Here is a 69,774-nt window from a genome sequence, read left to right as displayed (position 1 = left end):
ATTGCTGAGTGGTAAAAAAGTGGTCACATGATCCACTTCCATTCGTGCATAGAAAAATTCTATATCCAACAAAAAATCCTTTATAAATTTCTAGGACAAGAAGCCTTTTTGAGCTAGCTTGCTTTTCACAAAGAAATTTAAGAAATGAGAAAAGTGGTGTTGGAGAGAAAGACACATAAATTATATCTACCCTGATATCTAACTGTAGTTTGGTTGTATCCCTTCTTTAGGTGTATGTGTCCCTATATTGTTTATTAGCTTCCCTTGTATGTGATATAGATTTCTTTCTGGACAGCAAATGAGTGAAACATAAAAGGGAGAAGCACATCTATGGGGTCCATATATATCATGGATGATTTGTGTTCATGTAATATAAGGCGTACAAAAATTTAAAGAAATTAAATCAATCACAATTATATACAGACGGAATTAATTGTGTGCGTAAAGGATCTTTAAGCGATCAAGGGTTCACATCAGAATAGATATTCATGAACAGATGAGAAGAAGATTTATGTGTTCTTAAAGCTGTCCAAGCCTGAAGGGGTCTATATCAGTTCCAATTATTGTTCACTGCATTATTTTAACTGTAATATTGTTATATCTGTTAAATGGATAATCTATCTAAAATCACAGTTCTTGTCTAAGAACAAGATAACTTAACCTGGCAACACTGATAAAAGCTTAAAACTTGTTTGCTGGTATATATGGAATTTATATATCTGCTCATATATCAATAACATTATCCTTAAAAAGCACATCTTTACACAACTAATGGTTTAAATTGTACTGCTGGCTAGCCACTATCATGTACTAATTAAAACTAAATTATGCACAATTAAGTAATTTACTTATTAATGAAAATAGAGACAAAAGAAGCATGTTACCACCACACAATCCCAAGAAACAAACATGTAAAAACCAACTTAGTTTTAATAAGCTCTGAAGCCCGTGAACTCTTAATTATGCTGATTGGCCATCAATATTATAAACAACATGATCTCATTGTGTTTCATATATAGGTGATTTGGTTTTGATTTGTGATTAGAACTAATTATAATTAACAAGTCTTAGTTGGTGACTTTGTTCCTTCCAAACAAGGCCAGCATTCCTTCTTTGTTTTCTTTTAATCTTTCCAGCAAGACCATCCGACAGCATGACCAGATTTGCAGTAATTAAACTAAAAAAACCATATTTTCACATATTCCTCACTTCCATGTGCACTTCACTACTCCACCAGATTCCAGTCATTCCACATACATATTTCCTCCAAACATAAACTCAAATAGATCACCATCCTTTAAAGAATGACTATATACAACACATTCTGCCTCTAAAGATTAACCATTCCTGATCCCTGAAATTCAAGTATATTTCGAATAAATAATAGAAATCGATTAGTATGATATTCATTATCTATTCATTTTTCGATAATTAAAGGTTTTTGGCATGATATGGCTGCCCCTAAAGAAATGTGTATGCTTCAAATTGTTGGTTCATTTCTTGATAGCTTTAGTATTTAGGATGTATGCAATGATTGCAAAACAAGAATTTCCTTTGCTTTTTATTCTTTTAACTCTTAGTTAACCAAAACCAATCTTTTTTCAATATTCGTCTGTGACGAGATTTAGATGGGTGTGTTCCTCAATTGAGTAGGAACATGGATTGGTACTTACCTACTAGTCTACTACAATCACCATAACTTCTACAAGCAGCTGCTAAGAAAGCTGTGGCCACAAAGATTGATGGACCACATTTGGGGTTTGGGACCTTGCCCGATTTAAGAAGATGTTGTCATCTTGATTAACACAATCCACAGCTTAACACATTCAATGAGTTGCTCTGTCTTGTTGGTTTGATCACTAAGCTATCACTGTCTAAGAGCCGATCCCCAAAAATTGGGATAATGGTTTTACTCTTCAACCAAGTTAGGGTTTAACTGTCAAAATAATCAATGCCAAAAGGAAATGTTCTTTTATGACAGAAGGAATGTGATTTCTGGGTATTACACATGGTAAAAGAAAGTGACTTGCTTAACAAAAACACCAAAGACAGTCCATCTAGAGAGAAAAAAACCAAAACCTTTTCTGCCAATTAATTACTTGACACAGAATGAACAACGAGTCCTATTTAAGAAAACCTACTTTTATAATAAAACCAAAAACCCCATCTGCATCACCATCTCCCCCAATTAACAAGTATACCCAATCACAAATTAATTAATAGAATAAAGAAGTTGCCTTCTCTTGGATCCAGATCTTCTGCTTTTCTTCTATAAACAAAACATGGGGTTCCTCCCTCTACAATCCCAAAACAGATCAACTGTTCTCCTCTCTCAGCAATGCCTGCTACTCTAAGGAATCCATTGCTTTCTCCCAATAACATCTTCTCAATAATCTTACTTCTTTCAATAAACTCTCTTTTCTTTTCTTCATGTTATTCCTTTGATGAACAAGGCCAGGCTCTTCTAGCATGGAAGAACAGTTTAAACAGCTCCACAGATGCATTGAAATCATGGGTTTCTTCAGACGCAAGTCCATGCAAGTGGTTTGGGATCCGCTGCAGCGATTCGAATGGAGAAGTCACAGAGATAACATTGAAGGCAATAGATTTGCAAGGCTCATTGCCTTCAAACTTTCAGCCTCTCAAGTCCTTGAGAAGCCTCATCATCTCTTCAACGAATCTCACTGGGACAATCCCGAAAGAGCTTGGAGATTATCATGAGCTAAGTTTCATTGATCTCGGTGACAACTCTCTCTCTGGTGAAATCCCAGAGGAAATATGCAGGCTGAGCAAACTCGAAACCTTATCTCTCAACACGAATTTCCTTGAAGGCAAAATCCCCTCAGGCATTGGAAACCTCTCAAGCCTAGTGTACCTGACACTCTACGACAATCAACTCAGCAGCGAAATCCCAAAGAGTATTGGAGCATTGAGCAAGCTACAAGTCTTCAGAGCAGGAGGGAACAAAAACCTCAATGGTGAGATTCCGTGGGAGATTGGCAACTGCACCAACTTGGTCATGTTAGGCCTTGCTGAGACCAGCATTACCGGAAGTCTTCCTTCCTCGATTGGACTACTGAAAAGTATCCAAACAATTGCCATATACACGTCTCTCTTGTCCGGTCCAATCCCAGAAGAGATTGGAAACTGCAGTGACTTGCAGAGCCTGTACTTGTACCAGAACTCAATCACCGGTCCAATCCCAAAGCAGATAGGTGAGCTCAGCAAGCTTCAGAGTCTGCTGCTGTGGCAGAACAGCTTGGTGGGTTCAATTCCAAATGAGGTAGGAAGCTGCAGTGGGCTCACAGTCATGGACTTATCCGAAAATCTTCTGACAGGCCAGATACCGAAAACTTTTGGTGAGCTTTCGAAACTTCAGGAGCTGCAGTTGAGTGTTAATCAGCTATCAGGTACTATCCCTTCTGAAATCTCAAACTGCAAGGATCTGACACACTTGGAAGTTGACAACAACGACATTTCGGGGGAGATTCCTCCTCTTATTGGCAACCTCAAGAGCTTAACTCTATTTTTCGCCTGGCAAAATAGGCTCACAGGCAACATTCCTGAGAGTCTATCTGATTGCCAGGAGCTTCAAGCTCTTGATCTATCTTACAACAACTTGTTTGGTCCAATACCAAAGAATATCTTTGGACTGAGAAATCTCACCAAGCTTCTGCTACTTTCCAATGATTTATCCGGCTTTATACCACCGGATATAGGAAACTGCTCGAGTTTGTACAGATTAAGGTTGAATCAGAACCGGCTGGCAGGTGCTATTCCAGCTGAGATTGGCAACTTGAAGAGCTTGAATTTTGTTGACATGAGCAACAACCGCCTTGTTGGAGCTGTCCCTCCAGCAATGTCAGGATGTCAAAACCTTGAGTTTCTTGATCTGCATTCAAATGGTCTCACTGGCTCTGTCCCTGATACTCTGCCTCAAAGTCTTCAGTTTGTTGACATCTCAGACAACAGGCTCAACGGTCAGCTCCCTCACAGCATTGGTTCATTAACCGAATTAACGAAACTCAATCTCGGGAAGAATCAACTTTCTGGAAGCATACCAGCTGAGATTCTTTCTTGCACCAAGCTTCAATTGCTAGACCTTGGCAACAATGGCTTCTCAGGCGAAATCCCAAAGCAACTTGGTCAAATTCCATCACTTGAAATTTCTGTCAACTTAAGCTGTAACCTTTTTTCTGGTGAGATCCCATCCCAATTCTCTGGTCTTAGCAAGCTAGGAGTCCTTGACCTCTCCCACAATAAGCTCTCAGGAAACTTAAACACTCTCACAGACCTTCAAAACCTTGTTTCCCTCAATGTCTCTAACAATGACTTCTCCGGTGAATTGCCAAACACCCCATTCTTTCGGAAACTCCCTCTTAGTGACCTTGCTGCAAACAAAGGTCTCTACATCGCCGACGGGGTTGTAACTCCAGCTGACAGAATGAGAGCCGGCCACAGCAGATCAGTTATGAAGCTAATCATGTCCATTCTCATTAGTGCTAGTGCACTACTTCTCCTGCTTGCAGTTTACACGCTAATCCGTGCCCGAATAGCCAACAACATTCCCAGGGAAGATGACAGCTGGGAAATGACCTTGTACCAGAAGCTCGAGTTCTCTGTTGATGACATTGTCAAGAATTTAACTTCATCTAATGTAATTGGCACTGGAAGCTCTGGAGTTGTATACAGGGTGACAATTCCAAATGGGGAGACACTAGCAGTGAAGAAGATGTGGTCATCAGAAGAGTCAGGAGCATTCAGTTCTGAAATTCAGACACTTGGTTCAATTAGGCACAAGAACATCATCAGGCTCCTTGGTTGGTGTTCCAACCGAAACCTGAAGCTTCTGTTCTATGATTACCTTCCCAATGGAAGCTTGAGCTCACAATTACATGGTGCTGGTAAAGGAGGACAAGATTGGGAGTCTAGATATGATGTTGTCTTAGGTGTGGCACATGCCTTATCGTACTTGCATCATGATTGTGTGCCTGCTATTTTACATGGTGATGTGAAAGCCATGAATGTGTTGTTGGGTCCTGGATATGAGCCTTGCCTTGCTGACTTTGGCTTAGCTAGGATCGTGAGTAGCAATGGTGATGATGATGAGTTATCCAAACCAAGTCAAAGGCCTCAGTTAGCTGGTTCTTATGGCTACATGGCTCCAGGTAATCTACATCTAATCATTTTCACTGTGTTTACTTGGTTCCTTATTGTCTAATCAATTTGCTTCCTCTAAATGACTAACCGTGCTTTCATTTTTTGATAACTACAGAGCATGCTTCGATGCAGAGGATCGATGAAAAGAGTGATGTGTACAGTTTTGGTGTGGTTCTGTTAGAGATGTTAACAGGAAGGCATCCACTAGACCCAACTTTGCCTGGTGGTGCACATTTAGTTCAATGGGTTCGTGAGCACTTGGCCGCAAAGCGAGACCCATCAGACATTCTTGACTCAAAGCTTAGAGGAAGAGCTGATCCTACAATGCACGAAATGCAACAAACACTAGCTGTGTCATTTCTTTGTGTCAGCACTCGTTCCAGCGATCGTCCCACTATGAAAGATGTTGTGGCAATGCTCAAAGAAATTCGACACGTTGACACTGCAAGGTCAGAGCCAGAAATGTCAAAGGGAGGAGCATTGCAATCAATTCTAGCATCTCCTGCTGCTAGAAAAGCAGTTTCACAAGGCTCTTCTAACTGCTCCTTTGCTTTCTCTGAAGATTCAATGCAGTGAAGAGTAAAAGAGAAGCTATGTGAATATCTCTTGGGAAAGTCCCATAGAGCAAAGGGAGAATGTTAGGGGTATTAGTGTAAATTAATTTTTTTCACTATTTGTGGTTCTTGTAGATTGAAATAATCAATGGTCTTACGGGAGTTTGAAATCTTCAAATTCCTTAATGGCTCCCCCCAACTATTATGGGGATGTTCTTGGGAACAGGGATGGCTTAACTGTCTTGTGGAGCAGCAATAGTAGCCTGTAGGGCATGTAGAAATTATAACACTGATTGGTATTTTTGGATTTATATAATTAGAATTTAGTATGGGAACGAGATTCCTTCAGCTCTCTCTTTCTCTCTAAATATATGTATATGTTTTTGTGGGTGAGAGCCAGTAGTTCCAGCAAAGCTCACATGGTCCCTAACTCCTCATCACATGTCCATGTTCTTATCTGAGCAAGACTTTCCAGCAAAGGATACTAATCTTGGATTAGAAGACTCGCTAGTCATAATCAGAAGCACATGTAGAAGAAAGGCAGGACCATTATACCTGCAACACATATAATACTCAAAACAAAGTAGCTACTGTTCTATAACATTACACCTCACATGGATTTGCGTCTACTTTTTCAGCATATTGCAGAGAGATCTACTGAGATGGGTGAGGAAGAACTGCGATTCTCCCACTTTTTAAAGCAGAGTATGGAGTGATTCAAAATGTACCGGATCTTATAACAATTAGTATGAGTTGCTACTACTTTAACGTACACATACATACACATCGACAGATACAAATACGTAGGTGTTGACAGCTACACTCGAGACCATAAAAAGAGGTTGTGTAGAGGTGATTATCAAATGCAGCAACAGAAACGACCAAGTTTTATTGAAGAAATTATTTACAGTGCATGAGTACATGAGAGTTTCCTTTTTAGCTCCAAAAATGTTGATCCTACCAACAACAGCCAAGTAGTGCCCACCTCTTGCCTGTCTCTAGCTATGTTGTCATTAGTGTAGGCTTCAACCCATCAAAACTAGGTGGTGCCAGGGTCGGCTAATGTGACATTATGTTCTGATAAGGTCCAAAGTCACTAGTTCTCTGGCTACAGTAACAAGGGGCAACAGAGACCCGAACACTACTACAAAACATGCATTTCAGTTGATGGCTATGGAGTTTGGACAACACCATTTTGTTCTTACATGGCCTGAAAATGAGATGACCTTATTGTGTTCTAGGGTGGGTGCTCAGATTCTAACTTCTTTAATATAAAGCTGATAACACCCCAGTTGAAACCACGATATTGAAGCCATCGAACAATCCTTGATTTTCTCGTCTCTTTAGGAACTTCTCGGCCTCGGAGCCATTGTTTCGAGGCCTGAACAAATAAATGGTCCATTGAGAGCTGTGACATGCCATGAATTAACTCCTGATCCTCATCTGATTCTCCATCCTCATCTGATTTTCTATCCTCAAACACCAGTTTAATTGCCTTCTCAGCATCAACTTCACTAACCCCCTTGGTGAAAAGTGCCTGATTAAACAGATTTGGTTTCATCATATAAAGGCAGATATGACACCCTAACTAATTTGGTAATTCTAGCAATTTCTTGATTAAACTTCTGTGAAGTTTAAAACTAACTTCTGTGAAGTGTAAAACTCTGACAAGGAGCTGACTACCTAATGTAACATCAAGATGACTACTCTTGCTTAGATGAGGGTGCACTACGGTAAAATGACGATTATTATGACAATTTCTGTCATTCAGCATATCAATTCTTATAGTAGTCATGTCAATCTACCAAGTAACTTTCCATACTCAGATAGGATCACTTACTTGCTTTATCCGCCTTGGTCCCCAACTTGAGGAAGACCATCTAGAACGTGAAAATGCTTCCGCATACATGCTATCATTGATTAGCCCTCTACAATTTACAGAAGGACAAACTCGGATAATATGTCAAAAGATACTTTGGTTAAGGCATCATTATCAATATGATATATCTCATATTAGATGGTCTATATTACTGTTATTACATATGAAAAGGAGAAAAAATTTTGGAACTCACTTATGCAACTAAAAAAGTAACTCCAGCAAAAGCAAGTACATATTTGCAGCAGATCAGTTCACATGTGCAGTGACAAACATGTAATCCAAATGAATTATACCAACATCTATTAATGACTGTTAAAAAAAAAAAAGTGTTCATCAGGTGTTTTAAAAGACCAAGGAAAAGAAAAGGATGGGAAAGGATACTGAGGTACAAAAGCCCCTGTGGTTACACATGCCATATTAAGATGTTTATTCTTTTAACCAGCATTACTCCTTTAGTGACAGGGTATTCCCTATAAGATCTAACATTGACGACAAAAAATGACCTGATTCAGGCCAGAAAAATTATCAACACGAGTGGTATCAAGCTTTAAGGCGCCTAGTGCCTAAAAAATTGCAAATAGTACATCCAGGTGTCTGTCATCAGCTTTTATTCTGCTTCTTTTAAATAGTAATTGAACTTGTGGTACAAAATGCAACACATGAAGCATAAGTAACTCAGATCACTATGACATTTTTACTGAAGAGCATTCTTAACACATACCATTCATATATGTAGAAACATACCTTCTCATGAAATCTTTTATCACTGCCTCAATGGTGTCAAGATAAAATCCCTTTCGACATAGTTTCTTTCTCAATTCAACTGCGGTGAAAGCCCTACATAGGAAAAGAAATGCTTGAATTTTTTTTCTTCATTCACAGGCAAACAGTCTTATCTATAAAATGTTAAGAATCACACTCCCATTTAAAAATTGCTTAAAATTCTATGAATTCCAAAAGTACATTTGCCAAAGTAATGTACTCAGAAGTATCTATGCCCCTAAACATTCTAGGCACTACACCATGTATTGAATCAACAGTATTATTTATCAAAGTTAGCGAACATATATGCAACAGGGGTTATGGAAATTGCAGAAGTTCTAACCTTCCGGCAAGTAATTCTATTGCTGCTTTCTCAACTTCATGCGTAGTTTTACTATTTTGCAATACATTCAACTCTTCAGAAACCTCCTCCGGCTCTTCCATGAGTACATCATCGCCTTCAGCCCCCGATAGATGACTGATCTGATCCTCCAGCTCTGGAGATGCTACAATGTTTCGAAGTAATTCACTTATATTTGTGCATAAACAGATACCAAAGTGGAGCTTGAAAAACAAACAACACACGGAAACACAATTGCTAGGTGAAATTCAAAAATGGTATACCTTGCTCAACGTCATTAGACAATGAGTTACTATAGGGAAGCTTCTCATCAAAGTTCTTATAGTTCTGTACACTTCTCCGATATTTAACCTCACTCTTCAATGCAAAACCATCCGAAAGCTCACGAAATTCTTTTCTATCAGAACCCTTTCTCCGCGGAGAAGTTTCCGTTTTGTTAACTTCAGAAGATTTCTTCGGAATGTACCTAGCTGGAACTGATGAACTGTAATCTCTGTTTTTCAAGCATGAAATTGCACTGTTCTTCCTAACCCTGCAAATGAAAAACGCAACATTGACCCACCACAGTTTCATCACCCAAAATTTCAATACATCAGACTCAGTTCCTAAGCTGAAGTTTGAGACTGAGAATCAAGAACCCAAGTCGCTCAAATTGTTAACTAATTTGGGTTTTTATTATATGAAATCTCAAAGAAGGTAAAGTTACATTCTTGAAAATCTCCTTCATTTTCTGGGAAACATAGTAAGGAAGAAAATGATAAAAAGCATGAGAATTTCTCACCAGGGCATCAAGAAAACTCGACAGTGAAGCTGCAATTGGGTTTTGAAGCAGAACGTTCCCGCGTAATTTGCCATATTCTGAAAACCCCAAATTGGATGGAATTAGGGTTTTGGTTTAAAGGGAGCGGATAAAGCAAGTAGACGAGTCACAGGTGTGGGCAGGGTTGGGTTTAAATATCTCAAGCCCAAATCCAGATATGATATAGAAGCCCAATGGCAAGACCAAATTTAAATCGAGGGTAACCTCCACCTTTGTCCAAAATTTGTCATTTCTCTGAATTTTGTTTTCCTTTTTTTTTTTTTTTGGAAATAAGGGCGGTGCGGCTGCCCTCAGTCCTTTACTAATGAAAATATGAAATGGATGAATACATGTGTGTGTGTGTGTGTGTGTGTGGGGGGGGGGGGGGGGGGGGGGTCATTACTCTGAATTTTGTTTTCCTTTTTTTTTTTTTCTTTTCTTGGTTTAATTTTGATCACTAGAGCAGAAAGGTCCCCCCGTTCTCATTTCTCAGTAATCGAAATGCCATATCCATGTCCATGGATGTGATTAAAAAGGTAAGGCATGAGATGACTGTTTTTCTTTTTTCTGGCAAAATCATGAGGATTCTGTTGCATTCATATTTACATTCAAAAAGTGTGTTAGTGTTGTTTATATTCCTTGTGGAAATGGTGACCAATTCTCATATGTTAGTTATGGACTCTCTTTGCTTGTGAAGAATTTGAGGCATTGGAAGAAAACTAACCTTATGATTCATACACAAAAACTAAATTAAGTGACAAAACTTCATAAAATTATTAGTGCATTGATACCGGACACTTTCTGAATATTGAAGGAAATCACCCATTAATAATGTTTTACTTAAAAGTGTTGATGCGGAGTTGGGAACCGCTATGTACAGGGATGGAAGGGTTGAACACTCTGTTCCAATACCTGTCAACATAGAAATAGGTTAGGGGGGAGACCGAGGTTGTCGGTGTATAACCCTCCAATGCCTAAGTTAGTATCTGCTTGTGAGATAAGGACAGGGAAATATATAGATTGTAATAGTGGACTTACTTGATTGGGAAGGATTACTCCTTTTTATAGGTGATATTGGGTGGAGTGCTTATTCCTTCTTAGATGTAGGAATGTTTCCCTTTACATGTTAAGGGATAGTTGACTGGCGTCTGGCGCATATTCTCAGCCTTTAGTGATCTTTTCATTGCTTTTCATGGTTATTGAGCCGTATATTACTAATGTCTGCGCCTTTGCACCTATGTGGTATGAACAAAAAGTATTACTTGAAGTTTTGTAATGTAACCTTTACTTCAAACAAAAAGCTTTTTTTAATTCAATAGTATTTGAGATTCTGCACATAATTTGTCTCTTTATACACAAAAAAACTGCTCATCTATGACGTTAAGAATGTACATATTTGCCTATTAAGGATGTACCTCAACAGAGTAATTACTCACGTCCCAAAAACGTTTTGCACTTACGAAAATTAGCCCAAGCAAACAGCTACAGAAACATTATTCCAACATTATTCTCAAACTTGGCAATGCTATGTATAATTATATATAGCTAGCTATTGATATGTCATAAACACAATGGCAGAGCACACCCGCCATGCATGTAGTCACAGCGTTTTATTATATGTTACAATGTGATCAATAGATGAGCATAAACGGTATAATTCAAACACACATACATACTACGTAAAAGTTGATAACAATCAATATATATTCTGGTGAAATTAAACATGCTTCCTTTCAAATAATTTGGATATTTGGCCACATGCTATTGAGTTCCACTTTATTAATCACCTAAGGTACAAGCTAAACATATTTCACATATTGCACCACGTCAGTGATAGTGCTGATCAATATGCTGTCATAACATCCGCAACAGGCACCCGCAATCGGCAACGACTCGCTCTGGCGGGGCTGGTTTCGACTGAGGCGCTGGAACAGGGCATGTTTGGCTGCTGTGCAAAGGAATGGAGTCGGGCCTGAGTTAGGTCGGCTAGCTGGGCTTTGAGTGGACCTATACGAATTTGATGTATAATGAGTGGATCTATTTCTATGCACCACTGTGGGTACTAGCATAGCCGCACTAGCTTGTGATGAATGAAATTGACACCTGATTTGGATTTATTCAAAAAAGTTTCATTTTGTAAATAGTAAATATATTCCGTGCATCGAGTTTGTACTAAATTAACTCCATATGTTGTTCGTACTTACAGTTCATCTTGGGAAGATTTTGTGTAACGGACATCGTAAAAATTCAAAATATGGAAGTTGGCCACTATCCACTTTTGGGGCATATTGATATGCAAACATACCGATGTACTTTTTATTTTTATTTTTAGGGCAACGGAAGACTAATCCATTGATCGAAATCATAACGACCTCACTCGGTCAAGCATGAAGGGTACAAGCACCCTCATATTACAATGCAAGCTCACGAAGAGTACTAAATCCAAAAGAAATTCATACTTGAAAACTAAAATCCTAAAAGAACTGCAGAAAAAGAAAATGCAGAAATGAAAAAACTCCCTAATCCCACACTACCCAAAAATGGAACCAATGTCCTGAACATCTTGACGCCTAAGACCTTTTTGGTGTACGTCGCGACATTCAACACACCCACAACAACATTCTAGGAAACAGATGCAAGACAAAGTGTAGGGCAGACCACCCCAAAAAGCCCAAACCCGACCCAAGTGTGAGAAAAATAGGGGAATTGGCTAAAGACCCAATTCTCTAGACTGCATCCCTGCAGCCCAGAAAGGCAGAGGCCCAAGGCCCACTACCCACACCCTACGCGCCTCACACCCAGCAGCCGAATATGGCCCTTCCGAGAAGCCACCGACCACCGCCTAATCAGTCCGGCGGCCTTCCCAGGCAAGAGACCTGGGCAACCATCTCGCCGCCCACCAAAGCCTATGCTAGTGACTTGTTGCACTAACCGCCGATCCAAATTCTGATCTCTAGCAAGAAAGCTCCGACCTCGCTCATCCTCTAGTCCCGAAACGGCGACCGATCTCCTCCTCCCCGCAAGCCTGATGCCCACCACGGCCATCGACCACAACTCAGCCTGAAAGAACTAAACCGAACTCGACCACCGTCTAGCCCTAGATTAAAGTCTTGTCCTCCTTTGTCAGGAAAATGATGCTGTCGCTCCTTGCTGCAGATCAAAGCCAAGAGACGCCGCCACACTGCTCACGAAACCTAGGTTTAGGTTTCGGAATCGCTCCGACTTTTTTTAAACTCACTTATTTTGGTAAAACTTAAGGTTGTAAATTTCATACCGATGTACTCTTAGTTTGAAGGTGTTGGTGTGATAGAAATATATAATTATATGTTAAGTTCCTAATTAATTTTAAATCGATGTAGAGTAGGATGATGGCTTGCATCCTTTGAGTCTTTATCTTTGCAACGAATCACTGTGCAACTTGTGACTTTTTATTCGTGGTACTCTTTTATCTGTTTAAAGTTTTATACTAAAAATTTTTATCTGGCCAAGATTTTATCAAGGTCATCTTGTCACTTCTATTAAAGTATTGGGTATTGGGTATTGGGTATTGGGTGTTCGCTGTCAGCGGGGGGATGACTCGGTGAATGAATTATTTTTCAAAAATAGTTGTGAAGGCATAATGCCTCATTTTTAATTAGACTATTACTTAGTCTTAAAGTTTTATTTCAATAATGGTTTGATGAATTAGATTTCTGAATAAGACCTTGATTCAATTATCGTTGGCTTATTAATAAATTTCAGATTTTATTCTGAAACATTGAATTTATTCGATTTTTATTTACTACACATATTCACATGGTTCGAAATAGCACTATAAAGATGTAAAGCAATACATCTAGATAAAAATTATTAGAATGAAAAGATTATGATTCTACTAAAATAGACATACTCTAAAGAATATGAGTTATATTTTCTAAATTAATTAATAATACCTCCCATTTATTTGTAGGAATGAATCGAGGAGAACTTGAGTGCTTAGTTGATAGTGGGACTACCCACACCATATCAAGAAATAAGCAATTATTCATTGAATTAATAGCCTATCATTCCTCTGTGACTACGATGATAGGATCATCACAAGTAATAAAAGGGCGAGGAACTGCCAAATTTTTGCTGCCTAATGGCACAACATTTCAAGTCACAGACGCTCTATATGCACCAAGAGCTAATCGAACCTTGTTAAGTTTCAAACGGTTATCATGTAGAAACACATTGTGAGAATGGAACTGAATACCTTTATATTACCTCTAACGAATGTGGAAGGAAACGCATTTTAGAGAAACTTCTGAGTCAATCTAGTGGACTATACCTCACTACTATTCTGATCATTGAATCCTATGCTGTCACCAACAATGAAATGTGGGATACTGACTCATACAGCCTTTGGCAGGACCGCCTAGGGCATCCAGGTCGTGACATGATGATCTGTAATTTAAAGAACTCACACAGACATCCCTTTTTTCGAGTGAAAAATAAAATGGGACAAAAATCCGACACATTGCAAGGTGTCGGTCCTAGTACTGCTCAAATGCAGTCATTGCCTTCTGAAGTACCAGAAACACTACCTCCCTCCCATTATGCCTCATTGACTATTTCAAAGGCACATCACTCGTTTTGCAAAGCGTGCTCTTTAGCAAAAATAAGATCGAGACCTTCTTATGCTAAAGACACAAAACAAAACATTCCATTCTTACAAAAGATACAAGGATATATCTGTGGACCTATCCATCCAGAATGTGGACCATTCAAGTACTTTATGGTTCCGGTGGATGCTTCGACATGTTGGTCACATGTCGCTTTATTGTCCACAAGAAATGCCGCATTTATAAAACTCCTAGCACATATTATACGTTTAAGGGCTCACCACCCTGATCACTCTATCAAGTCTATAAGGCTTGATAACGTTGGAGAGTTTACATCAAAAGCATTTGATGATTATTGCATGTCTATTGGGATCGATGTAGAACATCCTGTACCCCATGTGCATACACAAAATGGTCTCGCAGAAGCCACCATCAAAAGACTACATATGGTGGCTAGGGCACTGGTTATGCGCACCAACCTGCCTATATCTGCTTGGGGTTATGCAATATTGCACGCAGCTTTACTTATTCGTTTCAGACCCCTAGCTGGCCAACCATTTTCTGCGTACCAGTTGGTAACTGGATATGAGCATGACATTTCACACTTACGCATATTTGGTTGCTCAGTATATGTGCTTATTGTGCCCCCACATCGCACCAAAATGGGTCATCAGAGACGATTAAGTATTTATGTTGGATACGAATCCCCAACAATTATCCGCTACTTTGAACCCTTGACAAACGATCTCTTTACCGCTAGATTTGTGGATTGTCACTTTGATGAGACAGTCTTCTTGTCGTTAGGGGGAGATAGGAAAAAGGATTTTCCAAGGGAACGACAGAAATTGTCGTGGTTTGTCCCCACTCTGTCTCATTTTGATCGCAGCACTTCACAATGTGAAAGTGAAGTGAAAAGAATAATGAATCTTCAGAACGTAGCAGATTCGATGCCTGATGCGTTTACTGATATCGCAAAAGTGACGAGATCATATATACCAACTGCAAATGTGCCTGCAAGGTTAGAAATCCCCAACAAGGGGCATGGTGTCGTAGATAGAGGCAATGCAACCACACTTAGTGGAGGTGTGGTTGAGGCAGTGCCTCCCCAAAGGAAGAGGGGGAGGCCACTTGGTTTGATTGACACTCATCTAGGGAAGAAAAGGGTGAGTGAGGCATAAATCGATCCATTAATCATCAATGTAGAGAATCACTCTCATGAGATTGTCTCTGATATAGTTATGTCCATGAATCAATACTGGAGGACGCTCCGATGTTTGAATGATTCTAGAGAACAAAGAAATCTCAATGGATTATGAGAGTGTGTATGAGTTGATAGAAAGATCTTCCATACACATTGATGATGTATTTGCATACACTGTTACTCAAGAAATCTTAGAGCTCGATGATATCGAACCACGTTCTGTTACAGAATGTCAACAAAGAGCAGATTGGCCAAAATGGAAATAAGCAATCCAGGCATAACTAGATTCTCTGGCAAAGAGACAGGTATTTTGTCCGGTAGTACTAACCCCACCAAGTGTAAAGCTTGTAGGACATAAATGGGTCTTTGTCAGAAAGCGTAATGAGAAGAATGAAGTCCTGAGGTACAAGGATCGCCTTGTGGCGCAAGGTTTCTCACAGCGCCCTGGAATTGACTACGAGGAGATATACTCTCCCGTAATAGACGTTATAATGTTCCGCTACTTAGTTAGCTTGGTAGTTTCCGAAGGACTGGAAATACAGCTCATGGATGTGGTTACTGCATATCTCTATGGGGATCTTAATTCAGAGATATATATGAAAGTGCCTGATGGCCTTACATTACCCAAGTTAAGTGACTCTAAACCACATAGTGCGTTTGCAATTAGGTTGAAATGCTCACTTTACGGATTGAAACAATCTAGGCGGATGTGGTATACCCGTCTAAGTGACTACTTGATTGGAAAGGGATATAAGAACGATGAATTATGCCCCTGCGTATTCATAAAAAAAAACAAGTTCCAGATTTGCAATTGTAGCAGTATATGTCGATGATATGAACATAATAGGTGCTCTAAATGAAATAAGAGAAACCGCGAGCTAATTGAAATCCGAATTTGAGATGAAGGATCTTAGGAAAACTCGATTTTGTCTAGGCCTTGAACTAGAACACTGAGTTTGTGGAATACTAATCCACCAGTATGTCCAAAAGATGCTCAGGCGATTTAACATGGACAAAGCGCATCCTGCTAGGACTTCCATGATCGGTTGAAGCTTGGATGCAATGAAAGATCTATTTCGTCCAAAAGAAGATGACGAAGAGGTGTTGGGAGCTGAAATTCTCTATCTAAGTGCAATAGGCACATTATTGCACTTAGCCCAATGTACTCGATCAGACATTGCATTTTCAGTGAACTTGTTAGCTAGATTTGGCTCAGTGCCAATGCAGCGTCACTGGAATGGTATCAAGAACATTTTTCGATACCTAAAAGGAACCATTGACTTGAAACTGTTCTTTCCCTACAGATAGACAAGAGGGACCGCAGATGGAACTGCAATCCCTAAAGGAAATGTTGATGGCGAAAGCGCCACTCACTACAACGAAACGCCAAATGACGTTTTGGTTGGTTTTGCTGATACTAGGTACCTCTCTGACCCACATAAAGGTCGTTCCCAAACTGGTTATGTATTTACCATTGGGAACACAACGATATCTTGGAGATCAACCAAGCAAACCCTTGTGGCTACCTCCTCGAACCACTCAGAGATCATTGCTCTACATGAGGCAGTTCGTGAGTGTGTATGGTTAAGAGCTATCATTACACATATTCGAGGGACTAGTGGTTTGAGTTCTACCACTGAAGAGCCTACTTACATTTATGAAGATAATGCAGCTTACATCGAACAGATGAAGCTAGGATATATCAAGAGTGATAATACAAAACACATATCGCCAAAGTTTTTCTACAATCAGCAACAACATGCCCTCCTCAAGATTCAAGTGAATCAAGTAAGGTCTGAGGAGAATGTGACAGATTTATTCACCAAATCATTGCCTAAGGCCATATTTGAGAAACATATGAAAAACATAGGAATGCGAAGACTTTTCAAGCTCCCTTGATTAATGTTAGAATCAGGGGGAGGTGTAGACGTCAGGGGGAGTCTAACACACATATGTCATCCTCAAATGTAAAAGGTGCGTTGTGCTCTTTTCCTTCGACCAATGTGTATTTTTTTTGTCCCACAGGGTTTTTATTGTTACTTGGCAAGGTTTTTAGTGAGGCAACAACTCATGCACCATTTTGTCTTTGACTTGGCACAAGGGGGAGTGTTAAAGGAAAATTACATTATGTGCCTTCGTCAAAGAAACAGACGAAGACGGAATCAAGGAATTGCAATCACATCACAACTAGTCTTTACTATCATTATTGTAATTGATGTTAATCGAAATTTCCATTGTAATTTCATCCCTATATAAAGGGGTTATGAAATGAAATGAGTAGACCAATTTCTAATTCTCATTTTACTTTTACAGTTTAAAGTTTTATACTAAATTTTTTTCATCTGGCCAAGATTTTATCAAGGTCATCTTGTCACTTCTGTTAATGTATTGGGTGTGCACCGTCAACGGGGCGATGAGTTAGTGGATGGTGGCAAACGGACCAAGAACAACTTGGCGCTCGCTCCTACAAGTCTCCAATCCGAGGACCTTGGGCTGGCTTTATCTTCAGAGGGTTTGGTTGAGGTGAAAATTACCTCGGCCAAGAAAGTGAAAAAATGTGGCACACAGACCCCGTGGTTGGAGGAACAACCCCAAACATATGGCTAACCCGAAGCTGGTGCAGTCGGAGTCTAGGGTGACCAATTCTGGAGGTACCGAGTACCGACTTTGGTACCCGTACTGATTATGGAGTGGAGCAGCAATCCCTTTCCGAAGAGGGTTAGGGAAGGTGACCTTACACTGCCTTAAACCTGGGCTTTATCCTGTGTTGACTTGTGGAGAGGTAAAACCAAGAAGGTCTCTAGGCCACAAGCAAGTAAAACAGGTGTTTAGGGTTAGGGTTGTGTGAAAGTTTTTTTTAGATTTTTTTTTCGTTGCATTTTCTTTTGTGGATTTTAGTTTTTACATTTTCCTTTAAATTTTAGTAATAAATAATTGAGTAGTGGATGTAATGGAGTGGTCTTCGGACACCCCTAAAGTAAGGTCATATGATTTTAATCAATTGAATTATTTTCCGTTTCCCTAAAAAAAAAAATCATCTTGTCACTTTGGTCATTGTTTCCTTTCAACATATGGTTTCTACCCTTGTTTCCTTTGTGTTGTTTGGAGGAGCCATATTTCCTCTCTTGTGTTTTATACCTTGGATCTAATTAATAGGTGTCCGCTCTTGTACGTCATGACTATACATCCTCTGTTGGGGCTTACTTTTACTTTTACCCTTACCGCATCATTACTATTTTGTATATTTGTATCTCATCAACACAATTGGTATACTTCGCTCAAAAAATAAAACAATGTAGAGTAGGAGGTTAAATTATAAGTTCTTGGATTTCCCGATTTTTTTTTAACATGAATGAAGATTTTTATTGTGATGGAAATTGGAAGTAAGTACAGTACACAATATGATTAGTTCTTTTACTTGTGAATTTTCTTAATTTTCTATTTTAAACATGTATGTTTGATAAAAGTTGTTGGAAATAGTTGGGTTTTGCAAAGTATTCACATCTTGAAACTAGGGTTTGAGGTTCTAGTAATCTATATAATTACTAAATAGGTACGTACGACTGATAGCAAACAACAGCGAAGTTCTAATTTTTTTTTTTTACAGTACGTCGATGAAAATCTAAATAAATCTAGTTAGTTTTTTCTAATAATTCATTTTCCAACTTGCAAAACGATTCAGGCGGTTGATTAAGAATTCACATCAGTGCCTATGCATCTAACTGCAGATATTTTGTAAATATTCGACACATGCAGCACACAAGCTGACAAGCCATGCACGAAGTCATAACGTACGTACGTTGTATTATATGATATACAGTTCAAACACATATATAGTAACAGACTAAAAGCTGATCACCATCTAATTATCAAGATTCTGGGAAAAACAAATATGTGCCTTATAATTATTTTGGATACTTTTGCCACATGCTTTTGAGTTCCCCTTTATTAATTACCTAAAGTACGTACAGGCTAAACATATCATACATATTACACAGCGTCACTGATTCATGCATGAAGGCTTTAGGATCAGTAGTTAATTACAATGAGGCCTCTTTCGATCTCCATTGCAAGCGGCTCCATATCCACTGAGAGAGTCACTTTCGGAAGAGCCATGTCCGGACTTACCATAACTATCGTTCACATCATCGTCGGCATGATCATCATGCTTAGCATCGCTGTTGCTGCTACCCTTGCTTGTGATCTGGGACTGAGACTGATGATCTTTTGCATCACCAATAGCAAGAACCTCGGGGGCTTGATCCATATTTGGATAATTTGTAACTTGAGCCAAGTGACGGTCTTGCAAAACAAACCGTTTAGCATCGGCATGTAGAGATGCCACCATCAACACAAAGCCAACGACGCATATGGTAAGTATGGTCCTCATGATAGTAATCAATCTACACGTATATATGACGAGTAAAAGTTAGTAAGTTGATCAAAAGTTCAAAACTAAGAAAAGATTGAAACTAGGATCAATTAGGGTTGTGGAAGATATAGAATACTCTGCACTTCTATAAATATTTAATGTCTAAAGCAACATCTATAAGATGAAGAACGCAAATATCGCATTTTATACTCTAATCGAGCACACTATTAGATCAGAGCATACATGCATATGAAAAAGTGGTGGTATCTAAGGATTGAAATATATGCGATATTTCCGATATCTCCTCCGATATCTCCTTTTTTCGATGGACTGATATATCTAAGGGATTAATATCTTATCTTCCACCGTATCCCCTGAAATTTCTCCAATATCATCAAATATCCCCGATATATTAGATATTTAGGATATATCTCCGATAAAGTGAAGAAATATCTGTAAAATCTGATTAAAAAATAGAAAAAACTCAGTAATTCTCTAAATACAAATCTGTGTGAAGAGAGATCTCCTCAAGGCAAATCTGGGTGAGAAGAAATTCCCTCAAGGCGAATCTAAGTGTGGAGAAATCCCCTCAAGGCAAATCTACGTGAGGAGAAGTACCCTCAAGGCGATTCAGGTTGAGAAGTAATTCAAAAAGTGGTGCAATTATATGAATCATTTCATATTGTGTAGTCTGCAACTGTAGTCTATATGTAGTATGTAGTTGAAAGATAAAGGTTCAATTATTCAAATGAGGCCAAGTGACTTTGCAGAAGGAGATAATTTAGATAGTGATGATGCGTGGGGTGGTACAACAACTCCATATAGTTCTGATGATGGTGGAAGCGGAACAAGTGGTGGAGGTGAAATATATGAATATGGACAATCTTCTGTGGGTGGAGGATTAAACAAATTTACATGTGAAGGTAATTTTGATCATACCATCCAAGATAAAGATCACAGAGTGAGAACAGCTGGTCATGGTGTTAAAGAGAAGACCCCATATGGGAGGAGGACTAGAGGTGCAACTGATGATCAAAGTACCCCATTTGATGTTTATTCAATTGCCTTAAGTTTTGACTAGCTCTATCAGTTTAGGCACAAAGCGCAGTGAGATCTCAAATGAATCTCATGAAGGCAACAATCAATTTGGCAATTATGCTTATGGATATAATCAATATGGAGAAGTATATGATCAATCATCCAGTTGGATTCATCCTTATTATCTCCTTATAGGGGAAACATTTGACAACTTTAAAGAGATATATAATTATAATGTTCATCACTATAATTTGCACTTTATGGATCATATGTCTTGGTCTGATAATTGCATTTTCGTAGATCAGCAAGTGGCTTTTCAACCACCTAGAGTCTCTTTTTGGTTGTAGATGAAGTTGACATTCATATGTATATTTATGTAATTCCAATAAATTGACTCTTCCAAAAACGATATTTGTTATCCTGCATATCCGATATTTCCGATATCTCTCTTTTTCAAAATTTCGATAGATATGTAGATACAGATATTTTAATCTTTGGTGGTATCACATTCTGAACGCTGTGGCACCATGTTTGTCGAGAGGGTACAAGGCCACCAAAGAAGTAATTATGATTATGGAGTGATAATTAGGTATAGATTTCATTTTGACTTTGATTACTTGATGACGAATGATAAGTACCAAATATATAGACTGCTATGCTGAAAGCATTACAGAGTTAAGGTAAAGAGTGAAGAGAAAGGGAGAGAACGCGTGAAGACTACATTTTTACTAAATAATATTGAATATTACAGAGAAATTAATGCTTTTATACTATTTTAAAATGACCACACCTACCTAAGACCTATTATTACCTTAACATACCCCCTCAATCACACGCTTGGTATCCAAGCATAATGGTTGGAACAAAGGAAAAACCCTGCTAATCTAGCAAAGCATTAAATAAAACTACAGCAGCAGAAGTGTGGCAATAAAGCATCAGAAGCAATTTCACCAAAGTGACAACGGGCATAATTGTACCCACAACCCATTGCTCTCGATCTTTGGTCAAGTTGAACTCATCCTCATCAGAAAGTAGAGTGCGCATAGACTCTAAGATGATATACAGTCCCAGAGAGTTGCCATGGCAGAAGCAAAAACAAGGATTTACAGCTGCATACTTTCTTCCCAATAGGATACTGATAAGGGTTCGGGGTCTGTATGAAGAATGCAGTAAACCACAGGAACATCATCACTTCATCAGCACTTGCAAGCATTAGCCACTCAAAAAGGTTTTCCTTAACTTTTGCTACAGATACACCTTCCTTTTCTACGGGTAGTTCTGAAATTAGTACACAATAATTGTGCCAAGACCATCCTCCCTACTCCAGACAATGGCAAGTGAATGATCCTCCATGACAATCAAGGCCCTACCAACACCAAATCTATCATCACTACCAATAGTAGAGTTGACAGCACTACCAACAGTCCAACACCAACACCAGGATCATAGTTGCTGCTATTACCAGTGGTCCAGTTGATAAAATCTTGTCACCTGCTCCACCTCCATAAGTACTCCTCAAACCAGAACCAACACCAAAATCATATCCAAAACTATCACGTCCAAAAAAAAAAAAAAAAAACGGCCTGGAATATTCAACTAAATCTTCTTCATTCACAAGCACTTAATTCTTCTTCTTCAAACTATATACAACTAATTCATCTACTTCTTCAAAATTCAACCAATCCTTCTTTCACAATTATTACAACCAATCCTACTTCAAAAGCAGAGTTTGTTTTGGGTTTCAATAATAAGCTAATAGCTTGTATTAGCCAATAATATTTACTGTCTTCCAATTTGACTCGGGTTAATTTAGGGTTTCGGAAGTTTAACATACCCTAGCTTTTTTCTATCAGAAATGTCTAGTGTCTGAAGAAGCAATTACATGACATAATTAACGGTTTCGAAAGGTGGCATTAATTGGAAATAATTAACATTCCTAAGCACACTTGAGTGATCAGAGCATGTATGAAATGGTGGTATCACATCGAGAAAACTGTGGCACCATATCTGTCAATCGACAGGCTTATGCATTAAAGAAGTAATTATGATTATGATCAATACTTAGGGTTTTTAATTAATTTCACCGCTGAACTTAATTATTTAATAATTAATTGTGGGTATCACAAATTGACGGCTATTCAACTCTGATCTAGTACTTGATTATCTGGTAATCCTTTGAGGATTCAAATTTGCTCACCACTTTCATTTTGTGGTGATATCACCACCCTATTAAAACTTGTCACGTCATATAGAATTAATTAAATACTTAAAATATTTTTTTTTAATAAAACATCATGATAAACTATAATTATGTTTTGGGTTATTATCACAAATGGTACATGAACTATAAAAAATCATCACTATTTTATCGATAGTACCTGAACTTCAATTTTGATCACAACCAGTACCCGAACTTTTCGATTTCATTTTATATGGTACATAAGGCCACATTCGGTCACTATTCCGGCCAAAAAACCCAAATCCAAAAAAATAAAAAATAAAAAAACAAGTTCAAGGCAAGTCTATTACCAAAAAATCATCACTATATATGATCGCAACCCTTGAAATCATCAAAAATCATCACTATGATCGCCTCCCATGCCATTTTTAGTCAGAATAGTGACCGGGGGTGGCCCTAGGTACCATTTAAAATGAAATTGAAAAGTTCGGGTACCGGTTGTGATCAAAATTGAAGTTCAGGTATCATCGATAAAATTGAGGTATAGTTCAGGAACCATTTGTGATAATAACCCTTATGTTTTATAACACGTGATAGTTTTGTATCGAGTGGTGGTATCACCACCAAAGTATTCGTGGTGAGCAAATTTGAATCCTAATTTTGATTACTTCTATTAATGAGAAATTTGATCAACCCTAAACAGAAGCATAAAAACCGCATCAGTGTTAGGGTTCTTACGAATACTGCAACACTGCGTTCAACACAAAGAACTGGCTTCAAATCTTCTGTCCCCATTTTCCTATCCCCTTCCCTGTCTCCCTATCAAATATTGACACGTGGCATTTGGTGTCTCCTCCCTAACCAGCCTCTAACCCAACTCTAACTCACCCTCTCCCCTTCTTGTGATCCATTCCCATTTCCATTCCCCCCCCCCCCCAGAATCTTCTTCTTCTTCTCCTCTCTTTCTCTCTGTCATCACCAACCTGCCTCCTGCTTCTGCTTCTTCTTATCATCTTTATCTTCATCTTCAGCCATGAAGCTCATGAAAATCAACAGCCTCAGCCCCAAACGCCTCTTCCGCTCTAAGAAGGACCGCTCCGTCGTTTCCCGCTCCGACCCACCGTCCTTTGGCTCCGGAACGGCATCGTCTTCCTCCTCGGATCCCCTGCCGTCCGACCACAAGCCTGGGCGTCGTCTTCCTCCTCGGAGCTGCGGGAGGACTTTGCTCTTATGATGGAGCTGCAGAGATGATCTTAGATCTCTCCATATCACGTTTGAATGTTTGATGTATCCGGAACAAGTCTCTGATTTTTTTTTGGAATGGGATTATGGATGTTTGGTTTGGTTTTTCACCGTATAAAATGGAGGAAATGATCAGAGAATCTGATGGCAGTTAATTGTTCAAAAAAAGAAAAAGTATGTATGTATGTGATGATGGTGGGAAAACAAGTAATATAAGCAGCTGGGTTCAATGATGTGGGTTTTTGTTGGTTTGAAGATGAAGATGATGAGAAGAAGCAGAAGCAGTCAAGCAGCAGGAGGCAGGTCGGTGATGAGAGAGAGAGAGGGGGGGGGGGGGGGGAGATTCGGAATGGGAAGAGGAGAGGGTGAGTTAAAGTTGGGTTAGAGGCTGGTTAGGGAGGAGACACAAATGCCACGTGTCAATATTTGATAGGGAGACAGGGAAGGGGATAGGAAAATGGGGACAGAAGATTTGAAGCCACACTAGATGGTCAATTAATATGCTGTCATAATAAACGCTATGAAGTTAATTAAAAGGTCCCTTTGTAGTTGTAACTATATAATTAATAGGAGGTCTGTATGAACAGTTGCCGTATATAAACACGGTAACTCGATATAAACATGCTAGACAGCCTTTGCACGTCCTTGTATAAAACCAAAATGGGACTAGCTATATTGGGGATAGTGCAGGAGAGTTAAATAGGCTTTAGGGTATACACATGTAAACCAAGAGTTACCGTTTAGGGTTCCTTCTTCTAAACAGCATTCATATATTATATATAACTGCGCATTTGTTCATGCTTAGATTATCTTGGAAAGGTTTTGATTAACGCCAAAAACATTCAAAATATGGAAATTGGCCAACTTCCATATTTGCAACAGAGGCCAGTTGCATGATTCATCACTGCGTTGAAAAATTTGGGGCATATATTATACTAGTACTCTTAGTTTCGAGGGATCAGTTATACTTCATTTATTTAAGGCATTATTAGCTCTTTCATTTTTTTTTTCAATCATTTCGGTTGAATACGTACGTTGATGCAAATACACTATTGATCCATATATATATATATATATATATATATATCAGTACTTTTAGTCGAAAGCCGGGTTAGTGTTATAGAAATTATGAAGGAATGCAAATTTCGAGCAATGTGAAATAGGAAGTTTGAAAATTACAAATAAGGTCTCAGATTTCCTGAATTGTTTCGCACACAATTCTTTTTAAACTATACATAAGAGTGGAGAAAGTATTTAGTACACCAACATGAATGATAAGTTGAATAACATCAATTACATTTTTTTTTATCTAAAAAAAATTACATATTAAATATTAACGGTTCAGATCTACTAAAATTGCTGGTTTATTTTCACCAACAACGCATAGAAGAATTTTACATGTAGTTTCACTTTATTAATCACGTAAGGTCCAATTAAGCTAAACATACATATTGCACCACGTGTCCACGTCCTTGATTTATGACGGCTCCAGATCAGTGGATAATTAATGGGGTCCATTGCCAGCACCAGGAATCTTGGGGGATCTCATATGTATGTATCGCCAATAAAAAAATGGCGAGAGTCACTTTGGGAAGAGCCATATCCGGACTTACCATAAGTCTCGTTTGAATCATCGTCGACATGATCATCATGCTTAGCATCGCTGTTGCTGCTACTGTTGTTTGTGGTCCGGGGCTGAGACTGAGATTGATCTTTTGCACCGCCACTAGCAAGAGCCTCGGCGCTTCGACGCAGAGTTGGCTCATCCTTAACTTGAACCAAGTGACGGTCATTCAAAACAAACCGTTTAGCATCTGCTTGCAGAGATGCCACCATCACCACAAAGCCAATAACGCATATGACAAGTATGGTCCATTGGTCCTCATGTTGGTACGTAATGAATCTGCACATATGACAGGTACATGTAAGTCGATCATTATTAATAACATTATTTGCCATATATTAATCAAGAAAATACAGTTATCAGCAAAAAGATCGAAATCTAAGATCTAGGGTTGTTAAGGGTCTAACATACCTGCAGCTTTCGGGAAATGTCCAACTATATGACAGAAGGGGTTCCAAAGGTTGCATTTTATAGGCAATTGGAGACTGAGATAGTTAGGAGCAGCTCCGAGCACTATCATTAGAACTGAGCATCCATATATGAAAGTGGTGGTATGACTGGTATCACATTCAGAAAGCTTTGGCACCATGTCTGTCGTGACTCGTGAGTATACAAGGCCACCGAAGAAGTAATCATGATCACAGATTGATAATTAGGGTATTTAATTAATTTCATTGTTGATTTTAATTTCTTGATGATGAAAAATGGGTATATTGACTGCTATTCAAATATTTAAATCTTCTTTTCTGTGTGGTTCTTTAATTTGATAAACGCTTAACAGATAACCCCAAAACAAATGATATTGAAAGAAATTACATAGTGTTCTGTAACATATATATATCTACATATCTACATAATAAGCCAAAACGGCTGGACATAAAAGTTTCATCTTTGTACGTAGTAAAATGAAGAGTTCGCCTTATATAAGAACAAGAATTAAGAGCCTTGGTCTAAGCTCTTCTCGTAGTCCACAATTAAGGGAATTCTGGTCAGCATGCTTTGTTAGTTCTTTCTGGTTTATTTGGAGTTCAAGGAATAAGATTTTATATGATGGCTTTAGGGTGGATGCTGTACGTGCATGTTCTCTAATTTCTGGCCATATTATTTCATCAAGTAAGATAGCTAATGGCTGCATGTTTAATTCCTCTAAGGAGCTTGTAGTTTTGAAGAAAATTGGGGTTCAATGTAGACCCTGTCGTGCTCCACGAATAATTGAAGTTAATTGGCATCCTCCTTATGGGTGTATTAAGTTGAACACTTATGAGGCATGGAAAAGTAGCTAGAATAAAGCTAGCTATGGCGGGGTGCTTCGGGATTATAGAGGCAAGTTTCTAGGTGCTTTTTGTTCTAACTTGGACATTCCAAGTGCCGTTGCTGCTGAAGTTATGGCTGTTATCCAAGTTATTGAATTAGCTTGGATAAGGGAGTGGAATCATATATATTTGGTTGGAAGTGGATTCAGAGCTAGTTCTAAATTTCCTTCACTCTCCTAATTTAGTGCCTTGGCAACTAAGTGTAGAGTGGAGCAACTGCTTGTACCGAATTTCACAGATGGAGTTTCGCTCTTCTCATATTTTTCGTGAAGGTAACCGAGTTGTAGATGCTTTGGCAAATGAAGGGATAAATTCATCAAGTTTGACATGGTGGGACTTGCCATCGGATTATGTTCTCTCTTTTTGTAATAGCGATTGGTTGGGGCGTCCCAACTTTCAGTTATGTTGGTTTTCTTTATTAGTTGCGAGCTATAGGTTTGTTAATTGTTTTTGATGGGATAACTTTAGGTCCCTCCTATGTACTATGGTGTACTCTTTTTTCTTTTTGATAAATTACTCTTGCTCCTTGGGGTTGAAGCAAAAAAATATATAAATAAAGAATTCCATGAACAAACTGAGTCCCAATTAGGCATTAGTACGTGCATTACATAACAATTGGGATAAAAGAAAATGTGATAATGGATTGGATATGAACTTTAGCAAATTTGCAATCAACAACTCTTACTCAGTTTTCCAGGCATAAACTCTATAGTTGATGAGCTCTCTTTTGGTGAGTTGTATTCAGAATTTCTACTACCAGGGTCACTATGACTAGACTCCCAATCAAGCCTGCCTGGCTTGAAAATGAACAAGCCTTGGCCTGTGGCTTGTTTACTAAACAACCAATCATACACATCCCACAAAATTTCAACTGGAAAATCATTCAACATCACACTCTCATTCCCTCTAAATCTCCAATTCAAGTTCACGATCCGAATCGTCATTGTCCCGTCTACAGTAATCCACATTTCAGGATCATTAGGCCCTGATAGTGAAGCTTCAATGACAATGTCATGATCTTCTCTCCCAACTTCCAACATGGCTTTGGAGCAAAACAGTCTTTTTCCACACACAACTTCCTTCGATCTTGTACATCAATGTAGCCTCTTCTAAAGCCGGTTTTGATCTGGTTCTCTTATAAGCATCTGTCACTAGATCCTCTAGCAGTAAAACCTTGCCTTGGACACCAAGGCAACATAGTAATCCGAACATGGCTCTGGGTTGCCAGAGAATTTTGCCTGTCAAAAATCCCAGTAAACATCTACTCGTCTTCCACCTATGTCGGAGGATTTGAGACCTTTCTTGCCCCACAATTGACAAGAGTTTAAGTCAATCTTGCAAACGTAGAGAGCTTCTTGACAAGGCTTTGCCACTTCGATGCAAAGGAAATGATTTGTGAGGTCTTTCCCCCATGTTGCTGTGACATTGCAGCACAATCCGGCTAGTTTAGCTTGGTAGACATAGGTCACAGCGTTCTGTGGAGCTGCCTTATCTTCACTTTCCTGCAGGGCAAACATTCTCGTTGGATGGTGGTTTTGAAATCGAAAAGGGTATGGATCCAAGAAGATGATTAGACATTGTCACAATGAAATACAGGCCTCATCATCTAATTGGTCTAAATTACATCATACGATTAGCTCTCCCTTTTTCAGAAGATGATTGAAGCTGATCACGTCCTTTGAGATGAATTTTTTTTTTTTTGAATTGTTGAAGGAAAAACGATTTAGTGTGCCTTATCAAACTAGGAGCAGTAATAGGAGAGAATGTTCTAGAATTACTAGTCCTACTCGGATTAGTTTTCCTTATATTATTAGAACATGTACTTTGTAATCCCTATATATAGGGATCATATTCTCAATAATGAAACACACAATTCTCTCTTCAATCTCTCTCAATTCTATAATCCTTAACCTTGAGATCAAAAATCCAAAACCAGAAAATTCTTCAACATCACCTTTTCACCGTTGCACCTAGCCCATGCTAGACTAGCCGCTGCTGCCCACCTACACGCCCCTGCGATGCACGCTGCCCCTGTAGCCCTTACGCACCCGTGTGCCGCCTACTGCCCCTGCAACATTACTGCACGCCTGCTGCCCCTGTAGCACAGCAGGACGCTCGTTCCTGTGCAGATCAACCTGCTTGGAAGCCCCAAAACATCTTGATAGAGACCTCAGATCAAAATTCTTCCTTCATTAAAGTTATTCGTCTTTGTCTCTTCTATCTGACCTCCAAATTTCAGCCTTATCGGAGTTGTTTTGGGACCTGTACACTAATAGAAGTGAAAGCTATTTAGAGGCAAATCTGCTCCCATTTTCAACAAAATAAAATCCTTGAAAACCGCTGTTGCCACCTTCAAGCATCACTGCAGCAGCTCCTAGCCCATGCTAGCCTCATCTGCGTGCTTGCCCCTGCAACGCCTACGCTCCCCTACACACGCATCCGTCGGCCAGCTCCTCGGCTTACCTCGGCCAGACCATATCGACCACACATTAGGGATTGAAAGATAGTTTGCAATCCCCGACCCAAGATCGATAGCACGTATGCAATCCTACACGCCTGCATCAACACGCGCGTGTATTGAGAATTTCAAATTCCGAAATTCATGAGTAAGTTTTCGCTAGTAAGTTGTTCCCGCTTTTGAAATTTAAATTTATTTTTATTTTTCTTCGGGGGACTTACAAAATCCCTTCTTCTACATCCCACCTTTCTGTAACATGGGCTTGATTTGCTAAAAGCAGAATCGTGGGGATTCATGCTATATAGGAACTAAGAGCGTTCGTAATCTTCGGACTAAGAGCGTCCGTGAGCATCAATTTTTACTAACTAAGAGCGTTTGTAGGCTACGGACTAAGAGTGTTCGTAAGCATAAAAATTTGACCATATAAACGTCATTGGTTTCAATCCAAATCCAATATTTGGACACTATCAACAAAGATAGTGGTTATAACTCTTTCTTACTAGGCGTACTCAAGAGAAATTGTGATGTCTAGGAAAGGTTTGAACTGAGAGAACGGTTTTAAAAGTGAGCAACGCTCCACCAAAATCTCGCCTTACCTTACCTGGTCACAACCAAATTGGAATTACCAAACGGATTGAGTAACTACTACTTGTCTAAGCTTGATTATCCTTTTTGGATTAAATTTAGAAACTTTGACGTAATCATTGGCTTTCATTGAAATAAAGTGTCGATTTTGATTCGAACTTTATTCATTCAAGTATGTTTCCCGGAGAGCTAGAATGCCTAGTGGATAGTGCCACTACGCACACCATACTTCAAAATAGGCAGTTATTTCTTGAGATGACGCCTACTCGTTCTTCAGTGACTACGATAGCAGGGTCATCTAAATTGATTCATGGTCGAGGACCAGCTCAATTCTTGTTGCCACATGGCACAATCATTAATGTCACTGAGGTTCTCTACGCTCCTAGGGCTGAAAAAAACCCTTTTGAGCTTCAAAGACATAAGAGCCAATGGTTTTTATGTGGAAACACATTGTGAGAATGGACAAGAGTTCCTTTGCATCACCTCTAATGACTACGGACATAAAAGAGTCGTAGAGAAACTTATGTGTCGATTTAGTGGGTTGTATGCAACCACTATTCGAGTAATTGAATCCAATCATGTTATGAGAGATGATTTATGGGATTCTGACACATATAGGCTTTGGCATGACCGTCTGGGACATCTAGGTCGTGATATGATGATCCGTATATTAAAGACTTCACATGGACGTCCATTTTTCAGAACGAAAAGAAGTAAAAATCAGTTTTTGGACACTGAAAGAGCCCCTGCGCCTCACAGCGCCGTTCACCCCCAAAACCGGCCATCCTTGGCAGGCCCCGCCGTCCCCCTGCGGCCTCAGGGTGGCATTGACGCCACCAATGCTCTTTCTACTCCAAATTTTTCTTCTAAAGTCAATTGTGACTTCGTGGCTCAACCAAAATCCTCATTGGTTGTTTCTAAAGCCCATCATTCGTTCTACAAAGCTTGCTCTTTAGCAAAATTAGGATCGAGACGATCATATGCAAAGGACACTAAAGAAAATATACCATTCTTACAAAGAATCCAAGGTGATATTTGTGGACCTATTCAACCACCATGCGGACCATTTAGATAATTTATGGTGTTGGTTGATGCATCGACACGCTGGTCACATGTCATGCTATTGTCCACAAGGAGCGATGCATTTGCTAAACTCCTAGCCCAGATTATTAAGTTAAGGGCTCACCACCCTGATCATCCTATTAAGTCTATAAGATTAGACAATGCTGGGGAGTTTAGATAAAAAACTTTTGATGATTATTGCATGTCCATTGGGATTGATGTTGAACATCCAGTTCCTCATGTTCACACCCAAAATGGTCTCGCAGAAGTCGCCATTAAACGACTACAAATGGTCGCTAGGGCATTGGTAATGCGCACCAATCTCCCTATTTCTGCTTGGGGCTATGCAATATTGCATGCAGTTGTGCTTATTCGTCTGAGGCCCACTGCCACTCAACCCTTTTATTTGTCCCAGATGGTGACTGGGTATGAGCCTAATGTCTCACACTTACGCATATTTGGGTTGCAGTTTATGTGCCCACTGCGCCACCACAGCGCACTAAAATGGGTCCTCAACGACGATTAGGCGTTTACGTTGGATATGATTCTCCAACCATTGTCTGCTACATAGAACCCTTGACAGGCGATCTCTTTACCGCTAGATTTGAGGATTGTCACTTCAATGAGACAGTCTTCCCGTCGTTAGGGGGAGATAAGAACATCAATGTTCAACAAAAATGATAGGAATTGTCGTGGTCTGTCCCTACTCTGTCTCATCTTGATCCCTGAACTGCACAGTTCGAAATTGAAGTGCGGAGAATTCTCGATCTTCAGAACGTAGCAAAATCGATGCCTGATGCGTTTTCTAATATCCCTAAAGTGACGAGATCACACATACTTGCTGCAAACGTGCCTGCAAGGATTGATGTCCCTAAAACTAGAGGACATGACTCCAACTCAAGAGTACATGAGCATGGTGCCAACGTCCCCTCTCACAGTGATGGTGACATTGTGGCTAGGCCCACGGCTCCTGTCAGGAAGCGCGGGAGGCCCATAGATTCGATGGATTCTCGCCCAAGAAAGAAAGTGAGTTTGGCACAAAATAATCCATTAATCATCGATGTGAATAATCCATCTCATGAGAATATTCCGGATTATGGTTATGTCCAAGAGACATCATTGGGGGACGCTCCAATGTCAGAATCAATTCCAGAGAATAGGGAGATCTCCATGAATTACACTAGTGTACATGAGATGATGGATAGAAATTCTATGGCTATTGATGATGCATTTGCATATCATATTGCAAAAGGAATCATAGAATATGATGATATCGAACCTTGCTCTGTCGAAGAATGTCAACGAAGAGCGGATTGGCCTAAATGGAAAGATGCGATCCAGGCTGAATTGGATCCACTAGCAAAGAGACAGGTATTTCGACCTATAACACAGACACCCCCAGATACAAAACCTGTTGGTCATAAATGGGTCTTTGTTAGAAAGCGTAATGAAAAAAATGAGGTGGTTAGATATAAAACCCGCCTTGTGGAGCAAGGTTTCTCACAATGCCCTGGAATCGACTACGAGGAGACATACTCTCCCGTAATGGACGTTATAACGTTCCGCTACCTTGTCAGTTTGGTAGTTTTCGAAAAACTTGACATGCAGCTTATGGATATGGTTACAACATATCTCTATGGGGATCTAGATTCAGAGATATATATGAATGTCCCAGATGGACTTCAATTACCCAAATCAAGTGGCTCTAAACCACGGAGCGCATTTTTAATAAGATTAAAACGCTCGCTATTTGGATTAAAACAATCCGGATGGATATGGTATAACCGTCTAAGTGACTACTTGATTGGGAAGAGATATATTAATAATGAAATATGCTCATGCGTGTTCATTAAAAGAACAAGTTCCGGATTTGCAATCGTAACAGTTTATGTTAATGACATGAACCTAATTGGAACTCTAGATGAGTTAAAAGGAAACTGCTAAATACTTGAAATCCTAATTTGAGATGAAAGATCTTGGGAAAACACGATTTTGTCTCAGTTTAGAACTCGAGCACCGTAGTGATGAGATTTTGATCCATCAGTCTGCATATACTCAGAAGATCCGAAGGCGCTTTAATGAAGATAAAGTAAAGCCTGTGATTACTCCTATGATTGGTCGTAGTCTTGAGCCCAGAAAAGATCCGTTTCGCTCAAAGGATGAGGACGAAGAATCACTAGAGGCTGAAGTGCACTATTTAAGTGCAATAGGCGCATTATTGTACTTAGCTCAATGCACAAGACCAGATATCTCATTTGCAGTGAACTTGTTAGCTAGACATAGCTCTGCGCCAACACGCCGCCATTGGATTGGTGTAAAGATAATCTTTCGATACCTAGGAGGTACGATTGATATGGGCCTATTCTATCCCTACAGAGAGAAAAAGAATGACGGGAATTTGGGATCGGACCCCAAGAGGCAAAATGCCACCGTCCAAGGGTTGGCCGCCGGCCATGTTGCCGCCGCCGCCGTCCATGGTGGTCGGCGTCTTCCTACTCCCCTCCATCAAAACGACAATGATGTTTTGATGGGTTTTGCTGATGCATGGTACCTCTCTGACCCTCACAAAGGTCGCTCTCAAACAGGTTATGTCTTTACCATAGGAAGCACTGCTATATCTTGGAGGTCTATAAAGCAGACCCTTATTGCTACTTCCTCAAATCATACAGAGATTATTGCTCTACATGAAGCCGTACGTGAATGTATATGGCTAAGATATGTAATTAGACACATTCGAGGAATTTGTGGTTTGAAGTCTACCACGGATGAACCTACATGCATTTATGAGGATAATGCAGCTTGTATTGAGCAAATGAAGTTAGGTTTCATCAAAGTCGACAACACCAAGCATATATCGCCTAAGTTCTTCTATAATCAGCAACAACAATCACTTCTAAAGATTGAAGTGAATCAAATCCGATCAAAGGATAATGTAGAGGACTTATTCACTAAGTCGTTACCTAAATCCACATTCGAGAAACATGTGAAGAGCATCGGGTTGAAAAAGTTATCCGAACTCCCACGATTGTAGCAATTAGGGGGAGATATCGACATCAGGGGGAGTTATGATGTCTACATGTTCAATCTCGAAGAGTGAAGGATGTGTTGTGCTCTTTTTGTCCTTCGACCACGGTTATTTTTATCCCACAGGGTTTTTGTTACCTGGCAAGGTTTTTAACGAGGCAATGGACGAAGTGTCACCACCAAGTTTGAGCGGTACGAGGGGGAGTGTTGAAGGAAAAACGATTTAGTGTGCCTTATCAAACTAGGAGAAGTAATAGGAGAGAAGGTTCTAGAATTCCTAGTCCTACTCTGATTAGTTTTCCTTATATTATTAGAACATGTACTTTGTAATCCCTATATATAGGGATCATATTCTCAATAATGAAACACACAATTCTCTCTTCAATCTCTCTCAATTCTATAATCCTTAAACACGTTATCAGCACGAGCCCTAACCTTGAGATCAAAAATCCAAAACCAGAAAATTCTTCAACATCACCTTTTCACCGTTGCACCTAGCCATGCTAGACTAGCCGCTGCTGCCCACCTACGCGCCCCTGCGCTGCACGTTGCCCCTGCAACCCTTACGCACCCGTGTGCCTCCTACTGCCCCTGCAACATCGCTGCACGCCTGCTGCCCCTGTAGCACAGCGGGACACTCGTTCTTGTGCAGATCAACCTGCTTGCAAGCCCCAAAACATCTTGATAGAGACCTCAGATCAAAATTCTTCCTTCATTAAAGTTATTTGTAGAGAGCTTAATAGGAGAAACGATTTAGTGTGCCTTATCAAACTAGGAGCAGTAATAGGAGAGAAGGTTTTAGAATTACTAGTCCTACTCGGATTAGTTTTCCTTATATTATTAGAACATGTACTTTGTAATCCCTATATATAGGGATCATATTCTCAATAATGAAACACACAACTCTCTTCAATCTCTCTCAATTCTATAATCCTTAAACATGAACATCTTTGAGATGATTGAAGCAACAAAATATGTAGAATGAAGCCAAGACTTCAGTATTTGGAGACATCAAAGTCAGTTGGTTAAGACTCAAAGAATAGGTTGGAAGTTAGGAAACTATGGTGTCAAGCTGCTGTTAACTACTACGTTGATGAACCCTTCTGTTGATGACATTAGAGAAATAGAATTATACATAATTTTTCTTCTTCTTTTTTTGGTTACATAATTTTTCTTCTTTTTGATCTACTGTCTTCTATATATAGTGTCTCCTTACTTGCAGGGTGGCTAGATGGCTATATTATTGGCAGAACAATTCTTAGGTTCACCGGTAGGGTGAATGAGCATATTCACCCCTGTTGTCGATTAATTAACATATTTTTATTTAATAAATTTATAATCCAACGGTTTATATCTTAAATTATCTTGTAAAGATCATCTCTGTAAAAGATCAATCAAATTGAAGACCTTTTAGTTAATTATCTAATTGAATCAAACAAATGGATGGTTTTAACAACACTTACTACTACTATAATGAACCGTCCATGTATTTCATAGAAATGAATAACTAAAAGGTCTTCAATTTGATTGATCTTTTACAGAGCTAATCTTTATATTACGTTATACAACAAGAATGGTTGGATTAGAAAATTATAAAGTTATTATGCGTTAATCGCAAGAGAGAGTGAATCTGCTCATTCACCCTAAGGGTGAACCTAAGAATTGTTCTTATTGGCACTACAATCTTCCTTCGTTTCTTCAAGCTATTTTAGTAGCTTTAATACGTCAGCAAATTATTCATCCAAAGAAAACTACACCATAACTAATAAAAGTTCCACTTTCAGGTTTTATTTATTTATTTATTTATTTATTTCAACAGAAAACAGAATAATACTTGTCGATCATCATTATAGTAAATTCAATAACCACATACACGCAAAAGAAAGTATTCATTGCTAAAATCAGCTTTGATAGTACAAAATACTCTGTGGTATAACATTGTTCTTTTAATTAACATATACATAACCCATATTGCATTAGATAGATTATTGTCTGATATACGACAAAAGGTTCAAGAATATGACCTCCTGTAAACTCAGAGCAGATACAATACGTACTATGCCACCTGGAACACAAAATGCCACTATACAAAAATGCACTAAAAGAAAATTGAAGACTTTGAAACTCTATGTAAAATTAAAAAATTTCCCGCGAGGTGTAGACCGGCTTCTTCTTAATTCAGGCATGGACATATTGCTGCCTTCTTTCTGATATCGAGTTCCACCATTTGGAAGCTTGTTTTCTGTTTTCCCAGCCATTAAAGGTTCTGCTGCTTGCACAGATCCTCTGCATGTAACAGGACGTTCACACTACAATGGTTAAGAATGAACATAGAAAAAAAAAATGAAATACCCAAGCAAAAGGTTAATCTATTAATCGTACCGTGGTTCAAGATTTATATAGTTCCTTGATGAGTTTTGCCGAAGCTTTTTTGCCATCAAAGAACTATGCATGGGTGAACTAATGGGTAGATGCTCATTTTCTGGCTCCGAGAAGTCACTCTTTCGAGCCTCTTCGATCCTTTCAAGACCATTCAAGTCAGAAGACAAAGCTGTCACTGCATCATACTTTGGTATTCGGTTCTGCTTGGCCTTAGCCTTGGTCTCATTCTTGCTTTTTCTGATACCGCCTTGTCTTACATTAAGAGCTTGCTTAAACTGCTCGTCTTCATTTTCTGGATGAACTCTTTTGGCCTTCTGGAAGCTATACAATGCATCTGAAATGTCATCGTGCTTTGTTGATTCTTGTGAACTGATAAGTACCCTCAAGTTTTCCGTTGATGGGATTGATGGCATGGTACTAGCAAGAGATTTATTGACCGGTACTCTAGCTGATGGAAATGTTGGTTTCGCAATTGGTTGGTTTTCTGTTGTGTCAGCCTTAACTCTGGGTCTAATGAGAGCCCCTCTATCAGTAGATATTGATCGCCTGACAGGAGGAGATGGTGATCTGTGTTTTCCAGAGATCACTAATCTTTCTTCAGCTGGAAATGGTATCTTTGGAATGATCTCTTTCTCGGTGAATGCAGAAGGAAACCTTGATCTCCTTTGCTTGCCCGAAGAACAGCTTCTTGCCTGAGTAGAGTAAAATTTGAGAAAAACCGAGTTGAAGATTTATCATGTGCTATGTCAGATGTCTAGTGGTACCATTACAGGTCAAGGAAAATGTACTTTCAATTTTCAGCTATCTCATATTTGTACATTTATCAATCCATTGGCTGTTCACTGAATTAAATTTTGACCATCAATATGCCTTCAAACGTAGAATTAAATGGAAAGATATTGGACATGTACATATTACCTCAGAAATCTTAGCATCATCTAAGGGTCGCTGACAAGTTTCTTGCTTTGAACTGTTGCCAATGCCCCTTGGAATACGAAAAGGTGAAACGGCTCTAGACTTTTGGGAATCAATGGTGTTTCTTGTACCACCTTTGATTTGGTTTAGTTCAGCTTCCTTTTTTTCCAATGCTAGTTTAAGATCTGATATCTGCACAGATATGAATATGCTTTTAAGCATCTGATGATGAAAAGATGAAACTAATAGAACAGCAGAATAGAAATATGAACAGACCTCTTCTTTGAGTTCCCGGATTTCTCCCGTTTCTTTATTAGATTTAGCTGCCCCAAGTTCTATGGATGCAACCCTTTCAGCAAACTTGAGTGTACTAATCGTCTCCCCAAGAGCATTAAGTTCCGGGTTTATATGTACAAACATCATAGTTTTGGCTTGACCACCTAAACATAGACAAAGTAAAGTTCTATATTATCACAGTATACATTCCAGTTGAACAAGATAACAGTAATAAAGTATAGGGACTTTTTTTTTTTTAATTAAAACATAGATTCTGAAATTACCTAAAGAATCTTGCAAGACTTGAGTAAGTTTGCTGTTTCTGTAAGGAACATGTGCGCTCTTCTGTGCAAGAGCAGAGATGACATCTCCAAGTGCAGAAAGTGATCTATTTATATGTTGAGCTTCCTTTAGTCTCTCACCAGTGGCTTCTGATTTATCAACCCTCTCGCTCCCTGCCAAATCCACGAGATGGAGGCAACCCCGTAGAATAGAACCAGAAGCCAACTCCTTTCCAAGTATATGGACTGTTAAGACACTGCAGAAGAAATGCAAAAGTCACTAGTTAGAATAACTTCTACTACAAGAAAAAATATTTACACCATTCATTAAAATTGCTAAAATTTGACAGAAGAAATGAAAACATCTACCTATGAGACCGACTGCTTCTTTCATTCAGAGCTGTAGCACCAACAGCACGATTTCTATGACCAACTTTCATCAACTCAAGAACATCTTGAGTGCAGGTAACTGGAACCAAACTTGCATCAGGTACATTAAGGCCATTCAGCTGCGACTTGTTCCGTATATCTAATGTACAAGTTGTTAAGGAAATAAAACAGCAATGTAGTATATAGCTTATGAATTTGTGACACCTAATTGAGAATATACAATTGTTAAGGATATCTTCTGGTAGAACCATCATTAACTAAGAGGTCTCTCACTTGTTCGTTGTATATTTCTATCATCTGTACTGCAACTTCATATCTTATTATGTCCACCCTTGCCTTTGATATTTGAAATAAGTCGCGCAGGGCTCTATAGTTCACTCCCCATGTGTCTTCACTTGACAAATCAGGGCCACTCTGTAAAAGGCAAAACATATAGTTTATATTATGCGACAATCATGCTCTACTAGGTAAGACCAACTGATCAAGCTGTAGGTTATATTCGAAGCCACATATCACAGTAAAATAGGTAGAGTTACCATAGTGTATGTCTTCCCCGAACCAGTCTGTCCGTATGCAAAAATGCAGGCATTATAACCATCTAAAACTGATCGGATCAACGGTTGAGTGTCAACATATATTTGCTCTGCACAAAACAGGGAAGAGAGATCATGAGTCTTGTCCGAGGACAAATTGTTAAGCTATAAAAATTATAAAAGAATGTTACTCATGGCTGATCTACAAAGCGTGCATGTCATTTCATTTACCTTGTGTGACATTTGTTCTGAACACTTTGTTGAAGGTAAAGACCCTTCTCGAGTCTTTTCCCTGTTTAAGGGGATTAACAATCATGATGGTTCCATTTTCTCCAATGTAATCCACAGAGGATTGTCCATTTGATTGACCTAAGAAGGGCCTCACTCTGCAATAAACTCTAATTGTTCCTGTAAAAAACAAACTCTTTCAGTTAAGCTCGGAATCATGAAACAATATATATATATACACACACACACACACGCACCGATTAATTTATTAAGTTGGCATAAGATGAAACACCTTTGAGGTCTTGAACTTGATTGTAGAGAAATCGGTTTTCTTCAAGAACTTTGTTGTAAGAAGAGGAAGTTACTTCAAGACCTTTAATATGGTGCACTGAGACAAAAGAAAGTGTAAGATCATCCAATGCTTTGACGAATTGTAATACAACAACTGACTCCTTTCCTATTTGACATAAATGTTCAAATCTATGGAACGTACCAAGCCTTCTAAGTTCCTCCTCCCAGTTTGAATGAGCATGTTTGACTTCAAGTCTTGTTTCTTGGAAAGAGGACTTTAACTCCTAAAAATATCCGAGACAGACAGTAAGATATAAGAGAAGACTCAACTGCAGATTAAAATTTCAGTTGACAGCTCCTTGCTCAATGTCACAATTGTACTTATAGGAAATGGAGCATTGCATTTCCTCACCTCAAGCTGCTTCTGTTGAATGGCAATTAATTCTTCATGATCAGATGAGTGACTAATACTATGATGGAGAGCCTCTCGTTTTCCCCCACAAATACAGAATTTGGACAGATCACTCGACAGCATATGACTTCTTTGTGCTAGATAATTTTTCATGGCTTCTAAAAATTCAGATTTTGACAGAGCACCAATATCACCTCTCAATAGTTTCTTCAAAAACAGGCCAAGCTATAGAGCGTTGCAAAAGAGAGATAAGGTTAGTTGTGTGTTGACTATTACAAGAAATTCATAATCAGGCAAAATCTTTTGACCCAATTAACAAAGTACCTCAACAAGATTCTAGTAACAGGGTTACAGGAAAAACTTTTTGATGAGCAAAAATGTTTACATACCTGAGTGCCTTGAGAAACAAGTAGTGCTGAGAAATCCTTGACTACCTTACTTAGCAAAGTATCTATTACCTATAGAATTTTACAACTTATACTAATCAGACTCCATAAAACAATAGAATCTTTATTTAAAAGGTGTTAAAAGGTGTAAAACAGTAGAATCATATAAATAACAAGAGTCTTACCTACCATTGCATTCAAAGGAAAATCTTCAATCCCATTGGTCTCATGAAGGTAAGCTTGAAGAAGTCCAAGGCCAAAACGATCAAAAAGGAAAGCCAAAGCAGCGGCAGTTCTGGATTCCTCAGTTGACACCTCACTCGAGAGATGAAGAAAGTCCAACAGTTGTTCAAATTGTGATGAATCGGATTCATCTATTGACTCATCAGCGCTTTCACTGCCTCCTAAGGAGGATGATGACCCTTTTGGGAAGCATGTGATCCTCACAGTCCCACCATATCTCCAAACTCCGATTCCACCTGCTTGCTTCCATTCATAGTAACCTTTGAGACACAGAATGCAGTCTACAACTTTACTCGACGAGCCTCCCTGAAAATGCGAACCTCTCAAAAATTAGAAAAGGAAAAGACCAGCAAACATAGAAAGAAACAATTGAAGGACATATAGAACCATAGAGAAACCATAACAAGTTGAGGGTTGAAATACTAAAGTAGGTGTATTACAAACTGTCTTGAATTAAAGGCAGTAAAATGCATATTTTTATTGAATATGTTGCAAACTATGATATAATCTGACCTTTTCCAGATCAGAGGCTTCAAATGTCAAGAGCTTCATGGCTTTGACAGCCTCGAGGAAATTCCTCATGTTCTCAAAATACTGAATTGCAGACTGTGCTGCCCCTTCTGTCGACTGAACAGCAATAATGGGATTTTCCACCACCTATTTCGAAACCCAAAAGAGAAACAAAAATGAGAAGTCAAGAAAGAAAGTATGACATTGCTTATGATAAAACATAAGTATGCAATCAAAGATGAAACACATTTCCTCCATCCTTGTTATTGAAACTGTTAACCCTGGCTAGAACTAATTTTTGCAACAAGGGAAGGGTACCTTGAGAACAGCACCAGGATTGACCTTGTTGAGGACATTGCAGAGAATTAGGCCATTGCGGAGTGAAAGGCGAAACTCTTCTTCAGAGGGTTCTTTGGACAGTGTTTCTAAGGCACCATAGTCCATTTTCCTCAGCCATTCTGCTGCTTGGTATCTCCTTGCAGCTAAAATTAGCGCAATTACAAATTTACAGTCATCAAATACTCGCAAACGTTTTCAAATACACGTAAAGTGCCATTTGAGCTTTCAGGTCAAACAAACCCATCACTGAAGTTGGTCATCCTAGACTATAAACACATCAAGGTGATCAAGAACTAAATATTAAAGAAGTTTTTTTTTTTTTTTTTTCGGGTGAAGGTATCGAACCAAATTTAAAAAATTGAAATTTGTGTTTCTTATGCAAATTTTGAAAGTTTTTTAAAGAAATGCACTCGACTTTGCAATAACCCACAAGTTGGAGGGGTTCGAAAGCGTGGTGACGCTGATCTTGATATCAAAAGCAAAAGAAATATATGTTTTGCTTTCAAATCTCATTAGAATTATGATCAATGATTACTGGTGTACAAATTTATTCTAAGCCTCCTTTCAATGTATAAGATTAGAAGAGTCAAAAAGCAAAAAATTACAAAAAATGGGTCCAAGTCATAAGTTGATGTCTTTTCGGCCCCAAACCATCATAAGCAATAATCACCACATTTCAGCAGCACCCGCATTCCGCGCAACATAATGGTATATCGCACTACGAAATTTACATATTAAATACAAATACATTTTTTTACCTGGAAAACAAATAACAGTGATTTAATAATTCAAAACAGTTCAACCAAAACATATATTTTAGAAAAAATTGAAAAATAGGGGAACCATATCCCAAGAATAAGTATAATTTAGGCCTAGAATCTTGGGAAAAGGTTAAATTATAATACATGTGTGACACCCCAGTATACTAATTAGTAGTAGTAGTTGCTGTTTTTATACCTGCTTCCTCTGCTTTTCTCTGGGCCAATTCATAGTCATTGATGAGCTCATCTGGGTTTGCATATGGATTATGAGCCTGATCATTGTTGGAGACTAAACCCTTCAACCCTCTCAAGTTCTTGCCAGGAGATGATTGAAAGATATTTGATAAGAAATTTTCTTGCGGCATTTTGATGTCTCCAAGAAAAAAGTACAACTTAATATTCTTTATTCTGCAATCTGCAATACATAAACCAATGCAATTTAAATAACTAGTTAGCCTATAATTGGACAAAAACCTCAATCAACTATCAGAAAACTTAAAATCTAGAAAAGATAGAAACAGAGTTTGAAGAATAAAGGTATGGCCTTTATACTAATCACAGAAAAGAAACGAAATTTGTGAAACATTTATGGTGTGAACAATTGAAGTGTGGTTGTGAAGCTCTAACCTTTAAAGGGTCTTGAAGTCCTGGAAAATTTAAGCAAGCCCCGGAAGAAAATGGAGGTTTGAGAGTTTGAGTTTGTAGTAGATCTGATCTGAAGGAGAGGAATGGGAAGGTGAAGCAAAGCAGGTTTCCCGTGTTCTTTGTGAAAGAAGCAGCATTCAAAATTTAGTAGAAGCTCATTGAATGCTCCTCCAACTATTCATGTACTCTTACAGAGAGGGAGAGAGAGAGAGAGAGAACGAGAGTTGGAGAGGCTAGGGAGAGAGGTACATAGATTACATTTAAAAGACCTGAAATTGAAACGTTGTTGTCTCCCAACTTGTCCAAGGCTTAGAAACACGAAAATATGAAATTAAGTCAAAGTTGAGGTGACTTTGACTTGGATCTGGTCCCTCCACGTGGCAGAGGTGATCTCCTATCAGGTTGGAAAAGCTAAAGTCACCACATTACTCAACTCCATGATGTTCCAAATAGACTCCCAGAAAAAACGGTCAAATTGTAGATTGAATGATATTTTGAGTGAGTTCAAAGCAAACTTAAGTCATGCAAAAACATATAAACTCTATGCCTTCTCATTCAGTAATTCAGTGTCAACTGATTTTGAGTTGGATGTCCCAATTTTTACATAATATCATAAGGATAGAAGCTAACTATGAGCTATCCGTTCAATCACGTCTTTATGTGCCTTATATGATGTGTATTATGAATGTTTGTGATGCGTATGACTTGACTTTTTTTTCTTCTGCGTGTTTACAATTCCAGTTTGATGTGTGGTCACTCATGAGTAATTAAGGGTGTTGGGAAAATAATATCTCGTTGAATAATCTAAACCTAACAAATAATATTTAGTTGAATGCTTAAATTTATACTAAAATGTTGAGTGGAAAAATATTGTATTATTCTAAAAATATTAAATAGAAGAAAATTGTTAGCATTCCCATATAATTAATTATGCATGTTTGGCATTTGCTCTATAAATTATGCTGACCAAAATAACTTTCAAAAAATATCCTATAACAACGCCGAAATAAAATAGTTTATTACATCATTAGATCAACAAAATGTGGTATAAGAGCTCCATAAGATTATAAAAAGTGTAGTCCTTTGGGGATCTTTGATCTTTGGACTGGACGGCATGATTTGGCTAAAATGATGGGAATATATATTAGCATTATAACCTGCTTTATTAAAGGCATTGTTGCTGGACTTATAATAAATGCTGCATCCATTCTTGTATTGTTGGACCTCTACATGTTCAATGGTGTTCGCCAAATTAATACTCGTGTTGAATAGGATTTATATGATCCCTAGCTAGTGGTACTAGTGAAGAGTAGCAATGCATAATCTTGCTTATATATGTAGATTCCCATTGGTTGATTGATATTGATCTTGGCCATAATCTATATATAGATTCCCATTGCTTATAATAAATGCTGCATCCATTGCTTATATATGTAATTTATATGAAAACAATATTGTTTCTTGCTAAAGAAATTGATAACTCATGTAGTTAAAGTAATGTCTCTCTGTTTCGTAAAATAGTCTGTGGTTAAGGCAGTCGAACACACCCTAACGTAAACTAACTATCTAAGTAAGCATCATATTTAACTCAATATCAATCTGGAGCTCTACCACTGAAGTACTGATATATAGGTCAAATATTTACTTTAGGACCGCCATACGCCTCACCTGCACGAGTATGAAGTAGCCATGTAGCGTAGTGTCAGTCCGCATAAGTAACTCACAACTTGGCTCATTTTTGTTCTAGCTAGCGAGTGCATCATATTACTCAACTCTTTGGGATCGACCTCAACGGTAAATGAGAGTGGAGAAGTAGTTAAAATTGGTTAGATTAGGTTCTCAAGGAGAAGGTAAAAGCATGACTTTCTAGTAAAACATGAGAATTACGTAGTTGTCCTCATTGTGCTGCCTCGTTGTGGGTAGGTAAAGTGAGGTGCTTTTCAATCAATATCTTCGGTGGCTGGGTCACATTCTTCGTGGAATAAAGGCAAACAAACCAGCAAGTTTACGTTAGGGTTTTCTTTTCTATTCTTTTGAAATGAACAAGGGGGGCAAAAGTGAGTCCTGGTTAGGTTTACTTTCGAACGTTGGATCCCCCACTTTCAAATCATTGCGGAGGGAAAGCTTTTCGATTCTTTTTTACATTTGGTGCCCCATTTGATGGACCATTTTAGTGGAACCTTCTCCATTTATATCAAATTATGGGGCATAGAGTGCTTTCTCTCTTAGTTAATTTACTTTTGGTATGGTTAATTTAGTGAAAGTTATGTGAGAGAGAAGAAGACTTCTCTTATAAGCATAATAATTATTTGTACTATGTGGTCATTAATGACAGCAGAGAATGATTAGTTAGCATATATGCATGCTTAAAGGCAATTTACCATGCATTTGAGGAGTGAACCTTGAGCGAGATTAATGGATAACTCAATCGCACTAATTTTGCAAAACTTGCGTAAGCTAAAAGATGTGGGGGCTTAATAGAGTTTTTTTAATTGGTAATATTGATTAGTATATATTTTGACGATAATATAGTTCAACGATCAAAGATGTATGATCTGAACCTTAAGTAAAAAATGTTGACTACCGATCAATAATTTAAAACCCATCGGTTCAAAATATTGTTTAAACATGTTCTTTTTCCTAGCTAACATAACTTCACTCACCAACTGGCCGGTCAGAGTCACTCATCGATAAGCTCTTTCATGCATAACGAAACCCTCTTGTGAAAAGATTGTTCAAGAGTTTATCTTCCAAGTTGATCCAACTCAATATGTACAGTTTCTCAACCTCGCTAGGTCATTTGTATCTCGACACATAGGTTATACCGACCTTGATCGACTACTTTAGCCTTTAGATCCATTATAGGATACATAGTTGCTTTGTTTTAGTCCCTCGATCGTATTCTTTTCTCAAGAGAAAAAAATAGTTGCAAGAGAGAAAATGCATGATTATTTTAGGGTCCCCAAAACTGCCATTATGATTTACGCATGCTATCATCTTTATCTGCGTGGTTTAGTACGTTTTTCATCGCAGGTTTCGTCTACTCAACTCGCTAGCGCTACTATAATGAAAGAAACACGAAACGAAAGGCTTCATATGATTCCTAATGAACTTATAAAAGAGCACTGCACGACTGGTGAGAAGAGCTTCTACGAAGACAAGAGAAAAAGGTCATTTATAATTCCTATTTATAACATATTACTCACAAGTCACAACAAGAAGTACTCCAGAAGGGTTCACTTATGATGATTTAAGTAGTGAGAATAGTGAACATTTGTCTCAAAATTTGTATATGAGGTTATGTCTTTGATTGAAGTCTGTTGGAGAATGTGGGAGTTTCTCTCACATCTAAGAAAAAGCTCAAGGAATACATCGTTATAACTGTTCCCTTGGAGAACTTGTGAAATGAACAAAGAAAAGCAAGCCCATTTGGGAGGAAGCTTGAGCTAGGCCGTATTGTGTGTGTGTGTGTATCAAAGATGGGCCTTGGGCATGGGGCTCTTGGGCCAAAATGAATTTTTTTTTTTTTGCATTATTTTTTTTTTTTAGATTTTGTTTAATGTTCAGATAATTATCAAATACCAGTTATTTAGGATATTATCAAACATCATCAGTTTATTCAACAGTTACAACTGTTGATTGAGTTTGAATTTAAATGAACAGTTGCAACACTACGCAGGAGAACTCCCCCTCCCTCTTTCTATAGAGAAACACATAGTACAGTTTGCCAGGATGCTTCGACTTGAATCTAATAGTTGTATCCTGCAAGATAGATGTCCAAGAACTACAAGCACAAGAGTAGGGATTAACTTCTGTCTTAGGAGATTGCTACAAGCAAGCTTTTATCAATCTCTAATCAAGTCAGTGATTTCATTACTTCTTTCTTTAATTTTGAGCAAATTTCAATTTATTCATATTTTAGGATTGAATTACGTTTGCAATCTTATTTTGTAATTATATTCATATATGCTTACAATTAATTTTGAGGATCAATCCATTGCTTATTATTAGGGATGGCATAAAAACCCATGGGTATGGGTACTCATAGGTACCCGCTCTATTTGGGTAAAAATATTTGTAAATAAGATTACCAATAGATTACCCATGGGTAAATGGATAATGGGTGTTAGATAACCCGCTCGGGTATGGGTATTTCCGAGGGTACCCATATCCATAAAACTTATTCAATTTTTTTTTTTTTTATCAAAACTTCCTACAGATTTATTTTTATTATTATTTTTTAATCAAAATTTCCAACATAATTAAGTTCATGCTTTAAAAAAAAAAAAAAAGATGAAAAAGAAAGAAACTTTTTCACGTCTGGCTATCAATCCCAAATTTTCATCTTCGCAAATTAGATTGTTAATAACCAATTTCAGATCTTCATCTTCTCAAATTTGATTACCAATACAACATGTCCCTTCCTTCCTCCCTTAATTTCGAATTGACAGCGCCTTCCTTCCTCCTTTGATTTCGAATTGAGATCCTGATCTTCATTGTCTATAGCTTCAATGCAGTCAACGTCACAGAAGCCGACAATGGGAGGCTTGTCGTGCTTGTTCTCATCTCCGATGGTGAAGCATGCCTCTTCCTCTTCAAGCTTTTTGGGTGAATGAGGTTAGGGAATTGGGATCGAGATGAAGAACTGAAGGAACTGATATCGATTTTCCCAGAGAAAGAGAGTAGAGGGTGTTTTTTTTTTTTTTTTTTTTTTTCTGGGAAAAAAATTAAAGAAAGTAGATGGGTAGATGGGTACCCATTTACTCGATGGGTGGGTATGGAAATACCCGTGAAAAATTAAACCGGGTATGGGTATCATGGGTAGTACCCATTTTGGTTGCTGGGTGGGTATATTACCCGCAGGTACTACCCAATGGAAAAAATGCCAACTTGACTTATTATCCTCTGTTCTAACAAAGTCACCGCAAACATTGATCGAGAAGGTGAAGTCTAACCTTGCATTATATTATAATGGTCATGTGTTTTTTTTTTCCTCCTTCACTTATCTTCATGTGGTTTTGGAGTTTTTGTGGTCTAACTTTTTTTTAATGAAGGCAAAGCCAATATATTGATCAAAAGCCAGAATGGTCATTACGTACCATTCCGCTGTCATCTAGACAGACAAGAAGATGTGTTAGTACCCACAGTGGTACATAAAATTAGGTCACTCATTTGACATTAAATACATCAAAATAACATGAATCTTCTATTGATACTACTCCAGAAGATTCGCTAGAGGCACGAATGTGCATAGCTCCCTAAAAAACTTAGGGCCTTATTGAAAGTAAACTAAATTACTAACTTACAGTTCCCTAAAAAAGGAAAATAAAATCAGAAAACTAATTAAATTGTAGCCCACAGCCCAAATGAGATCACCAGCCCAACAAGACCCAACAAAGTTGACTCGGCCCAAAAACACCCCACCAGCAACACTACGCCAACCGCGACCATTCCCAGTGCCGCCAACAACATCCATCCACACTGCCTCCAAAGCACTCGACCCGAGGGACCAAGTATCCCCTCCGCGCACCAAGATGGAACCGCTGCCATCGCCAGAACAGAGTCGCAATCCACTTCGACCTCCAGCGGACCAGCAAGATTGAAATGGGTGAGCAAACCTTGCAGAATCTCCCTACCTAGCAACACCATCAGAGCCACACGAGCATAGGAACCACTACCTATCCGGCAACTGCACCGCAAAACTGTCGAACGTGTTCGGCATTAGCCTATGAAGAAAACCTACGGCTAGGGTTTTGAGAGAGAGAGAGAAGAACGAAATTAGTTTTAATTTATGGGAGGATTTTAACCAACAAATCATTCGTTGGTATTTTTTTTTATACACGGAGTATACCAACAAAACATTAATTCGTCGACAATTTAGCGTCTCTCTTTATTGATTTTTTTATAAAACTATTTTAGCTGACAAATCGTTCATCAGTCATCACCTTCAAATTTTTTATTTTTTTTTTCATGCAAGATTTTTGCTAATGGCGTAATGTCTCTTTTATTTATTTTATTTTTATGGGAGGATTTTAAGTTAATTCAAAAGGCGGTAAAGATCAATGGAGGGAACTCCATGAATGGAGGCAAGCTTTGCTAGGTCCACTGGCGGACGACAATAACAGCATGTGTGTAACCTCAGTTGTAAACCCTAAAGAATGTATTCTTACTAGCTTCTTGACACTATAATAGTTCCCTTCGTTGAGATTTCTCATTTCTAGATTTCTTTTCATTTGTTGGTGTTAGACTAAATGAGCAAAACAATTGCATGATCAATTCACAAGAACATAAACACACTTAATATTAATCAACACCACATGAACCAAAACACAAGATTTAATTACTAACCTTTTGTATTTGGAGCCGTTGCAGTAGCACTAAACGAACTTGGCAATGAACACGAATTGATCTTCTCCTCAGCTCTGGACTTGAGCTCCTTTCTATGGGGCATGACTTTATGCTTTGTTACCGAGAGAGCAGGGAACAACACTTCCTATATTTATATTGGTTATGGTCCTAAGAATCCTCCCATAAAAGTGTTTCTTAGAAACCAAGTCACCAACAACTAGAAAACCTAATGCAACACCAAGTCGAACTACAATGTAATCCAACTAATGGATTCCTAACCTATGAGCTTATATAATTAACTCAATAGGTTTCTAGGTTTTGTACTTAACATACAACTCCTATTTATGAACAAAATTCCAATCCAATTTGTAAACTGAATATAGATGATGATATGTTCACTTTTATTCTAACATTCTCCCACTTGGACATCATTGTCTATACAAACTGAATCAAGAAAATTTTCAGAAATAGCTGAAGTGTGCACTGAGATGCAGGTGCCATAAATCTATTCAATTCTATCAAAATGCATAACCATTGCAGAATCAAGAAATAGACATGTTCAAAAGAGCATACTCGTTCCAGACCACAAAGCAACAGTTTCTGCACTTCACATGAATTCAACTTAATGTGATGCAATCAAATAACATTATATATCAAACTGCAGTTGTTATTTGACAACAGTCCAACCTAAGTATTTTGAACATCAAAATCACAATGCAAACATAACTTCTTTACACACAGTGGATCAATGTTTGCTTCTTACTGAATATATGCATATATAACAATCCACTTGAACTGAACTGATAAAATACAACAACCATAAATTTTATCAAAATGAATAAATAAGGCTGTCAAAACATCAACTGAAAATACCTCATTTTATTAAGTCAAAACATGAAGTACACCGTTTTCTGTTACATAACTCAAAACAGAAAATCAAGAACTAAACAAAAACTAAACTAAACTGAAAACAAATTTCTCAAAACATTTTGCTCCCACTGAACTTAAGCATCTTCAAAACTCGACAGAATTCCCATATTCCTGGAATGCTCTTTAAAAGCTGCTACTGACAATGCCTTCGTAAATGGATCAACAAGCTGATCCCCAGTCTTAATGCCCGAGATTTCAACTTCACCATCTTTAACTCTTTTCCTGATACTGTAAAACTTTAGGTCTATATGCTTAGAGTTATTTGACCTTTTGCTATTCTTACTGAAGAACACAGCAGCCTCATTATCACAAAACACCTTCAAACTTCCAGTTACAAGATCACTCAACACTTTAGTCTCCAAAATAAAATTTCTGATCCACAATCCCTCACACACTCCTTCATATATAGCTATCACCTCTGCCTGCATGGTCAAAGTAGCTATCAATGATTGTTTCATTGTTTTCCAAGCTATTGCACCACCTGCTAGCATATAAACATAGCCACAAGTCGACTTCATAGATGTAGGATAATTCCCAATAAAGTCAGAATCTATAAAGCCAACTAGTTCAAGCTTTTTCACACGTTTATACACAAGCATATGGTCCTTGGTCCTTTGCAGGTACCTTAGAACCTTCTTACCAGCTGTCTAATGCTCATGTCCAGGATTTGACTGAAACCTGGATAGCATTCCAACTGCAAAAGACAAGTCTGGCCTTATACAGACTTGTGCATAACTGCATACATCAAACTCCCTACTAGCCTTGCATACGGTATTGACTCCATTTCAGTTTTCTCAAAATCAGTTTTAGGACATTGATTTTTAGTTAGTTTATCTCCCTTAGACATTGGAACTTCACCATTAGCACAAGTTTCCATTCCAAATCTTTTCAGAATTTTTGAAATATAATTTTGTTGAGACAATCCCAACAATCCCTGCTTTCTATCTCTCTTAATCTCAATTTCTAGCACATATAATGCTTCTCCTAGGTCCTTCATGTCAAAATTACTTGACAAGAAGGCTTTAGTATCTTTAAGCAATTTCACATTACTGCTAGCAAGGAGAATGTCATCTACATACAGGATAAGAAAGATAAAATTATTTCCAACAACTTTAAGATAAACACATTCATCGACAAGATTTTCAGAAAATCCAAAATATGAAACCATTGAGTCGAATTTCTTATACCACTGCCTACTAGCTTGTTTGAGTCCATAAATAGATTTCTTAAGCTTACAGACCATATTTTCTTTTCCTGGTTCAATGAGACCTTCAGGTTGTGCCATAAAGATCTCTTCCTCCAACTCTCCAATTAAGAAGGTTTTTTTTTACATCCATCTGATGTAATTCCATGTCATAGTGAGCTACTAGAGCCATTATGATTCTAAATGAATCTTTAGTTGAAACAGGTGAGAATGTTTCTGTAAAATCTATCCCTTCCTTCTGTGTGAAACCTTTAGCAACTAGTCTAGCTTTATGTCTTTCTATGTTTCCACTAGCATCTCTCTTGGTTTTAAAAACCCATTTACAGCCAATCGGTTTTTTATTTTCTTTTGGCTTCACTAGCTCCCAAACTCCATTCTTGTACATAGAGTCAAGCTCTGCAATCTTAACTTCAGTCCAAGCACTAGAATCTCTACTTTCAGTAGCTTGTTTAAAACTAATGGGATCATTGTCATATGACAATGGAGACTCAACTTCATTTAGGTATACTTCATAAATGTCATCCTCCCCTCCAAACCTTGGTTTCCTCACTCTCTGTGATCTTCTAGGTTGCACAACTTGATTTTTTGTGGCTCAGATTGTGGTTGAGGTTTTGGCTGTGGCTCAGTTTGTGGTTCAGTTTGAGTCACTTGCTCTTGCTCCTGCCCTAAGTCTAATTCAGCCATTTCAGAATCATGATCATTAGCCTCTAAATTTTCATCTACAGCATTTTGACCTTCAACTGGATTTTGACTTTGAGCCAATCCTGAGTTTAATAAATTATTTTGAATGCTTGGCAATATTGCTATATTATCCACATTTTCTACAATTTCTTCAAAATCTGAGGACAAGTCCTCAAAATTTGTATTGCAGACACTTTCACTTAAAAATTTAACTTGATGAGTTTCAAAAACTCTGGGTGAATGATGAGGTGAATAAAGTTTATAGCCTTTAGACTTTTCACAGTAGCCAATAAAATGACAAGTTACAGACTTTGGATCAAGCTTTCCTAAATTTGGATTATAAATCCTTACTTCAGCTTTACATCCCCAGACATGACAATGATGTAAACTTGGTTGCCTACCACACCATAATTCAAATGGTGTTTTATCTACAGCTTTGCTTGGGGATTTGTTGCAAAGGTAATTTGCAGTTCTTAAGGCTTCTCCCCAAAGCATTTTTGGCAATCTAGAAGTACACATCATACTTCTTACCATGTTAATTTAATAGAGTTCTATTTTTCCTTTCAGCTACCCCATTTTGTTGGGAATTATATGGTGTTGTATACTGAGCCTTTATGCCTACACTTTGCAGATATAATGCAAAAGGACCCTTTTGTTGCCCTTGCTCAGTATATTTACCATAAAACTCTCCCCCCTATCAAATCTCACAACCTTAATTTTCAAGTACAGTTAATGTTCAACCTCAGTTTTGAAAATTTAAAAAGCCTCAAGTGATTGTGATTTCTCTGACAGTAAGTAGATGAAGCTATACCTAGAAAAATCGTCTATAAAAGTAATGAAGTAAATATTTCCACATATTGTCTTGTGTCTAAATGGTCCACATATATATATGTATGGATTAATTCCAACAGTTTCTTACTTTTGTTGGCATTTTTCTTTCTTAAGTTTGTCATTTTTCCTTTATAACATTCAATACAATTTTCAAGATCATCAAAGTCCAATTCTAGAAGTGTTTTATTTTTCACAAGTACTTTCAATCTATCTTTTGACATGTTGCCAAGTCTCTTGTGCCACAAATATGCAGATTTTTCATTGTGCAGGGTTCTTTTTACACCAGTAATGGTGTTTATGCTTGATGTGTTATTGTTATTTTCAACAAGTAATGTTTCTTGTTGACCTAATGAACAATTCAATCTACAATAATCATTCATAATAACACCAGAACCAAAAATAGAATAATCTTTAAGTAAGAAATCAAGAGAATCCTTGAAAATTTTTATTCATTAGAACCAATGTAAAAATTACATCCACTCTTAACCAAAAGACTAACTGAAAACAAATTCCTCTTAATTGAGGGAATATAATAAACACTATCTAGCTAAAACCAGTAAATTTCCTAATCCCAAATCTAGTTTTAAAGATCCTACTGCCTTAACTGCAACCCTCATTCCATTCCCAACGCAAATGTTAGCTTCATCACTTCTTGGCTTCCTCTTCCTTATGAATCCCTGCAAAGAATTCGTAATATGTAAGGGACTGCCACTATCTAACCAATAAGAATGAGGTTCAATGTTAACAAAATTAACTTCTAATGAAAAAGTTTCTAAGTGATTAAATAAATTAATCTTACCCTTTTTCACAAGCCATGCCTTAAAACCTGTACAGTCCTTCTTCATGTGTCCTACTTTTTTACAAAAATAGCACTTAAACTTAAATGGCTTGTTGACCTTAGCTATCATTTTCTTAGGCTTAAGCTTGTTCTATTTCTTTGGCTTTTCAACTACGTTGATAGAGGTGGAGGGCTGCTTCTCCTTCTTCATCCTATTCTCCTCATCCACGCATATTGCAATAAGCTCATTCAAGGTCCAGTTCTCCTTCTGTGCATTGTAGCTAGTCCTCAGGGTGTTGAAGCTAGGTGGCAGGGCATCTAATTAAGGCATTGTGAACAAGTTGGTCATCCTTAACCCCTATATCAATCCCTGAGCCTGGCATTTAACTCAGTAAGCTTCAAAATGTGCTACCTAACTCCTCCACTACCAGTATATTTTAATTCATTCATCTCCTTATTGAGTCTTGCTGCTTCAGCCTTATTGCTTTCTTTGAACTTCTCAGCTATGGCAGCCATATAATCAACTGCTAGGGCTGGTTCAGCTATGCTACCCCTCACAGTATCAGTCATGGTGGTCCTCATCACATTCTTAGCTCTATAACTTGCTCTATGCTAGTCTCTATAATACTTCTTCTCATCAGGTGGGCTATAGGCATCTGTTCCATAGGGTTCTATATCAGTAAAGCACAAGTCCATGTTCTCATGCATCATCAGGTAGAACTCTACACCACTCTTCCAGGCCTTAAAGTTTGATTTAGTAAGCATTTGGATGTTATTCAAATTCATGTAGGTAATTCCTAGGGAGCAAAACAAAAGGAAAAAGTAAGTTTTAGCTTTCAATAGTTCTCAAAACAAGCTTTATCAAAAATGTTCTGCATCCATGTGTTAATTCTAAAGCAGTTCATATAAACACACAAGCAGAAAACATAAACAACTTAATTGTAACCAAAATAAAGTAATTTTTAGCCCCAAAATTGTAGCCAATATCAAGCATCACTTTTATAGCAGAAAACATGATATTCTGGAGGTTCCTCAATCATTATGGAGGTTCCTCAATCATTATGCCACAAGCAGTGAATTCATATTATTCTAAAGACAATCAACATCTTTATGACAAAAGAAAAGTCCCTAGAATCTAAAATTGAACTCAAAATTATGCATAATGTTGTTCCACTTTTAAACCATATAGCTCAAACTTCTTTGGAAGACAATATACATATACAGTTTAAAAGTAAAACACAAGTTTCTGATGTTTTCTTCATCTTAATGAATTTTAAATAACAAGCAGATAATCACTTTGTGCAACATATCCACTTAACCATTTAAATTCACAAACCATGAAAAATTTCCTTTCAATCTGCAACTTTTAGCATAACAAGCATGCACAGGGAGATCGACTTTTTTTTTTAATTTTTTTTTTTTAAAGAAGCGGAATAAGAGCTAACTCAGCGCTCTTACCCGAATTTATTGATAAAGAAACAAAAGGTACATAGCAAGGGGGGCTATGCCAAGACCTTGCCAAAGAAAATACAAGCTAAATAAGTACAACTGAATGTAACAATTACTAGTACAGAGGAAAAACAACTGAAGAAAACAATTACAATAGATAAAGGAAAAACTAATCAACTACCTAAAACGGTAGTTAGTGCCTGATGTCAAATCACGTCCGTAGAGACCTGTAACAAAAGAAGGGACTTTAATGTACCAAATAGAACCCATATTGGTGGCTCCAAAGTCAGCCAATTTGTCAGCCAATGCATTTCCTTCCCTGTAGATGTGACTTACTTTAAATTGCATGAGTTGCACACATTGCATGCAATTAGCCCATGCCACCTTTAACTTCCAAGGAACCAACTGAGGTGCCTTGAAGTAGTGGAGTACTAGAACAGAGTCTGTTTCTAGCCAAAGCTTCTGCCAGCCCCTTTCTGAGGCCACCCTTATAGCTTCCATAACCGGAAAGTTCAGCCTCAATTGCACTGGAATCAATAATTCTATGTGCAAAAGCACCCCTGAACAAGCCCTCTGAATCCTTGAATACTCCACCAAAACCTGCTGCTTGAGGTCCTTTGAATACTCCATCAGTATTAACTTTTAACCAATCCCCTGAAGGAGGACGCCAGTTAACTTGGATAAACCTTGGAGCTTTTAACCTCAAAGGCGAAAGACCAAGTAAATTAAAAATTGGCAGCGCTCCAGCTGAGGTTGTGAAGTGGGAGAAGTAGAAGGAAGCATAATCTTTTAGAGAAAGCAGAAAGAAATGCTTGAAAAGGTTTAGTTGAAAAGAACCATCATCATACCTTAGCTTGTTTCTTTTTGTCCATAAACACCATATTGCATTACAGAAGGCAAATATCCATAGCTTTCGTACTGCCGGCGTTAAAATCTCAATTAAAGTTGCAGATAATAATGCATGGATCGATGTTGGAGCTTGAATATTGATCCGAAACAAATGAAAAACCCATACCCAAAACTCATTGACCAATTTGCAATTGAAGATGATGTGCTCAATGTTCTCTGTACCATTATGACAAAATTCACACCTGGAACATAGGGAATACCCTCTACGTTGCAACCCAAAATCTGAAAGGAGTTTCCCATGCATCACTTTCCATGTAATTATGCTCTTGCGCGGTTGAATGGCTTTGTGCCAAATCAGTTTACACCAATCCAAACAAGGAGGAAAAGAAGAGAGATATGAATAAGCCTCATTGGCCGTTAACAGCCCGGAAGAAGCATGTGCCCAAACAACAGTATCATCTGCATCTGAAGTTGGCAGATGGGTTTGCAAAACCTGTGCAGCAACATCTGGGAACAAAACTTGCATTTGGGAGGGTCAAGACCAAGTCTGGTCAACAATATAATCACTCACCTTTTCATTAAGAAAGTCCACCACTTCATTATTTATATTCAGGGTTTCTACAATAGGAGGGCCAAGCCAATTATCAAACCAGAAGAGAACACTCTTGCCATTACCCACAACTCACTGCACACCAGAATAAAAAGACCTCCAAAGTTTCTTCAAACCAAGCCACACTGAAGATCTTTGATAGCACTTTTTGACCTATAATGAAGAATTGAAAAATCGAGTTCAGAGGAAATTTGCAAATGTGGAAGAGACTTGAACAATGTCCCAACATCGTTTGAACAGAAGAGATTTATTAAGAGTAAATAAGTTCTTCAACCCCAATCCTCCGATGTCAGTAGGCATACAACAAAGCTTTCAAGAAATCAACGGACTACCCCTCTTCAAGGGGTCCCCAGACCAGAAAAAATTTCTAGTCCATGCTTGAACTTTCTTTAGCAGAGAGGTAGGCCATTCATAGACTTGAAAACTATAAGTGAGAAGACTTTGCACGACAGAATTAATTAATTGGAGTCTAGAAGCTTGAGACAACTGTAATCCTTTCCAAGAAGAAAGTTTGCAACGTACCTTGTCAGCTAGCGCCCGAAAATAGCAAGGTTTTGGGCATCCTTGAAAAATTGGCACACCCAAGTAATTGAAAGGAAGAGAACTTTCTATGATGCCCAAAGTACGTTTGATAATATTTCTTCTTCGAATTGCATATTTCCCCATAAAAATGGAGGACTTTTGCCTATTCACTACTTGCCCTGAATTGCAAGCATATTCACTCATGAAATTCATTAAAGCCTTCATACCTCGAGATGTACTCTGCACAAAAACCATTATGTCATCAGCAAATAGAACATGAGATGGAGGTGACAACTTTTTGGGAGCTGTAATGCAAGAGAATTTCATCTTTGAAACAAGACCGCTCAAACCCCTACTAATCACTTCTTCAGCAAGGCAAAATAATAATGGTGATAAAGGGTCACCTTGCCTAACACCACGATCAACTTAATCACATGTCATATTATACCATCGCAGATCACCAATTATAGAAATTTCATAACATATAAAACAATCATATCAAAACATCAAGATATTCAAGTTCATTCCGGAAACCATCACATCATAAAAACAAATTCTAAAAATTAAGTTTCATCTGCTCACCATCTACTCTAGCCTAGATGCACGCCGGGAATGCCTCTATTGTTCTTGTATATTACGATGATCAAAAACATTCCAAATTTTAAAACCCAAATTTCTAGAATTCTAACCTTGTTCATTCTTAATTTGCTGCAAAACTTTATCGTGGAAGCATGATTTTCAACCAAAAACAGCAATCAATCAATTCGACCTCTTAATCCGCAGCGTTTGGAGTCATGAATTCCATGGAGGATATAAACATCCTCAACACTTTCAATCTCGGACCAAAAACCCTAAATCCCCAAAGCGAATATGACCGTTAGGGTATAGCGGGCCTCTGCAGAGGGCTTCTGAATGGAGTTTGGGTTCTGGTTAGCGCCTGCAGTTTTGGGCCGAAAAGATCCTTTTAAAATTTTGGCCCATTAGTGGCCTGTTTTTCTTTAGCAAGGTTTAGAGTAGGGCTGGGCACGGGCCGGGACGGGCCGGTTACTGACTGATACCGATTCCGGTACCGGAAATTTTATACGGGACGGGACGGGACAACGTTTTTTCAAAGTTGGTACCGAAGGTACCGAAACCGATCGGGATCGGGTCGGGCCCGGGCCCAATTCGGGATACCCGATCCCTTTTTTTTTTTTTTTTTTTTTCCTTCCATACTCAAGTACTTTAACAACTATCAAAAATTTCCAGATTTCTAGGATGCAGATTGCAGTAATGGCTGTAATGCAGTAGTAATGGCTGTAATGCAGTAATGCAAATTCATGAATTCAACAATGTCCAGTAGGTCTTAAACAAGAAATTAAAGTCTAAAATAAGAAATTTAAAGTCTACAAACCATTACATGATAAAAACTAGTTAACTACAAGTCTTGAAGTATTAAACACATTTGAAAAAACCTTCATCAGTTCATCACACTCAAGTCTCACAACCTCATAAACTCATTAGTCAACAATTACCACTGCAGCCTTTCCCTTCCCCTTTGCTTTCGGGATTGTTGAACGTGTATTTCTGCTGGAGGCAGTGCTCTCATGATCTAAGTAAGTATTTAAAGTCAGTAATAGAGAAACTACATGTAAGAAAACAGAAAACAAAAACTAAAATTGAAACTGATCAAGGTACCTTTCTCAGCCTGCTCATAGAACTCTGTGTTCTCAATTGTAGGCTCCTCTACCTCTTCAGCAATATCATCTCCCAACAACCAATTCTGCATGCAGATTAAAGCCTCCACTGTTTTAGGAGTCAACGAACTCCTAAAAGCATCAATAACTCTCCCTCCAGTGCTAAATGCAGACTCCGATGCAACTGTGGATGTTTGAACAGCAAGTACATCTCTTGCTATTGCTGCCACCACAGGAAACTTGGGTCCGTTTATCTTCCACCAACACAAAATATCGAAGCCATCTTCCTCCTCCTCAACAAACTCTAGGGGAGCATTTAGATATTGATCAACTTCATGTGCCATTACAGCCTCTTCACTCTCTTGGACCACCTTTCTCCAAGAGTTTAGCAACTGACCCCGCACACCAATTCTCGTATTGCTGCTTCTATTTGTGATTGTGCTGCCTGAACTTGTAGGGCTTTGATGTCTCTGCATATGTCTCCCACCATCTACGATCGGTGCATACTATAAAAACAAGAACATGAATAAACACAATAAATTAGTATTAACACTCATAAGATCAGAAAATCTAATATTCAAAAAACTGAAATAAAAGGAGTTGTACTGTTGTACCTCATCATATAGCGCCATTAACAAAGATCTAATCTCATTGGTTCTACTTTGCACATCAACATCATCCATACCCTCTTCCTTCAAAAAATGTGAATAATTCCTAAGCTTGAATCTTGCATCTAGCACAAGTCCAACAATAATCAAGTGGTTCAGGTCTGTAAAGCCACCATAGTACTTCAAGAATTTGCTTCTCATATTTGCAGCCATATCAGTTAATACATTTTCAGTGTCGGAACCAGTTGCCATCTCGGGTGCAATGAAGAGGTTTTCTATGTTTCTCTCCATGGTAACAACATCATGGAATGTTGTATGCACAGTTGGATGCAAGCTTGCACTAACTCTAAGGGTCACATCATAAAATACTCTAAGCAAATCAACAAAAACCTCAGCCTTGTCCCAATCTGGTTCCTCCGGAGGCCCAACTCTGTTTCTTTTGTTCCTACTAGGAACGACATTGCCTTCCTCATCATATTCCTCCTCTGGTTCCTTGAAATAACCTAGATAAAGCTCATCATCATCTTCCTCCATCCTTGCAAAAGCCTTCTTAAACTTCAAGGCTGCCTCTAACATTAGATAAGTTGAATTCCACCTAGTTGGGACATCTAAACAAACCAGCCCTGTAAGAGGAAGCTTTTCTTTCTCGACAGCTTTCCTAAAGCTATCTAGTCTATTAGGTGAAGACCTAACATACTTGACAGCATTCCTAATGGCTAAAACACTCTTTTGCAGCCTCTTCAAGCCATGTCCCACTATCAAATTGGTTATGTGAGCTGTGCACCTCACATGCATGTATTTACCACCTAAAACTGTTTTGTAAGATGAACACTTATTCATCTTTGATCTAAGCCACTCTAAAGCCGACTTATTTGCAGATGCATTATCAACAGTTATGGTCAAGACCTTCTCAATCTCCCACTGCAGCAAACAAGACTCTATAAGTCTACCTATGGTTGCCCCTTGATGGTTTTGGATAACACAAAAATTTATAACCCTCTTGTGCATCTTCCAATCAACATCAATAAAATGGGCAGTAAGCACCATATAATTGATGTTTTGGACACTAGTCCAAGTGTCCGTTGTGAGACACACTCTATACTCCTTCATAGTTTTGGATAGTTCTTTTTTCTGTGCATCATATATGCTTAGGAACCTTCTAACTAGTTTCCTACGAGAGGGTACTTTAAACAAAGGGCACACTCTACCACAAAACCGGTTAAAACCTTTTTTCTCAACAAAGCTAAAAGGCAACTCATCCATGACAATCATTTTGACGCAAGCATCTACATAGTCATCTTGATCATAAGCTACTGCAGTAAGTTTGTTTCCTAGAGATTTATCTCCCACAAGAACCCTCTGACTCTTACTAATATTTGGGGGATAATACCTGCAGAATTGATTAATATGCCTAATCATCCCCGAAGTCCCATTTCTAGAACTATCCGCTACAAAATCACCTATTTTTCCTCTAGGACAGTGAATACAATAAGCTCGTTTCTTAACAATATCTACATCATTCCCTTCAGCATCTTTTCCCTTCACAACCTTATCATACTCCTTAAAGTGTTCCCAAACAAAACTACGCTTAATAGTTGCTGAACTAACCGGATTAGAATGATCACTTTGAGTTGCACTAGTAGGAACTTGCGCAGGAGCTTCATCTCTTGCAGGAGCAGGAACTTGCTGGTTTGAACCCGTAGGAGCTTGCTGGGTTGAACTTGCTAGAGGAAGAGCTTCAATTTCCCCAGGAGCAGAAGGTGAAGTTGCAGTTGAAGAGTCTTCAAGCCCCGAAGCGGTTGGATGAGGCCGAGCAGCTACCTTCTTTGCTCTAGCCATCGAGTTATTTGAATCAAATAACTGGCCTGGAGATGAAGTATGAATCAGCAACTATGGTTAGTATTTTTGTTTCATATGATTCAAAATAAAAAAACTAAGAGATTGAGAGCAAAAAGAAAAAAAAAAAAAGTAAGAGATTGAGAGCAAAAAGAAAAAAAAAGTATGAATCATATGATTCAAAATAAAATTCGACAGAAACAGATGATTAAGATTTAAGAATAGGAAATTTCCGATCTTTTTTTGTGAATTTCAATTTCCAGTAAACCCAACAAGAAACACAACAAAGAAAGGTTCAGGGCTTCAGTCTACTTACTAAGAGAGTAGTCTTGGATGGTGCTTGAAGAACTGAAGAAGATAACACTCGAAGAGAGCTAGGGGATCGACTGCTATCGGGCTGAAGCAGAAGACTCGAAGAGAGCTTGGACAAAGAGAGCTTGGGCTGAGGAATATCAGGAGATCGAAGAGAGCTTGGACTGAAGAAGATATGGAGATCGAAGAGAGCTTGGGCTGAAGAATATCTGGAGATCGAAGAGAGCTTGGACTGAAGAAGATCTGGAGATCGAAGAGAGCGACTGAAGAAGATCTGGAGAGTGGAGAAGCAGAAGACTCGAAGAGAGCGACTGAAGAAGATCAGGACTCAGGAGATCGAAGAGAGCTTGGGCTGAAGAATATCTGGAGATCGAAGAGAGCTTGGACTGAAGAAGATCTGGAGATCGAAGAGAGCGACTGAAGAAGATCTGGAGAGTGGAGAAGCAGAAGACTCGAAGAGAGCGACTGAAGAAGATCAGGACTCAAGAGATCGAAGAGAGCTTAGGGACTGAAGACTGAAGAGAGCTTGGGGACTGAACTCACTGAAGAGAGATGCGTTAGTTCTCTGTTCTTTAGCGGCTTAGGGAGTTAGGGCCTTAGGCCGATTAGGACTTTAGGTCAAAATGTTTTGATCAGCTGTGGTCGTAAATATGTGTTCTCACATATTTGACTACACTACCCAATTAAAATCAACCAAGTAATATAAAAAATTAAAGATTTAATTTATTTAATTTAAACGGGACGGGACGGGATCAAACGGGATCAACTGGGCTAGTACCGGTACCGGGCCCGTTTCTACGGGACGGGACGGGACGGGCCCAAATAGTAATTTTCAGATTTTGATCCCGGCCCGTACCGGTGGATTTCGGGACGGTTTCAGAACGGTACCGGGATTTCGGTTTTGGATGCCCAGCCCTAGTTTAGAGTAAAATTATAGGTTTTTGCTGAAATTAAAATTTTTGATTCTTCCAAAAATTGATTAATCAAAATTGATTTATGTTTGTGAAAACCTTATGCTTTTTTTTTTTTAAAAGGGTTTGGAACCCAGCCTAGCTGGGAGGCTTTGATACCAATTGTTAGACTGAATAAGCAAAATAATTGCATAATCAATTCACAAGAACATAAACACACTTAATATTAATCAACACCGCATGAACCAAAACACAAGATTTATTTACTAACCTTCTTCAGTATTAGGAGCCATTGCAATAGCGCTAAACGAACTTGTCAATGAACACAAATTGATCTTCTCCTCAGCTCTGGACTTAAGCTCATTTCTATGGGGCAGGACTTTATGCTTTGTTACTGAGAGAGCAGGGACCAACACTTCCTATATATATTGGTTATGGTCCTAAGAATCCTCCCATAAAAGTGTTTCTTAGAAAACCAAGTCACCAACAACTAGAAAACCTAATGCAACACCAAGTCGAACTACAATGTGATCCAACTAATGGATTCCTAACCTATGAGCTTATATAATTAACTCAATAGGTTTCTAGGTTTTGTACTTAACATATAACTCCTATTTATGAACAAAATTTCAATCCAATTTGTAAACTGAATATAGATGATGATAGGTCCACTTTTATTCTAACAGTTGGGGCCTTTTAATAGTAGAGAGAGGCACTCGGCCCTAGCTGTACAGGGCCACTAAATCCGGCCTTGTGACAGATGCTGCTAATCCTAATGAACCGTGAATTTCCTCGTATGTGAGATGGAGAACTACGATCAAGACACTTTAAAGTAGGGTTGGGATTTGGAACCGTAAAACCGAAGGAACCGCACCGAAAGTCTTGGTTCGGTTCGGTTCTACGACATATGTCCGGTCCCTGGAGACATATTCTCGGTTCGGTTCCGGTCCTTTTTTTTAAAACCTCCTTGGAACCGAAATACAGATGTCAGTGTATAAGTGGACATTAGTGGTGAGCTTATTTCTATAAAATAGACCCTTCACTATGCCAGAAAAGCAATCAGACAACAGAGGAGATCTGTCGTCTGATGAAAAAAAAATTATGTTGTCTAGTACGGTGCCGTCTCTTGGGGGTATTAGACGACAGAGGAAATCTGTCGTCTGATTTTTCAGACGACAGAAGGTTTTCAAGTTTTTTGTTGTCTGATTAAATCCAAGACATGTGTTTGATGAATTTAGACGACAGATATCTGTTGTTTGTAAAGACTTACAATAACAGTTTTCTGCTGTTTGTTTTATATTCTAATAACACTTAACGGTTATTTAAACTACCAATACAAGACAATTGTTTGTTGTTGTACATTCATTCAAGATACAATTATATGTTGCTGTTTTTGTTTTGAGTCAACAAAAGTTTATATATTTTTGTCTTTGTTTTTATTATCAGACCTCATTTTTCTGTTGTTTGAGTGGAAAAATAACAATAGATTTTTCCTTAATTCTGTTGTTCTTAAGTAGCTCCAACAACATATTTTGTGGCTTTGATTTAGTGGTTGCATGGTATTTCAAATGTCACATTTGTATTTCTATTAAGATGTAATCTGGAAACTACACAAATGACATATTGTATTGAATCTGTCATTACAGGCAACAAATACATCCATAATTCTTTCATACATAAACCTAATGAGCATCATCTCAATAAACTCATAAGGCAAAAAACTACTATCTAGAGCAATGTCTATACTAATCTAGAGCAACTAAGTTAGCCAATTATGTAACAGCTCTGATTCTTCAAACGGATAATCCTCAAGAGATATCAGCTAATTGAGGCATCAAAGTTTTGAAGAGAAGACAACCATTGTTCCATATAATTCTTGCAATCTGCAGACAACACAAACACATACATTTAGCAAAGATGACATATTTCAAGAGCGAAACTTAGTACAGAACCAAAGATCACATTACAACTGCCTCATGCTCAGAAAAAGGATTGATACTTGTTTACATTATAACTATAGACATTCAATTAACAAAGCTAACTGTGTGCACAAAAAGTAAAGCTGGAAAAGATAATTTGCTAAGGATATCATACTTACGAAAAGAAACAAAAATACCACGAAGTGCAAAACCACAACCCAGCTACCAAAAGCAATGCAACAAGCTTGCAATCTGGAAATAATTTCTAATAGTTGTCTATACAAAATATTTCACAATAATTCTCAATCAGACCACTTCTCTGCTGGAAATAATATATAATCAATATTCAATCCTCTCAATAAAAGTGCAAGTGTACTAGAGCAAATTAAAAGATGGAACTGCTAACTCCTTAATCTAATACTACATCCCATTTGGAGAAAACTCTGTTTTGTAAGTCATAGACATATATAGGAGGTTCCAAAAGAATTCTAGAGATTAAGACAGTACCTCGAATGCTATTGCAGTTTTCAATTTCTTCAGGATGACTTCTTTTAATTTCTTCAACACTCCTAGACATCATAAAAAGAATTACAAAATGATTGTATATACATGTCGAATTGTTAGAGTAGACATTACAAAAATATGCAGACTATGCCAGAGTAGCATGAAAGTCTGATTGAAGGAGTTGATTAATCACTTTCTCCATAACTTTGTAGTCCTACTGATATCAAATAGTCTAATAAATTGCTGGAAGGAGTTGATTAATAGAAACTATGATTCTCTCAGGTTATAGAACAAAGTTGTGTTGCTGATCATTTAGCTCACATTAGCCATATATTGAGTTGGAAGGTCACTAGTTGGACTCAATGGCGATAGGCAAATGGAACAAATTCTTCCTCTCATGATTTGTTAGGCAAGACAAAGCAAACACGATGATGTAGGCAATTACATCTTATCTATCTGCAATAATGAACATGTTTGGCAGAATAAAAGAATTAAGGTAGATTTTTGAATCATAAATATAGATCGAGGACATCATAATCAAACCTTTTAAGGTTCCTGAGTGAAAGAAGTGGAATAAGAGAGCACCTAATCCTTCCCTTTCCATATGGCTTGATTAATTACACTCAAGATAATTACTGCAGTTTTTGATGGAAAGATTAAGGGCTAAATACTGATTACTACCCTGTACTTTGGGTCCAAAATCAATTCAGTCCCTGAACTTCTAATTTTATCAAAAACACCCCTGCACTTTTAATTTTGATATAATAGGTCCAATTTGTTAGTTTTCCAATAATTGAAGTTATTTAACTTGTTAACGTGGCTCATATATGACCTATGTTTTATGATGTGGTGTCGAGGTGGCATGCATAGTCAATTTAGGAGTGAGTCCTACTATAAAATAAATAGTTTTTTAACAAATAATCCAACTATAACTTGAACTCATAACAGAATATTAACGAATTGGACCTTTTAGATCAAAATTGAAAGTGCAGGGGTGTTTTTGATGAAATTAGAAGTTCAGAGACTGAATTGATTTTGGACCTAAACCACAGGGTAGTAACTAGTATTTAGCCCTATTAATGAATCTGATTCTAGAAGTCTCTTACGTCTGGTGTCTTTTCAAATTTATGTTTTAGTTTTGGAGTTTTAAATTTTCCTTTATCAAGTCTTTTATGCTTCAGGTTTGGGAAGTCTTAAGAGTCTTATCTATAAACGAGTGTTTAATGCCAATATGAGCTATCTGCTCAAGTATAAATTAGTACAAGTGACAAATGGCTAGGCATATCTTGATGAATGATGAATAAACATTATCAAAGTATTCTGAGTTCTTTTCCTGTGACAGGAGTATTGGTGTGAAGCCTACTTCATAGTTTTTAATTGCTTTCCCACAAAATCTGTGTGTAACCTCTAACTTTAGAGTTTGTTGATCCTGATGTCTAGGCAGTGAGTATACTGCATTAGAAACATATATATTACCAAGCACTGATGAAAAAAAGATAAGAGAAGCATATTATCTACTACATTATCTATTTGCAACAAACTAAGACTCGCAATCCAAATTCAAACATATCCACACTTAAAAATATGTAAGCTAAATCAACCGTTAAAATAATTAATAGTTCTAACATTAATGGCACAGTTTGAATTAGGAAATGAGAAAGGTATGCGTAAAAAATAGCAATTCGATGAAGGAAGAAAACGGCAATCCTCAGAGTTGAATCACTGGAGTCGCTAATTGACCTTTATGATATTTGCCTTGACAAATTCAAAATGACATGTTTAAAAGGAGGAACAGTAAACTCACTGCATGATAACAAAGTTCGAACAGGGAATCTGCTATATTCGGTTGCCAAACATAACTACAGAAGAAGAATTCACAATATATGTTACAACACGAACAAGAGATAGAGATAGATAAAAATTAAACCTTTTTCTATACTAGAAGAGGTGCACTTACTCGATCATGATCTCCTTAAGTTGTGGCCACATATTACGAAATTTATTAGCAGCCCAAGCTTCACCACGATGCACATAACTATAATTCATTCCCTTGCATGTTTAGAACATTTCAACTGCTTAAAAAATATTTTACATAAAACTAGGACATTGATCACACCTAAAGATGAAAGTCCATCTTTTTAAATGAACTGATAAGTCTCTAGGAGGGCAATGTGCACGTGTATATGTAAGGGCGTTGCTTGTGCTAAAGAATTTCTGAAAAGTGTGGTGCTGAGTGGGGTCTTGATGATTAAGTTCATTCAAAACATAGCTGCATAAAAACACTTAATCGATGTAAAACTCAAATTCATTATGGAGTACATTCCTCAAACTGATATGATACAGCTACAATAATGGAATTTATCAGTAAGCACGGCTTAGGTCTAAAGAGCTCTCGAATGAGACTCTACCACTTTATAAGTTCAAGATACCAAGAGAGCCCCTAGTACATTGATATTGCACCAATCTGTTTTATAGTAACAGTAAGCACTAAGCACCATACAAAATAACTAGTGAATTAGGGGTAAATTTTCAAAATCCTTGTACTTTATATAGACATAAATATAACAAGATAGGAATCACAATCACCTTCATGTAAAAGTAATCATTGGCCTTGATGAATTCATGGTCAGACTTCCGCATTGTGAAATTCACAAAAAAAATTAGTTTGACTTGAAAGTAAGAAATAATGAAAGAAAATTGAAATAAAGACAAGAGGAAAAGACCTTCCTGTTAATTCTGCAACTGTTCTCTCCAGTTTTTAATAGAACAAGCCTGTTTATAATTTTTACAGTCAAGCCAAAGAGAATCCAAATTTATAAAACTCTAAATAAGTAAAAATCCCTGAACTTTAACACAATTTGCAATAACCACAACTACACCCACATGCCCAGATAACAAAAAACCTATCTTTAATCGAGATATGCAAGAATTCAGAGTTGTACACCAGAATCATAATCAAACTCAAAGACGCAGACAAGAAAAGGCTTACAAATTCAAACAGCCACAACTACAGCTACATGCCTAGATAAGAAAGATCCAAACTTTATACAAGAAAAGTAACAATTTAGAATTCTAAACAATAACCACAAATCAAATATTCAGGGCAATTGAAAACAAAAATAGACAGTAAGCTAACAAGGATATGTAATCATATATATCTCTTTAGACATGATTAGAAACAATACCCAGTTCAGCAAGCCTCTGGTAAATGAACCTCTCGATTCGATGTCTGAGGGATCAAATCAAATCGACTCAAATTGAGAGGGAATATAACCAATTGAAAGTTAGGGTGTTCGTCGAAGTAGCTATTCTTAATGGAGATGACCAAAATTTAAGCAAACCTCTTGTAAATGAGAAACGGATGGGCATAGCTTGAACTACTGACGACCCATTTGTGGATAGGCAAGCCGCTGGAGAAACGGGCACCGCTGGAGCAAGAGTTTCCGGTGAGACGGTCAGTGATGTCGGTGCCTTAAATCCCCAAATTGAATTCCAGATAAAGCCCTAAAACCCAAAACAAATCCAATTGAAACCCTAAATCAAATAATACTGAATCGAATGGCTTAGTAACAATAGTGAAACAATAGGTTTGGTTGGTTTAGAGAGACTGATGAAATTGACACTTCAAATACCAACACGAGAGAACGCATGAGAGGGTTTCTCTGTGTTTGTTTCAAAAAGTGATTGACATGGGGATGAATGTTGAAGTATTCAGAGTCTTGCTGAGGAAGTTAGCACGATTCTAGGGTTGGTTTGTTGTTTCTGTTAATAAGTCCTATTCAACAGGGTCATCTAGTTTGTTTGATTCAGTCTTTAGCTAGTAAGCCACGTTTCTAGGAGAGTAAAACGTGGTTTGTTATATTTCCCATTCCAGTACTCTTGTATGGCTATTTAAGCCCATGATTTGCATTGAATTGAATAAGACATTTTCTCCAGAGAAGTTGTGTGTGTGTGTGATATTCTTAGAGTTTAGGTCTTCACAATTTGGTATCAGAGCCCCACTCAGGGGCCTGATTTTGGTACGAGAAAGAAGAGTGAGAGGAAAAGAGAGACGTGGGGTTCAGATAGAGTTTTGGGATGTCAACTTCATCTCAAGACAAATTCCTTCAAGCCAGCATTCCTAGATTCGATGGTCACTACGACCATTGGTCTATGATGATGGAAAACTTCTTGAGGTTGAAAGAGTACTGGACTCTTGTGGAGGAAGGACTTCCGGTGTTGCCACGTGGAGGAGCAGCGGCTGCGACTGAGGCACAGCGCAAGGCAGTAGAAGATGCAAAACTCAAGGATTTAAAGATCAAGAACTTTCTCTTTCAAGCAATTGATTGAGAAATTATGGAGACAATCCTGGACAGAAGCACAGCCAAAGCAATCTGGGATTCGATGAAGCAAAAATACCAGGGGTCTACAAGAGTGAGAAGGGCTCAATTGCAGGCTTTGCGAAGGGAGTTCGAGGTTTTGCAGATGAAGGAAGGAGAAGGGGTTGATGCCTATTTTGCGCGCACCCTGTCGATAGCTAACAAGATGAAGATGCATGGTGAGACTCTGACCCAAGTCGTCATCATTGAAAAGATATTGCGATCATTGACCTCAAAGTGGGATTATGTGGTGTGTTCTGTGGAGGAGTCGAATGACTTGGATCGACTCACTATTGATGAGCTGCAAGGGAGTCTTCTTGTACACGAACAAAGGATGAGAGGTCATGATCGTGGTGGTGAAGAACAAGCATTAAAGGTGTCTTTTGAGGATAGAGTTGGTGGCAGAGGAAGAGGACATGCAGCCTTCAGGGGAAGAGGACGAGGTAGAGGAAGGCAGCCGTTTAACAAAGCAATAGTGGAGTGCTACAAGTGTCACAGGCTAGGGCACTTTCAATATGAGTGCCCTAGCTGGGAGAAGAACGCCAATTATGCTGAGTTAGACGAGGAAGAAGAGCTGGTATTGATGGCACATGTCGAGTCGCACAACTCAAGGAGGGAGGACGTGTGGTTTCTGGATTCGGGGTGCTCTAATCACATGTG

General features: G+C 38.2%; 5 protein-coding genes and 1 pseudogene across 31 annotated transcripts; 1 reads left to right on the top strand and 5 right to left on the bottom strand.

Annotated features, from left to right (window-relative positions):
* Positions 1-2,103: 2,103 nt before the first annotated feature.
* LOC112164673 (LRR receptor-like serine/threonine-protein kinase RGI3) lies at positions 2,104-6,062 on the top strand. The gene is made up of 2 exons (XM_024300959.2): positions 2,104-5,168; positions 5,276-6,062. Exons 1-2 carry the CDS (start codon positions 2,339-2,341, stop codon positions 5,734-5,736), a joined length of 3,291 nt encoding a protein of 1,096 aa, XP_024156727.1. The 5' UTR covers positions 2,104-2,338; the 3' UTR covers positions 5,737-6,062.
* Positions 6,063-6,578: 516 nt separating this feature from the next.
* On the bottom strand, positions 6,579-9,649 carry LOC112164674. Its single transcript, XM_024300961.2, has 6 exons — positions 9,498-9,649; positions 8,980-9,248; positions 8,699-8,861; positions 8,338-8,430; positions 7,555-7,642; positions 6,579-7,251 (listed from the first exon to the last, which is right to left on the bottom strand). Exons 1-6 carry the CDS (start codon positions 9,569-9,571, stop codon positions 6,952-6,954), a joined length of 987 nt encoding a protein of 328 aa, XP_024156729.1. The 5' UTR covers positions 9,572-9,649; the 3' UTR covers positions 6,579-6,951.
* Positions 9,650-27,738: 18,089 nt separating this feature from the next.
* On the bottom strand, positions 27,739-28,584 carry LOC112164214 (annotated as a pseudogene).
* A 7,497-nt stretch (positions 28,585-36,081) lies between these two features.
* On the bottom strand, positions 36,082-43,068 carry LOC112167856 (kinesin-like protein KIN-14F). The gene is made up of 18 exons (XM_024304948.2): positions 42,771-43,068; positions 42,340-42,558; positions 41,362-41,525; positions 41,047-41,190; positions 40,480-40,839; positions 40,294-40,362; positions 39,905-40,129; positions 39,695-39,776; positions 39,494-39,589; positions 39,205-39,381; positions 38,977-39,083; positions 38,676-38,854; positions 38,420-38,584; positions 38,054-38,307; positions 37,770-37,933; positions 37,497-37,685; positions 36,579-37,270; positions 36,082-36,482 (listed from the first exon to the last, which is right to left on the bottom strand). Exons 2-18 carry the CDS (start codon positions 42,506-42,508, stop codon positions 36,323-36,325), a joined length of 3,396 nt encoding a protein of 1,131 aa, XP_024160716.1. The 5' UTR covers positions 42,509-42,558; positions 42,771-43,068; the 3' UTR covers positions 36,082-36,322.
* A 13,472-nt stretch (positions 43,069-56,540) lies between these two features.
* Positions 56,541-61,113, bottom strand: LOC112164213 (zinc finger BED domain-containing protein RICESLEEPER 2-like). Its single transcript, XM_024300441.1, has 5 exons — positions 59,281-61,113; positions 58,668-59,172; positions 58,505-58,581; positions 56,991-57,230; positions 56,541-56,621 (listed from the first exon to the last, which is right to left on the bottom strand). The coding sequence occupies exons 1-5, from the start codon at positions 61,111-61,113 to the stop codon at positions 56,541-56,543; spliced, it is 2,736 nt and encodes a 911-aa protein (XP_024156209.1).
* Positions 61,114-63,895: 2,782 nt separating this feature from the next.
* LOC112167679 lies at positions 63,896-68,609 on the bottom strand. Of its 27 annotated transcripts, none has more exons than XR_005800517.1 (7): positions 67,942-68,606; positions 67,480-67,528; positions 67,343-67,387; positions 66,714-66,805; positions 66,561-66,615; positions 64,760-64,821; positions 63,896-64,216 (listed from the first exon to the last, which is right to left on the bottom strand). XR_005800517.1 is itself a non-coding variant. In XM_040507059.1 (7 exons), the coding sequence occupies exons 1-6, from the start codon at positions 68,123-68,125 to the stop codon at positions 64,813-64,815; spliced, it is 273 nt and encodes a 90-aa protein (XP_040362993.1). In that variant the 5' UTR covers positions 68,126-68,608; the 3' UTR covers positions 63,896-64,216; positions 64,760-64,812. The 27 variants fall into 27 exon arrangements, 2 of the variants coding, with proteins under 2 accessions (XP_040362993.1, XP_040362992.1); XR_005800516.1 differs by having other exon boundaries at positions 66,714-66,791; XR_005800520.1 differs by lacking the exon at positions 67,480-67,528 and having other exon boundaries at positions 66,714-66,791; positions 67,942-67,985; positions 68,098-68,606.
* Between the last annotated feature and the right edge of the window lie 1,165 nt (positions 68,610-69,774).

This window comes from Rosa chinensis, chromosome 5 (genome assembly GCF_002994745.2).
Source record: "Rosa chinensis cultivar Old Blush chromosome 5, RchiOBHm-V2, whole genome shotgun sequence".
Taxonomy (NCBI): Eukaryota; Viridiplantae; Streptophyta; class Magnoliopsida; order Rosales; family Rosaceae; genus Rosa; species Rosa chinensis.
Note: the sequence above shows the minus strand (reverse complement) of the source record. Positions and strands in the feature narration are given on the sequence as shown.

Bases quoted from the DNA above. Each gene is read 5' to 3' on its own strand.
- LOC112164673 (XM_024300959.2), top strand. From the start codon at position 2,339: ATGCCTGCTACTCTAAGGAATCCATTGCTTTCTCCCAATAACATCTTC. The intron at 5,169-5,275 runs GTAATCTACATC...TGATAACTACAG, and splicing joins TTATGGCTACATGGCTCCAG to AGCATGCTTCGATGCAGAGG.
- LOC112167679 (XM_040507058.1), bottom strand. From the start codon at position 68,125: ATGCCCATCCGTTTCTCATTTACAAGAG. The intron at 67,986-68,097 runs GTTTGCTTAAAT...TTGATCCCTCAG, and splicing joins CCGTTTCTCATTTACAAGAG to ACATCGAATCGAGAGGTTCA. The intron at 66,806-67,342 runs GTGATTGTGATT...TAAACATGCAAG, and splicing joins ATGATTACTTTTACATGAAG to GGAATGAATTATAGTTATGT.
- LOC112164213 (XM_024300441.1), bottom strand. From the start codon at position 61,113: ATGGCTAGAGCAAAGAAGGTAGCTGCTCGGCCTCATCCAACCGCTTCG. The intron at 58,582-58,667 runs GTACCTTGATCA...ATACTTACTTAG, and splicing joins CTATGAGCAGGCTGAGAAAG to ATCATGAGAGCACTGCCTCC. The intron at 56,622-56,990 runs GTACGTTGCAAA...TCTTCATTATAG, and splicing joins TTCGGGCGCTAGCTGACAAG to GTCAAAAAGTGCTATCAAAG.
- LOC112167856 (XM_024304948.2), bottom strand. From the start codon at position 42,508: ATGCCGCAAGAAAATTTCTTATCAAATATCTTTCAATCATCTCCTGGC. The intron at 41,191-41,361 runs GTACCCTTCCCT...GTTTCGAAATAG, and splicing joins ATCCTGGTGCTGTTCTCAAG to GTGGTGGAAAATCCCATTAT. The intron at 39,590-39,694 runs GTACGTTCCATA...CTTTTGTCTCAG, and splicing joins GGAGGAACTTAGAAGGCTTG to TGCACCATATTAAAGGTCTT.
- LOC112164674 (XM_024300961.2), bottom strand. From the start codon at position 9,571: ATGGCAAATTACGCGGGAACGTTCTGCTTCAAAACCCAATTGCAGCTT. The intron at 8,862-8,979 runs GTATACCATTTT...GAAACATTGTAG, and splicing joins GTCTAATGACGTTGAGCAAG to CATCTCCAGAGCTGGAGGAT. The intron at 7,643-8,337 runs GTATGTTTCTAC...TGTAAATTGTAG, and splicing joins ATAAAAGATTTCATGAGAAG to AGGGCTAATCAATGATAGCA.